Raw genomic sequence first — 66166 nt, 5'->3', positions numbered from 1 at the left:
TGACTGACCTTCATGTCTTAAAGTAACGATGGACTGTCGTTTATCTTTGCTTATTTGAGCTGTTCTTGCCATAATATGGACTTGGTCTTTTACCCAATAGGGCTATCTTCTGTATACCACCCCTACCTTGTCACAACACAACTGAATGGCTCAAACGCATTAAGAAGGAAAGAAATTCTGCAAATTAACTTTCAACAAGGCACACCTGTTAATTGAAATGCATTCCAGGTGACTATCTTTTGAAGCTGGTTGAGAGAATGCCAAGAGTTAGCAAATAGTGGCTAATTTGAAGAATTTGAATTATAAAATATATTTTGATTTGTTTAACACTTTTTTGGTTACTACATGATTCCATATGTGTTATTTTATAGTTTTGATGTCTTAACTATTATTCTACAATGCAGAAAATAGCTAAAAATAAAGAAAAACCCTTGAATGAGTAGGTGTGTCAACTTTTGACTGGTACTGTATATGTTAAATGTTGGCTTCAGAGGCATTAGATAATTAGCTATGAATGTAAGACGTTTCTGTCAATTCTTTTTTTTTTTGGCGGGGGGGGGGCACTTTAAGCACCTGCCCCTCCAAAGGTCTGTACATGTCCCTGCTCATATGGTTCCACAGTTGTATCTGAATATAAAGCTGGAATTCTGACCAACCTTGCTCTCTGTATCGCCAGTCTGGTAGACTTTGGAGAAAACGTTCCTCTCATCCAAACAGACTATCACTGTGTATCAGGGAATGTAAAAAAAAGATCAAATAGCCCTCTTTTTCTCACAAACTGCACAACAGATCTCAAAAGGAATGAAGGCCACCTTATTTACACATCCTTTATCAACTCTTTATGCAAAAAAAAAATGTAAGCAACGGTAACTAAGGATTCTGATTATAAGAAAACATAGGACAGGTCAACAGACATTTCCTCTCCGACCAATTTACAGCATGTGACATTTTAAATGGTCAAATACATCCAGCCTCGGTAAGATCAACCTTATCCAAATAGTGTGCCATAACCATATCATATACTTGCTGCAAAATTAGGCTACAGAGAGCGAGAGAGAGAGGCTATGCTCTTGCACTTTCCCACAATATCCGTCTTAAATTAGTAATCAATCATTACTTTCAGTACAATACCATGATAGATCGATTGATTATTCAAATGACATTGTAACATAATTACATATTTGTTCACCTTTGAGTGTAGCCTACGGTGTGTTTTATTTCAGTTTACTGACGGTAGAGGGCCCTAGTGTCCTCCGCTTCCATCTGCAGCAGATGCAACGGTATGCAGCACGCCAATGTGCTATCAAAAACTCAAGTTCAGCAGCGCCACTCCGTGTCTTGCAGCTGACCCTCGTTTGGAGATACCTTGACAGTGCTTGTGGTTGACCACGGTTCAGACTGCTTTGATCAGAGGACAAGTAGCGGTGTCCACCTTGCGCTCCTCTCTTCAGGAACGCTGGGTCCGAATCTGTTGGATTCGAGTCGGAACGCTGGGTCCGAATCTGTTGGATTCGAGTCAAGACATCGCCTCTCCTTGTTACAAGCTGTAGAAACATTGATTAACTTTTGTTCCTCCATCGCAGCTGCTTTCAGAACAAGGATTGTTTTACATTGACCAATCGTTTGGTGAGTCAACCTTTTATTATGAGATGAAGGTTTCTTGTTTCTTGGTGTCCAAAAGTAACCTAACTGAAGTCACCTGATTGCTCATAGGGCTACAACTGTATAAATGACTTAGTTAGTCAGCTTAGTTTATTTTACTTCATATGTATTTCTCATTTTTCTAAAGTAATTATGCAGCCTCCCTTTCTATTTCCACATACGCGTTGGTTCCACGTCAATTGCATGTTATTGTCAACTGTAGACTAATGATGTGACATCTCCTACCTACCTGTTGCCAACAACTATGATATAACTTTCTACGTTTTCATATTGAATAGGAACAAATAATTAAAGCACACTCTGTCACATGCGGCAGCCTAGTGGTTAGTATGTTGGGCTAGTAACCCACCGAAAGGTAGCTTGTTCGAATACCTGAGCCGACAAAGTGAAAATCTGTCGCTGTGCCCTTGGGCAAGGCACTTGACCCTAATTTGATCCAGGTGCGCCATACTACTATGGCTGACCCTGTAAAACACATTTCACTGCACCTATCTGGTGTATGTGACATAAAACATCTATATACTAAAGAAAGGGCCATAAACATTGGAACAAATGCATCCCATTGTATTATCACATGCAAATATAACTGTATTTCTATTATATCTGTAGGTCTATTAAAATGCTCAGGGAAAGACATTTCATGAGAGCAACATTACTTGAAGCTATACATTGTTTTTTCATACTATAAAAACATAAACAATGGAGAAAACTTTGTTTTGATAAGGCAAGACAGTTGTAGTAAGCCCAATAAGGTATTTATAGTCATATTATTCCCCAAAAAATGGGTATATCATTAATTGAAACGACTAGAAGTGTTACATACTGTGGCTTTAATGTACAAGATGGTCTAATATGTCAGTTACCCCCATCGCCTGTGCAAGCCAAGCAGTGAGAATTATCACATTGCTGCTCATTTCGCATTCATGTCATCTAAGACTTGAGCTGGCTGTGTGGAGTGTTGTGTAACAGATCTGATCTTCTCAGAGCACACACACACTCTCTCTCAGAGCAGAGTTCAACACAGGTTTGGCAGGAGGACTGCCAAGAGGCAGCTACTGCTTTAAACCATAAGCTCAATGTGACAGAATTAAATAATGGCATTTCACATTGTGAGATCTTTCAATGTGTATCCTACGATGTGTCCTTCAGCTGACCATCTGGAAAAATTGGAATTTTATTATATTATTCAGACAGGGTGCAACCTACTGAAATACACACAATTAGCGTTTAACCTTTTCAACAACTTCAACAGAAATTGAACATTGAATTACATCTTTGCTAGCGTCATTTGCCACATTGACTCGGATAAACAGTGCGTTTATGAACAGTGCACACATCAGACAGGTTTTTAGTGTCCCTTTGGAAAAGCTGTGGTTTTTAGAGGTCTTTCTTTAGCGTGTGGTCCACTATGCTCAAAGCACTGTCAGGTCTCCACCCAGGGTTTTGAAGCATGCAGCCTGTAATCTGCCTACTGAAGTAACTACGACACACACCACATTCACTGCAGACGCCACGTTAAATGACATAAATGGCATTGGGGACTGGGCATGGGCACAGAGCTCTGGCTTTGGTGTGGAAAGAAAAATAAATCTGCTTATTTTGAATGTTTAGACAAGGTCTCGAGTGTACAGCCCTCAGGTGAAATCCCAGCACGTTTAATTTCTCACCCTCGCTTTTAACAGGCTTTGATGGTATTTTCTTAAGCAATGGATCTTAAAGTAGTGTAGAACACAATTCTACAGAGAGGCAATGCACCTATCGCCCATATCTTCCCTCCACTCCCATCTCTCTTCTCCTTATTGTTCTCTCACACACACCACCATACAGTATGCTCAGATCTCACTATTGCCCAAGGCTCTTTGCGGCAGGATTCGTTATTCTTTTTAAACTCCAGATGTGTTCAATTTGTCACCAAGTCTCCCCCGGCCTCGTTTCCCCCCTGACCACTTAGCAGCCACTTAACGCAATCCATCACAGGCCTTATTGAGGCTATTCATCTGGCCTCCCCTTTAGGAGACGGCATTGGATTACAGATAGGATAGTGTGGGCCGTGGGGGAACCTGTGGTACATGAAGTTGAGCCAATAAATGGCCAAGTGTCAGGGAAATGACACTGACGTTAGCAACGCGAGGGAGTTAAGTGATGGATTCCTCCTCCCCTTCTCCTCACCTTGGGTCTATTTGACCAAGGTGGGTGGGTGCTCAGAAGATGCTAACCTCACAGATGGGGAATGTTGTTTAAATGTTGTTGTTACGTTGCAATACGTGTGTCCCCAAACCGAGACAGTCGTTGGAGCCAGACGGATAGACCGGGATGTTCCAGTCTAGAACCTTCAGCTTCCCTTGGCAGGAGAGAGAAAGTTGTGAGATAGATGATGCTCATTTCTCACACAGCTCTGGAGAGAGAGAGACAGGGCTTGGCACTGCAGCCCCTAGTGCAGCAGCATAGAGCTGTATAAACCCAGAGTGGTGGTGTGGCCACAGACAGAGGTCTCCTGGCTCTCTGTTTATTGGGTCTGGATGGGGAAATGGAGGGATAGATGATGGGAGGGGAGGGATGGAGAGGATGACCTCAGCGATGTTGACTGAGGCACTCGTTTGCCACTCGAGCACCTTCGGGAGGCTAGGACAGGGCACAGATGGTGCACAATCATACCATATAAGGGCTCAATTTGAGAGGGAAGGCTAGGAGAGTGCTGTGTGACTGTACACAACAAGTCAGTGAAGGAGTGAGTGGTATTGAGGGATGGCTGTCGATGGCACCAGTGCCAGGATCTGAGAGATTGCGATTGGCTAATGGGAGGTGATTCACCGCACTTCTTGATCTCAGCCAACCTGGTGTCAAATAAACAATGGCTGTGTCTCAAATGGCACTGCATTCCATATATAGTGTACAGGGCCCATACACTCTAGTCAAAAGTGGTTTTCTATGTATGGAATAGGGTGCCATTTGCAACGCAGACCATTTCACTCCGTATATATATGGTGTATGAGCAGCACCCGTTTTCTAAATGAGGGGGGAAAAACATAGTGCTAGAACATCATTGGGGCTGCCAGCCCAGGACTTAGACATACATTTGCACTATGTGATAATTAAACAGTGTTTATTTCTCTAGTTGAAGAGAAAATGTGCATTCATTTCCTGTCATTTCTCATAAAAAGGTGAAGCAATGCACTATGCGTGATGTTTAGAGTTTATTTCTGTCAGTTATCTTCAGCGCCAGCAGCAACACAGCTCGGCTGGTTTCTGGCTAAACAGATTAGTGCAGAATTGACTGCTCTTTAGAGCACGGAATCATTTGCTTTATTTCTGAATGAATAATTCAGAAGACTGCCCTCCCACATATGCTCCCCCTCTCTCTCCCACACCAGCTCAGATACTAATGCAGCTGCTAACAGCCTTCCACGCAACAAAAAAAACGAGTATGTGACTCATATCAGTGGTGATGCTGTTGCCCGCGGTAACGCTTCTGCAGATGGGCCTCATCCATCACTTCAGTAGGTGTGAGCATGTGTGTGTGTCTGTGTGTGTCAGGGCTAAGCCATTGATAAACAGGAGCCACAGCACCCTGACACATCCACAGCTTCTCGGAGAGATTCACTCTGCCTCACCCTCCCTAGTGATATGGAGCTCGTTCATATAATAGGAGAATATCAGAATGAGGATAACCAGAAATATCTGCAGCCACCTGTTCCCTTGAGCCAAAATGGCTTCCAGCGCATTGAGGGAATTTTAATTAGCACACCATTGACAGCCATTTGACAGCCTCAAAATAAATAACACCTGGGTTCTCAATACAAAGGAAACTATAGAGAACACAACACTTACACCTATTATATATTTCTTTAATGCATTTAGACACAACATATTTTTCTCAGATCCAGAGACCTCATCCCACATAAACCAGACGACCTCGAATCGCGTGCCTTAAAAATGTTTTTTACGACTCACTGCCTTGGAAATTGTATATCAAAGGCTTCTTGCCTGTCATTTCACATAGCTTCAGATCCCAGCAGGAAATACATCTATGTTCATTTGTGACAAGCTGTTTCATATTAAAGCCTTAGTCCCGTATTTGATGGTTTGCTTTCCCGGACATCCCAGCTCCCGTGTCTGGAACTGAGGATGGGTGGCTGATCCCAGAACCCGCTGTGTGATCTATCGGCTCTGTGATTGGTCCGTTCTGGTTCCGGTCGCTACCTGCTGCCATGGCGAAGAGTCCCGAGATGAAGCTGGCCGTTTTCGGTAGAGCAGGAGTGGGTAAATCAGGTAGGAGGACCACTATCTGTCTGTCTGCTTGCCTCCCTGCCTGTCTATCCGCTGTACAGTATGTGTATGTGCCCAATGCCTATCTGTTGGACTGTCGACATGATTTTCAGACTGTTTACTCTCGGTCTGTCTTCCGGCTGTCTGTCTTTCCATGTTTGTGTCTTTCTATTTGTTCATCTATTGGAGTGAGTCAGTGAGATATATGGCTTGTGGGCTTATTTTTGTTAGAAGAGCAGTATTTGTTTTAGTTCCCATGTTTCAGTGACGATGACACAATACACAATCTACTAAATCAACCGCTGATTGTTGTTCTGGTCTGAAGTGCCTTACTTTACCCAAGCCAATTCAACACATTCGGAATCAGTTGAACATAAACTGGCAAAACTCTCCTGTATAGCCTAATGCACATGTCAAACGGGTCACCATATTTAGTATGCTGTTTATTATGATATCTGCAGTAGCTAACAAGATAATGAAGAGCGTATGTCTCTTGCACGGCACAAATGAAGACAGATTGCTCTCGATGGTGTTGGATAACATTCAAATAAATATCTTCCATGTTTAAGAAGGCCATTATGTAACACTGATGTATGTGAAGGTCAAATAAGGGACTGTTTTGGAAACTGTGGAAAGATGCCAAATGATTCCATGAAAACCCATATAGAACTGTAAGTACTGTACACTGTACAGCAGGTTGCTTTGCAATGAACATGTATTATTAACCACTAATAGGTAATGTGGAATAAGGAATACCGCTTCTATAAAAGGGAAGTATGTTTTTACAGCCCAGCCCTGTATATTGCAAGACTTCACACACATCATCATCCTATGACAGCCAAACTCAACTTACAGACCCAGTTAAGGGTCAATACGGACCGAACAACATCTATTTTTAAACATCATTTAGTTCTATAAAAGTAAATTATTTTTAGAAAGCTTTAAAAAAACAAAAACATAATTCTTCCCACAACCAGCACAAAACCAATGTGCCTAATATGCAGTGAGTCCGTAGCCCTTGTGAAAAGTGCCAATGTTATGACACAATAGTAATATCGATCCGATGTATCTCCTAAACACGGAGGTGAGAACCAACAAGATCAACCAACTCAAATCCCAATATGAGAGGTCCACCAAAGTCCATGTCAATTCCCTGACAGCCCAACAACATGCAATGGAGTATTCACTGAGGATAACCTGGGTTTTGGGAAAACACAAAAAAAACATTTTCTGATGCTGAGATGGTAAAATAATGCATGTGTGAAGTTGCTGACACCTTGCTTGAAGGTAACAAAAAAATTAGCTTAGGGAAAAGATCAGATCCCGCTGTCAGATTCCACAGCAATGAGAACTGAAATATTAGCTGAAGATTTGACTTCACAACTTGATCAGGCCATTCAGAATGCACCATGCATTTCATTAGCTGTGGATGAATCAACAGATAACATTGATAATGCCCAGCTTCTGGTGTTTGTCAGCTTGTATACTGAAGCAAAGAAGGAATTCTGTGAGGAGCTGTTGGTCTTAACAAATCCAGAAGCACACGCGCGGGGAGAGGATACCCATGAGACCATCAGAGGGATGCCGACAAAAAGGGGGATAGATCTGAAGTCCGTGGTCTCATCACAACAGATGGAGCTCCAACCTTGATAGGAAAAGAGAGGGGGGCTGGTTGCACGTTTGAAAGAGGACCACCCTAAACCTGACATCTTACCATTGCATCACCCATCAATCTGTCCTGTGTGCCAGTCTGGGAAAAGAGTATTCTAAGGTCATGAAAACGATGATGAAACTGATCAACTTTTTGAGAGCAACATCATCCCTATAACACCGCCTGCTACGAGGATTTCTGACAGAGACCAATGCCATTTTTATTATTTACTGTTGCACAACAATATCATATTGCTCAGCAAAGGCAGGGTTTTGGAATGCTTTTGGGCCATTCGGGAGGAAATCAAAGCTTTCTTATTAGAGAAAAAGAGTGACAAGGCAACTCAGTTGTCTGAGTTTTTGGAAGATGAGAAGACGGTGACAGTGACTGCCAACCAGTTGTAATGTCTGTCAAAAATGCATCACACATTAAAAATTTTAATCTGCAGGGACGGGACAACAGTGTGTGACATGATAAAAGCTGTCCGGGCTTTCCAGAGGAAATTTGAGCTTTTCCAGAATGATCTCCAGGGAGAACTTGTCCACTTCCTCAATCTTCTGGTGCAAATGCAGGGAGACTAAGATGTTCCACAACCATGTTGATTTCATCCAGAAGCTAATGGATAACTTCAAGGCTTGCTTTGATGACTTCACTGTTGGAAGAGGGCTACTGCTGCTCATCCAGAACCCCACATGGAGTTGATTGAGCTGCAAGGAAATGTGGCTTTGAAGGAGCAGGCTTGTGATTGTGACCCTGTCACTTTCTGGGGAAAGACGGTGCCTGCGGTTGATGTCCTTGTTCTCAAAAAACGGGTACTACATATCCTGACCATGTTTGGCTCCACATACAGCTGTAAATCAGTCTTCTCCACAATGACCTTTCTTAAAAAAAAATACCACACCGGGCTCACCAGTGAACATCTGTACCAGTGTCTCAGAGTTGCTCTCACATCATTTGTGCCAAAGTGCAAAGCATTGGCAGGAGACAGACAGTGCAATTTCTCTCGTTGATACAAGGGCAAGGCCCAAATCATATCAAATTTATTTATATAGCCCTTCTTACATCAGCTGATATCTCACAGTGCTGTACAGAAACCCAGCCTAAAACCCCAAACAGCAAGCAATGCAGGTGTAGAAGCACGGTGGCTAGGAAAAACTCCCTAGAAAGGCCAGAACCTAGGAAGAAACATAGAGAGGAACCAGGCAATGAGGGGCGGCCAGTCCTCTTCTGGCTATGCCGGGTGGAGATTATAACAGAACATGGCCAAGATGTTCAAATGTTCATAAATGACCAGCATGGTCAAATAACAATAATCACAGTAGTTGTCGAGGGTGCAACAAGTCAGCACCTCAGGAGTAAATGTCAGTTGGCTTTTCATAGCCGATCATTAAGAGTATCTCTACCGCTCCTGCTGTCTCTAGTGTCGTGTCTTTGGCATCATTAAACTGAAGATTAATCTTTATCAAAGATTCTCTAATTATTATCACGCGATTAAACTGATTAAAACATGTAACTGTAATTAACTAGGAAGTCGGGGCACCAAGGAAAATATTCAGATTACAAAGTTATAATTTTCCTAATATCACTTTCAGATATTTTAAGATCTGATCACTTAGTCTTCTGATTAATAAATTATTATTTACCTCACGTTAGTCTCATTCCAAACGTCGTAAATTGTTGGTTATCTGCACGAACCCAGTCTTCACTGAGTCATCTATACATCAATTGTCTTAAAAGCATTTATTTACTAACTAAGTAATTCACAGAAATGCATGAACAAACAGTAGATAGTTACAAGGAAATGATAACGGAGTTTCCCTAGTGGGATAAACCGGTATCACGGCTTGGTGGACAAAAAGGGAAGTGGGGGTCAACTGAGCTGAGCCACTACAAAGTTGATAATGATAACAATTGAAATGCTAATCCTTTGCACATGAACGCTCACTCATTTGGGAATAATTGCAATCAACATATATTTACGCTCAGTGTGTCGTCGGGATCTCTGTTGAAAAGTTTGTTTCTCGTTGGAGAGTTTGTCCGCCCTCTCTCTGTCGTGGTTAGAATGAATAGGTCAGAGTGACATTCATCCATGTTGTTATAGAATAGATGTTTCGGCGGTTGTCGGTCTTCGCGTTCAATGATACTGAATTCTTAGCTGCAGACTAGTAATTAATATCAAAGACTTGTTCTTATTCTGTCGGTATCGATAGTCTAAGAGTTTAACCACGTGGTATGGTTAAAAGATTCAGCCATCTACTCAAACCTTAGGTTTATGGTCTCCTCTCAAACCTTGGCCCTCTCGTTATCGAGGTAAGCTGGTCTCGTCTCAACCCTTAGCCCCCTCGAAATTGAGGTAAGCTCGATCTGGTGATAGAAAACCCGGGTGGGGGTTTTATTCAGAAGAGCAGAAAAGGGCCTGTCCCAGGACGCAAGACCATAACTGTGCTCATGGGCGGTCCTCTGATTTAGTTAAACTCCAAAGGGAATTGGAGTTTCCTTCATTAAACAGTCCAAAATCACATTACACAATTTCACAAACAGTATCATCCTCACTCATTCATCTTATACAACAATTAGATGTAAGCCTCATATCTGAGGCTATTGTATAAACAGCATTATGGTAATGTGGCCGTATTGTCTCCCATGAGTTTCATAAAATTGTACCAAATGGACCAGTTCGTAGCTGGATTCTTCACCGATCTTTTATACCTTCTCCAGAACATAACTGTTCAGACCTCAAGTTCTGTGAGGTGGAAGAAATTCCTTTGTTCTCCCTATGAGAACTCACTCTCTCTCTATACTGTGGCCATGAGGAGATAATCTCCTCCAGGAATTTATGACCTCTCTGACCACAGCAGCCTGGTTGTAGGAGACAGAGAGAGGGAGATGGTGCTCGCTGTACCCAAAGAGGGCAACGTCATGACACTAGAGAGTTGAAAACAGCAAGTCTGGGACAGATAGCACGTCCGGTGAACAGGTCAGGGTTCCATAGCCGCAGGCAGAACAGTTGAAATTGGAGCAGCAGCACGGCCAGGTGGACTGGGGACAGCAAGGAGTCATCATGCCAGGTAGTCCTGAGGCATGGTCCCAGGGCTCAGGTCCTCCGAGAGAGAGAGAGAGAGAGAGAGAGAGAATTAGAGGGCATACTTAAATTCACACAGGGCACCGGATAAGACAGGAGAAGTACTCCAGATATAACAGACTGACCTTAGCCCCACGACACATAAACTACAGCAGCATAAACACTGGAGGCTGATGCAGGAGGGGTCAGGAGACACTGTTGCCCCATCCGATGATACCCCCGGACAGGGCCAAACGGGCAGGATATAACCCCACCCACTTCGCCAAAACACAGCCCCCACACCACTAGAGGGATACCTTCAACCACCAACTTACCATCCTGAGACACGGCCGAGTATAGCCCACAAAGATCTCCGCCACGGCACAACCCAAGGGGGGGTGCCAACCCAGACAGGAAGATCACGTCAGTGACTCAACCCACTCAAGTGACGCACCCCTCCTAGGGACGGCATGGAAGAGCACCAGTAAGCCAGTGACTCAGCCCCTGTAATAGGGTTTGAGGCAGAGAATCCCAGTGGAGAGAGGGGAACCGGCCAGGCAGAGACAGCAAGAGCGGTTCGGTGCTCCATTGTCTTTCCGTTCACCTTCACACTCCTGGGCCAGACTACGCTCAATCATATGACCTACTGAAGAGATGAGTCTTCAATAAAGACTTAAAGGTTGAGACAGAGTCTGCGTCTCTCACATGGGTAGGCAGACCATTCCATAAAAATGGAGCTCTATAGGAGAAAGCCCTGCCTCCAGCTGTTTGCTTAGAAATTCTAGGGACAATTAGGAGGCCTGCGTCTTGTGACCGTAGCGTACGTGTAGGTATGTACGGCAGGACCAAGTCGGAAAGATAGGTAGGAGCAAGCCCATGTAATGCTTTGTAGGTTAGCAGTAACACCTTGAAATCAGCCCTTGCCTTAACAGGAAGCCAGTGTAGGGAGGCTAGCACTGAAGTAATATGATCAAATTTTTTGGTTCTAGTCAGGATTCTAGCAGCCGTATTTAGCACTAACTGAAGTTTATTTAGTGCTTTAGCCGGAAAGTAGAGCATTGCAGTAGTCTAACCTAGAAGTAACAAAAGCATGGATACATTTTTCTGCATCATTTTTGGACAGAAAGTTTCTGATTTTTGCAATGTTACGTAGATGGAAAAAAGCTGTCTTTGAAACAGTCTTGATATGTTCGTCAAAAGAGAGATCAGGGTCCAGAGTAACGCCCGAGGTCCTTCAGTTTTATTTGAGACAACTGTACAACCATCAAGATTAATTGTCAGATTCAACAGAAGATCTCTTTGTTTCTTGGGACCTAGAACAAGCATCTCTGTTTTGTCCGAGTTTAAAAGTAGAAAGTTTGCAGCCATCCACTTCTTTATGTCTGAAACACAGGCTTCTAGCGAGGGCAATTTTGGGTCTTCACCATGTTTCATTGAAATGTACAGCTGTGTGTCATCCGCATAGCAGTGAAAGTTAACATTTATATTTTCGAATTACATCCCCAAGAGGTAAAATATATAGTGAAAACAATAGTGGTCCTAAAACGGAACCTTGAGGAACACCGAAATGTACAGTTGATTTGTCAGAGGACAAACCATTCAGAGACAAACTGATATCTTTCCGACAGGTAAGATCTAAACCAGGCCAGAACTTGTCTGTGTAGACCAATTTGGGTTTCCAATCTCTCCAAAAGAATGTGGTGATCGATGGTATCAAAAGCAGCACTAAGGTCTAGGAGCACGAGGACAGATGCAGAGCCTCGGTCTGACGCCATTAAAAGGTAATTTACCACCTTCACAAGTGCAGTCTCAGTGCTATGATGGGGTCTAAAACCAGACTGAAGCATTTGGTATACATTGGTTGTCTTCAGGAAGGCAGTGAGTTGCTGCGCAACAGCTTTTTCAATTTTTTTTGAGAGAGCCCAGAGTGGCTCATACATGAATATTGCCCACAGTGACTTTCTGAGCATTCAGATTATTTTTGTTCAACTCTCCTTTGTTCTCCAGAAAACATGCACTTTATTTAATGTAAATATTGTTCACCCCGCTACCGTCCAGAAGGCGAGGTCAGTACAGGTGCATCAAAGCTGGGACCGAGCGACAGAAGCTGTTTTTCAATCTCAAGGCCATCGGACTGTTAAACAGCCATCACTAACACAGTCTGCTGCCTACATACAGACTTGAAATCATTGGCCACTCCTAACAAATTAATCACTAGTCACTTTATTAATGCCACTTTAAAAATGATGTTTATATCTTGCATTACTCATCCCATATGTATATACTGTATTTTATACCATCTATTGCATCTTGCCTATGCCGCTCGGTCCTTGCTCATCCGTACATATTCTTCTATCCCTTTACTTAGATTTGTGTGTACATAGCCCATCTGTAATTAGCCCATCCAACTACCTTATCCCAATACTGTTATCTATTTTATTTATTTTGCTCCTTTGCACCCCAGTATCTCTACTTGTACACTCATTTTCTGCACATCTATCAATCCAGTGTTTAATTGCTATATTGTAATTATTTCGCCACTATGGCCTATTTATTGCCTTGCCTCCATTATCCTACCTCATTTGCACACACTGTATATATATACTTTTTCTATTGTATTATTGACTGTATGTTTGTTTATTCCATGTGTAACTCTGTTGTTTGTTTTGCACTGCTTTGCTTTATCTTGGCCAGATCGCAGTTGTAAATGAGAACTTGTTCTCAACTAGCCTACCTGGTTAAATAAAGGTGACATTTTTTTTCCATAAAAAATGTAGAAATACCCCGGAAGCTTATAAGAAATCCCGCTATGCCCTTCGACGAACCATCAAACAGGCAAAGCTTCAATACAGGACTAAGATCGAATCGTACTACACCGGCTCCGACACTCATCTGATGTGGTAGGGCTTGCAAACTATTACAGATTACAAAGGGAAGCACAGCCGAGAGCTGCCCAGTGACACGAGCCTACCAGACAAGCTAAATTACTTCTATGCTCGCTTCGAGGAAAGTAACACTGAAACATGCATGAGAGCATCAGCTGTTCCGGAAGACTGTGTGATCATGCAGTCATTGATGTACTGGGCGTATGGCCCAGTACATCACTGGGGCCAAGCTTCCTGCCATCCAGGACCTTTATACGAGGCGGTGTCAAAGGAAGGCCCTAAAAATTGTTAGACTCTAGCCACCCTAGTCATACACTCTTTGCTACTGCACGGCAAGCGGTACCGGAGCGCCAAGTCTAGGTCCAAGAGGCTTCTAAACAGATTCTACCCCCAAGCCATAAGACTCCTGAACATCTAATCAACTGGCTACCTAGACTATATGCATCCCCCCCCCCCCCCCCCCTCTTTTACGCTGCTGCTACTCTCTGTTATTTTCTATGCATAAGTTACTTTAATAACTCTACCCACGTATATATTACCTTGACTAACCTGTGCCCCCGCACATTGACTCTGTACCGGTACCTGTATATAGCCTCGCTATTGTTATTTTACTGCTGCTCTTTAATTATTTGTTTGTTTTATTTTCTTAAATGCATTGTTGGTTAAGGGCTTGTAAGTAAGAATTTCACTAAGGTCTACACCTGTTATATTCGGCGCATTTGATTTATTTTATAAAACAACATGTTTCCTAAGTCATAGATGACTATGTTTGTTATGACGCTGTACAACAGTGCCAATAAAGAATGATATCCATCCGGACTTTTGCCACCTAGGAAATTTGTGTCAGTGGAACTGCTCAAATAGTAGTTGAGTTGCCTTGTCCTATGACATTCTTGTTGCCATTGAATTAGACATAAGATATTTACTTCTGATCATGTTGTATGACTTTCACAGAAACAAATATTCAAAACCACATGACTTTCAACACATTACTCCTAATAAATGAGAGAGAAGTACTACTCTCCAGCACAGACTGTACTGATAAAAGTCTGAGGAAAAGGATTGCTTTGGGGTGTATCAGGCACCAGTTTGTTAAACAATTTCCCTGACTCACCTACACTTGAAAGAAAATGGAGGTACGATCAAGTGTAATGTATTACAAAAATATGGAAAATTGTGAAAAATGCACAAAATTGTTCTTGAATCTTCAACAGAAATTCTACCAAAAATAATTTACAGAGTTTACCAAATTATATTTTGAGAGGAAGCAAAACATTTAAAATTTACAAAAAGACCTGTGTGAAGGCCAATTTACAGAAGAGGAACTTTTTGAGGCAATAAAACACCAGCACTTGACGGTATACCAGTAGAGGTATATCAGACCTTTTTTTTATGTACTCAAAGATCCATTATTAGCATGTTTTACTCTTATGCAAATGGTAGACTTTCAGGTACTCAACAAGAAGTTCTGATTTTCATTACTACTAAAACAGGACCCAGGTGGTAAGTATAAAGATCCAGTCCATTTAAACAACTGGATGCCACTAACACTTCAATGTTATGATGTGAAAATCCTGGCGAAATGCATAGCACATAGAATAAAAAAGGTTTTACCAGATAATGTTCATCCTGATCAGACAGGTTTTTTACATGGACGATATATTGGAGATAATATACGACAATTACTTGAAACAATTGAACATTATGAAACATCGAAGATACCAGGCCTGGTCTTCATAGCAGATTTTGAAAAGGTGTTTGATAAAATATGACTAGAATTTCTATTTAAATGCCTGGATTACTTGAATTTTGTTGAATCTCTTATACAATGGGTTAAAGTTATGTACAGCAACCCTAGATGTAAATAATGGTTACTTCTCAAAGTATTGTGCTTTTAAGAGGTAAACAAGGCTGTCTGTTGTCTCCATCTATTTATTATGGCCATTGAAATGCTAGCTATTAAAACTATATCCTACAAGAACATCAAGGGGTTAGAAATCCTGGGGATAAAAACAAAAGTGTCAATGTATGTCGATGACTCTAGTTTTTTCTTAAGTCCACAATCTGGACCCCTGCACAGTCTCATTGAAGATCTTGATCACTTTTCTAGCCTCTCTGGATTAAAACCTAATTATGACAAGTGTACCATATTACGTATTGGATCGTTTGAAAATATTGTTTACACTACCTCGTAGTTTACCAATAAAATGGGCGAATGGTGAAGTAGACATACTTGGTATTCAGATCTCAAAAAATATAAATGAACTTACCACAATTAATTTAGAAACACAATCAATAGAAAGTTAGCAAAAATAGATAAGATTCTGCAACCATGGAGAGGTAAATACTTGTCTATTTATGGAAAAATCACATTAAGTCTTTGGTCCTATCACAGTTTGGCACTGCCTACTCCAGATGACTACATTTTTAAATCATGAGCAAAATAAAAAAAATCATTTTATTTGGAATGCTAAGCCAAAATTAAACGGGCTATTTACATAATGAATATGAGTTTGGGGGCTAAAATGATTAAATATTAAAGCTCTCACTAAAAGCTTGACTCATACATATATACTTAAACCCAAAATGGTTCTCCAGTAGATTATTAAGAAAGGCTCTTCCTTTGTTCAAAAATTGCCTTTTTGCCTTTTTATACAGGTTACAACTTCTCATTTCCGACTAATTGAAAATTAAATTTTGTTTAAAGTATCGCTCTTTTCTTAAACAAGCCATACAAAGCTGGTTACAATTTCAGTTTTATCCTCCAGAAAAGATAGAACAAAAATGTTGACAGCTGCGCCATACAGGTTGCTAAATAAATGGGAAGAGATTTTCGATGTACCAATTCCATGGCATTTGGTTTATGAACTAGTACAAAAACTACACTTGATTCAACACTTTTTAGAATTTTTCAATTGAAAGTATTATATATAATTCTTGCCACCAACAGAATGCTATATATATATATATATATATATATATATATATATATATATATATATGAGGCATACAACAATCTCAGCTCTGCAGATTTTGCTGCGAAGAGACCGAATCAATAGGTCATTTATTCTGGTATTGCCCCTACAGTATGTAGCTTGTTTCTGGTCACAGGTTCAGGAATGGTAAAAAGAATCATAGCATGCACTTGAAATTAACCTTACAAATAGCAGTGTTGGGCAATTTGGAAAGCCATAGTCAGTCAATAATTAATATAATAATACTCGTAGGAAAGGTTTTCATCTTTAGCTCACAATCTGTGGATACTATACGATTTAGAAAGGAACAAAATTATATAAAACATCATAGCACAATTGTAAAATATATGGCACATGGAGACCAAATGAGGGTGGTCTATGGTGATAGGTGGGATGGTCTGAGGGTTGGGATTAAAGAGCTTATGTTGGTAAAGTATTATTGTTATTTAAGTGACTGCTTTATATAAAAGTACCATGTATGTAAAATGTACAGTTGAAGTCGGAAGTTTACATGCACTTATGTTGGAGTCATTAAAACTCCTTTTTCAACCACTCCACAATTTTCTTGTTAACAAACTATAGTTTAGGCAAGTCGGTTAGGGCATCTACTTTGTGCATGAAACAAGTAATTTTTCAAACAATTGTTTACAGACAGATTATTTCACTTATAATTCACTGTATCACAATTCTAGTGGGTCAGAAGTTTACATACACTAAGTTGACTGTGCCTTTAAACAGCTTGGAAAATTCCAGAAAATTATGTCATGACTTTAGAAGCTTCTGAGAGGCTAATTGACATCATTTGAGTCAATTGGAGGTGTACCTGTGGATGTATTTCAAGGCCTACCTTCAAACTCAGTGCCTCTTTGCTTGGCATCATGGGAAAATGAAAATAAATCAGCCAAGACCTCAGGAAAAAAATAGTAGACATTCACAAGTCTGGTTCATCCTTGGGAGCAATTTCCAAACGCCTGAACGTACCACGTTCATCTGTACAAATGATAGTACGCAAGTATAAACACCATGGGACCACGCAGCCGTCATACTGCTCAGGAAGGTGACGCATTCTGTCTCCTAGAGATGAACGTACGTTGGTGTGAAAAGTGCAAATCAATCCCAGAACAACAGCAAAGGACCTTGTGAAGATGCTGGAGGAAACAGGTACAAAAGTATCTATATCCACAGTAAAACGAGTCCTATATCGACATAACCTGAAAGGCCGCTCAAAGGAAGAAGCCACTGCTCCAAAACTGCCATAAAAAAGCCAGACTATGATTTGCAACTGCACATGGGGACAAAGGTCGTACGTTTTGGAGAAATGTCCTCTGGTCTGATGAAACAAAAATAGAACTGTTTGGCCATAATGACCATTGTTATGTTTTGAGGAAAATGGGGGAGGCTTGCAAGCCGAAGAACACCATCCCAACCGTGAAGCACGGGGGTGGCAGCATCATGTTATTGGGTGCTTCGCTGCAGGAGGGACTGGTGCACTTCACAAAATAGATGGCATCATGAGGGAGGAAAATTATGTGGATATATTGAAGCAACATCTCAAGACATCAGTCAGGAAGTTAAAGCTTGGTTGCAAATGGGTCTTCCAAATGGACAATGACCCCAAGCATACTTCCAAAGTTATGGCTTAAGGTTAACAAAGTCAAGGTATTGGAGTGGCCATCACAAAGCTCTGTCCTCCAATACTATAGAAAATGTGTGGGCAGAACTGAAAAAGCGTGTGCGAGCGAGGAGGCCTATAAACCTGACTCAGTTACACCAGCTCTGTCATGAGGAATGGGCTAAAATTCACCCAACTTATTGTGGGAAGCTTGTGGAAGGCTACCCAAAACGTTTGACCCAAGTTAAACAATTTAAAGGCAATGCTACCAAATACTAATTGAGTGTATGTACACTTCTGACCCACTGGGAATGTGATGAAAGAAATAAAAGCTGAAATAAATAAGTCTCTCTACTATTATTCTGACATTTCACATTCTTAAAATAAAGTGGTGATCCTAACTGACCTAAGACAGGGAATGGTTACTCTGATTAAATGTCAGGAATTGTGAAAAACTGAGTTTAAATGTATTTGGCTGAGGTGTATGTAAACTTCCGACTTCAACTGTATGTATATGTAGCAATAAAACTAAAAGATATTTGTCCTCCGAAGAGGGTTAATAATAAAAAATGTAATAACTTGAAAGAGGTCCGATGTATATGGTTCTCAGAAGTTCAGCCGTTGCAATTCTGAGACTGATGTCTTTGACCAAAGAGAGAAAATGGCAGCTGAAAATTGGTGACAGCAGCCTCCAACGTCAATTACAAGAGAAAGTTACCACCGAGTGAAATGAGTATGATGAAACATTGGCACTTGGCTAAGTGCTTTTTCTAATTTTCTGAACAATTCTGCAGATTCCGATGTCAATTATACCCCGCTATGAACCCAACTCTTCAAGCGAGTAGAGGAAGATATACTGTGCGTGTTGTTTTTCAACCATGTAGGCTTACTTACATTCAGCAAGACCGGGGTTATCAGTGGATGAGGAGAGAGTTTGAGTCAGAGAGAAGGTGGGTGTGATTGCTTTCTGAGATTTTATCGGTAGGCTGGTTAACCTGACAGAACCACTGCAGTGGTTCCCGGAAGCTAAGACCCGGAGCTTATTTGCAAATTGACACTTGCATTAAGGATTTTAGGGTTTGAGTAGAAAGTGCAGTAGCCCATTACTCTTCTGACAACCTACGCTGACACATGCATGCACGGACACACTTGTAGCCTCTGCCCTAATTTATGCCCAAGGACAAGTAAGCCATTCCCCCTCTGAGGGGCCAAAATGTATCTCTCCTTTACAGTAGACAGAGGACTGACTATTGAATGTGTGATGGATACCATACATGTATTATTCTATTGGAAACTTTTCCCCTAAAGAGGACTCTGAAGCTTTCTATATATGTATGTATGATCTCTGTGGTTACTTGTATCTGTACAGGGTGAACTTTAAATGACTCTATGCAAAGGGCTTTTATTATCCTCTCAGGAATTCTGAGTTATTTACATTGGTCTTATCCCCCACACAAGCCTTTAAATGCTGTGACACCATTTGGAGATTGAGCCTGGTAGTCAGGTTACTGTAAACTTCGTATCGTTTCATTGGTTGTTTTTTTTAAAAACATATTTTATAATTGAACCTTTTATTTAACTAGGCAAGTTGGTTAGGAACAAATTCTTATTTACAATGACGGATGATGCTGGGCCAATTGTGCGCCGCCCTATGGAACTCCCAATCACGTCCGGTTGTGATACAGCCTGGATTCGAACCTGTACTGTCTAGTGACGCCTCAAGCACTGAGATGCAGTGCCTTAGACCGCCGCGCCACTCGGTTCCACCTTCAGATGTTATAAATTGAATTAAATGCCTTTTGTTCTCTCTCTCTTATCCTGTATCCATTCCATGGAGGAAGGTTGTATGATCAATTCTCATTTCCTATGCATCTCTTTGTTCATGCTTTGTCTTGTAAGTTAACCTTAGGATCTATATGCCCAGAATAATGCTTTTGTTAATGTCAGCATTGCCTTGTAACTTAAGTTTTATGCCTTGTATGTGAATCCATTCATTTTACAAAGTAATTAAGTACACTTGTATTTAGAATTCAATTTAAGTATTTCTTGATTGCCTAGTACTGTAACTTAACTATAGTCTCTTGCATATTGCTAAATAATTTTTATGAAGTCAGATAAACATTTTAATAGGTTCATTCATTGCTTAGTCTTATGAGTCACATGTGAGGTATATAATACATGTGTGTGTGTATATATGTTAAATATTACCACACTACACTCTCGCACACTTGAAAGGGGATGATTATTTTTATTGTCTCTTCAATAAGTTGTTCCTAACAGATTCTCGATGGGGTGCATAACATCAGATTACTCAGACCTCTTTCAGGGCTCACAAATATGGCTGTTTATGATGACGATAGTCAAGATAACATACACAGTTACGCACATCCCACAGACTATATGGATGCAGGACAATAGCATGTGAAGACATAGGTCTATTTTTCTTTCCTTCATATACATAAAAGGTAGTTTATTAGAGTTATTGCAGTAGGAGTTGGCACAAAAACATTCTGGCTTCAGTGCAAACCTGTCTCCCCCTTCCTAAAAACGAATCTCCTTACATTGGAGTACACCGTACATCTTCTGCCTGTGTCTCCAATAGATTTTCAGACCGTCAGCATCACCTCCCTTTCCTTCTTGGTCTCCCGGAGACAGGATGATATTAATGGGCTCTATTTCTGAAAGGGAACGGGAGTGTGACTGCATGCTAACGTTACACATGCACAATCACTGGGTTGTTGGCCAGCAGAAAACATTTACCATCATAATCAGAAGATTGGTTGGTTCAGGGAAAGGGAAGTTTCTTGGCTTGAGGAGGACAGTGTGTGTGTACATGTTTGTGAGACTTGGTTGGATTGGTTGGTTAAAAAAAATCTTACACACAGAGACCCGGGTTTAATAAAGAAGCAGAGTATTGTCTACCCCTGATTGGTTTGTTCAGGGAATGGCAAGGGACATTTCTTGGCTTGAGAACGATGTGTTTGTGAGACTTGCTTTTGATTGGTTGGAGAGATGTCTTGATCTCCTTAGACACACATAGACCCAGGTCTAATAAAGCAACAGAGTATATTGACAGACTGTGTGGATCGAGTCTGTTCCAGCACTTCTCAGGCTTTGGTTTATTGACTCACTGGAGAGATGCTGGAGATGCTATTTGTCAAACACACACACACACTGGCACGCACACAAACTAACACACACACACACACACACACACACACTCTTGTCTGATGTGAGATGTCAGCGTGGCTCCGGCAGCGTGGTGTTTTTATTTGGGAGTCCAAATAAAGTGGAAACGAGGTTTATTGAGTGCGAAATGTGGCCCCATAGAAGGGCCAGTCTGCTAGATCCCCGAACATCCTGCCTCTCTCCCTCCATCCCTGCCTGACGGAGAAGAAAAGATAACAATAATAAAGTCTCCTGCCCGCTGCTCTCCTCTTCTCCTCTCAGCCCAGAAATACTGCTGTTTATGGTTTCCAACCCAACGCCTCAAGAAGACCATGAATCAGCTTAATGCAAGTGCCTTGTTAAAGAGATATGTAAACAGTATTTCACGCCGAAAGGGCAAGGATGAGGAGTTGGGCCTTTTGGAAAACAAAGAAACTGACAGGTGTTGCTTCCCTGAAGATGAACCTCCGCTACATTTCAGGTGGTTATGTTATAGACCACACAGTCAGTTTGTTGCTGAGCACTGAGTGTGTGTTATTTTGTTGTAGTCAGTTTTCTTTTAATGACATTCTGGGAACAGGACCCCCCACAGGTCTTTATTGTGTTTATGACATGCCTTTCTAATACAAGTACATGCACACGCATTAAAACCCAAAGTTCTTTGGAGGGTATACTGGATAGAATGGCCATATGGTCTATAGCCAGCTACTCTGATAGAAGCATGCCAGCTCTGCTCAGTTGACTGAGAACTGTTGTCATCAGGGAAGGCAAAAATCACCAAACAGAAGAAGACTAACTTTTCAAAATGATTATTACACGAGTAGCTTCCCGAGACGGCTAGTCTTGAAAGTAATGGCATTTGTTTCAACTTCATTCATAATCCTCCCTGAACAACCAATGCCAATTAACAGATAGCAATCCTGATTAAAATTGAGGCAGCTAATATGTGCATGTTAGTGTTTCTCAAGGCCTGTATTTAACTATTAAAGGACACAGACATCCTCATCGATTGACAGTCATTTGAATTCAGTTAGTGAAGAATTGTTTCGGAACAGGATTAAAGGGAATGGTTATGCACTGATCTATCTCAAGTCATTTGTGATGTACTTGAAGGGTAAATCTTCTGCTTAAGTCGGATTTCTCTGTCATACATTGATGTCAAATGGGGAATCGAAGTGAAAGTTTCACTTCAGTGGAAGTTACGATTCACCCCATTGCTAGGGCTGTTACGGTGACCATCTTACCGCCACGCTGGCAGTTACGAGTCATAAACGCAGTCAAATTCCACATGACCGTTTGGTCACGGTAACTAGGCTTCTCCAAACTCTGATGCTGCTGCTTCCATGAGCTCATGTTCCACAACCTTTCTATAGGCTATGTAATTGCGTGAGAAAACAGAGTTTTGATGTGCTCTATTAAAAAGAGGAGGATCCCATCAGCTTTCTATAGGCTAATCCTGCTATATTTTATTTCTCAACTTTCCTAATATTAAGCAAATTTCATAGATGACATGTATTATTTTCTCCTGCCCCTGTTATGAAACAGGTTCATGATAATGGTCCATTCTAAATCAAAACTCATTTAACACATATTATTTAGTATATGTAAAGACAAGATTAAATTAAGAATAGTCTGATGAGTGACATCAGCCTATCACTTGTGAATGATGTATTATGCTATCACTTGTGAATGATGTATTATGCTATCACTTGTGAATGATGTATTATGCTATCACTTGTGAATTTCTTGCCAGCGTGTGCAGTAAGGCAAGAAACGGTGCATGCCTTTTTTTTTTTTTTTTTTTTGCTACTTTTTCAAATCATAGTCACACTTCATGTAGCCTAGCCCAATATGTTGATAAGCTTTGTATTGATGGGGCTTACCTTGGGGTCATGATAGGGGCTGCACAAAAATGATTGATGTATTATAATAATTTATTATGCTTATGTAGTATTAATAAAAGGGGAAGGGCTATAAGACCCTCCCCCACTACATTTATAGGGTCCTGGACCACAGATTACCAATATATGCATTATAAGGTTTAATATTGTTCCACAGTTCTTTTCTAGTCTCTGCCTCTTATAGAAACGGTCTGAGAGATGTGTCAGCCATTGCGGTCAAAACAGGGTGTCTGTGAGAAAGCTCCTCAAGGCTAAAAGAGATACATAGACACAGACCCCTGCAGGGAAGTAAATTAGATAAGAGACAAGTCAGAAATACCACTAAGCCACACGTAAATGGAAAATTACTGCTGAGCCCTTAGAAAACACTGGACTATTGTTTTCTCCTGCAAGTTTGTAGAACTATGCATGGGCTTGGTCTCATGAGTAGAAGTTGTTGACGTAGGCAGTTACATCACACTAGGGGTTGACTGCAAGTACACTGCTCAAAAAAATAAAGGGAACACTTAAACAACACAATGTAACTCCAAGTCAATCACACTTCTGTGAAATCAAACTGTCCACTTAGGAAGCAACACTGATTGACAATACATTTCACATGCTGTTGTGCAAATGGAATAGACAACAGGTGGAAATTATAGGCAATTAGCAAGACACCCCCAATAAAGGAGTGGTTCTGCAGGTGGTGACCACAGACCACTTCTCAGTTCCTATGCTTCCTGGCTGATGTTTTGGTCACTTTTGAATGCTGGCGGTGCTTTCACTCTAGTGGTAGCATGAGACGGAGTCTATAACCCACACAAGTGGCTCACGTAGTGCAGCTCATCCAGGATGGCACATAAATGCGAGCTGTGGCAAGAAGGTTTGCTGTGTCTGTCAGCGTAGTGTCCAGAGCATGGAGGCGCTACCAGGAGACAGGCCAGTACATCAGGAGACGTGGAGGAGGCCGTAGGAGGGCAACAACCCAGCAGCAGGACCGCTACCTCCGCCTTTGTGCAAGGAGGAGCACTGCCAGAGCCCTGCAAAATGACCTCCAGCAGGCCACAAATGTTTTATTTTTTATTTTTTTATTTCACCTTTATTTAACCAGGTAGGCTAGTTGAGAACAAGTTCTCATTTGCAACTGCGACCTGGCCAAGATAAAGCATTGCAGTGTGAACAGACAACAACACAGAGTTACACATGGAGTAAACAATAAACAAGTCAATAACATGGTAGAAAAAAGAGAATCTATATACAATGTGTGCAAAAGGCATGAGGAGGTAGGCAATAAATCGAATAATTACAATTTAGCAGATTAACACTGGAGTGATAAATCATCAGATGATCATGTGCAAGTAGAGATACTGGTGTGCAAAAGAGCAGAAAAGTAAATAAATAAAAGCAGTATGGGGGTGAGGTAGGTAAATTGGGTGGGCTATATACCGATGGACTATGTACAGCTGCAGCGATCGGTTAGCTGCTCGGATAGCAGATGTTTAAAGTTGTTGAGGGAGATAAAAGTCTCCAACTTCAGAGATTTTTGCAATTCGTTCCAGTCGCAGGCAGCAGAGAACTGGAAGGAAAGGCGGCCAAATGAGGTTTTGGCTTTAGGGATGATCAGTGAGATACACCTGCTGGAGCGCGTGCTACGGGTGGGTGTAGCCATCGTGACCAGTGAACTGTTTCTAAAAATGTTAACATCTAGCCCAACGTTTGTATAACAACTAAAGTTGGATAAATAACTCTAAATTAAGCATATAGGAGGACCTGTTTCTTTGTTAAACCTCTTAAGGATCTGCCCCTTTTTTCAATTTTTGCCTAAAATGACATATCCAAATCTAACTGCCTGTAGCTCAGGCTCTGAAGCAAGGATATGCATATTCTTGGTTCTATTTGAAAGGAAACACTTTGAAGTTTGTGGAAATTTGAAAGGAATGTAGGAGAATATTACACAATAGATCTGGTGAAAGATAATACAAAAGGGGAAAGATAATACAAAAGGGGAAAAAAACTGTTCTTTTGTATTTTTTTGTACCATCATCTTTGAAATGCAAGAGAAAGGCCATAATGTATTATTCCAGCCCAGGCGCAATTTAGATTTTGGCCACTAGGCAGCAGTGTATGTGCAAAGTTTTAGACTGATCCAATGAACCATTGTATTTCTGTTCCAAATTTTGTGTCAAGACTGCCCAAATGTGCCTAATTTGTTGATTAATAACTTTTCATGTTCAAAATTGTGCACTCTTCAAATAATAGCATGATATTCTTTCACTGTAATAACTACTGTAAATTGGACAGTGTAGTCAGATTAACAAGAATTTAAGCTTTCTGTCAAAATCAGATATGTCTATGTCCTGGGAAATGTTCTTGTTACTTACAACCTCATGCGAATCGCATTAGCCTACGTTAGCTCAACCGTCCAGTGGAAGGGACACCGATCCCAAATAAGTTTATAACCGCTCAACACAGAATAGCTGTATGTGTGCACTCCCTCGGAAACCAATTGGAGAAAATATCCTTTCTATTTTATTCAGATTAGTTCAATTGTATTCTTCATACTATAAAATAATGCCTCTGAATTCTAAGCAAATCTTGTCTGCTAAATGAACTAGTGCATCCCACATCCATATGGCATAGCCAGATCAGGGACAACTCAGAGTATGCTATTTTGTTCTTCTAAAATAGACTACATTTTCTTTATCATGTTTCTTTAAACCTGTCTAAACTAAACAATGGATTTGTGATGGTGTAGGCTATATTAAATGGATTTATTAAAATGTCGATGTTCCTATGGTCTGCATCAGTGGCTTGTAGGCTATGTGTGGAAGCCAGGAGATGCTAAATGTGTTTATATTAATTAACGGTCAATTACCATTAGACCGGCAGTTATTTGCTTGACAATCACCGGCTGACAAAATGTAATGATCGCCACAGCACTACCCATAGCTCTTTGGTATGCACTGAACAGCCCTGTGCAAGAACCTACAAGAAAGTGTAGACCGGTTGGCATGCTGTTGGCATACCCTCATTATATTGAGGATGGCACAGTGGTCCTGTGGGCATAAGCTGTGATTCATCATGGCCATTATTCCACTGCACAAGTGCACTAATTAACAATCGTTGCTGGCATTTTCATTCCTGAGATAAGATCCTTGGAGAGGCATACAAGTGTCTCTCAAAAAGACAGGCGTGGTTAGAATGTTTTGGGCAAACTTCTAAAACCGAAAGGCGAGCCAAGTTCATGCAAGGTTTTCAGTGATATGTACCCCATACGTGTTGGCACGGCTACAGAATACAGTTTAATTCTGATCCATGTAATGTGTTTATGCGACTTATGCGTACAGCATGTTATCTAGGCATTTAGATTTAGAGGCTAAAAGAGATCAGAGGGTGGTTATGGGAAATGTGTGAAATTACCCATGGAACGCACTGGGAATTGGCACGCTGGTCTGTTTTATTAAATTGCGTGTTTTCCAGAACCCTGCCAAATCAAGCAAATTAGTGCATTATTTATGTCTTTGTCTGACTATCGCTTCATCATTTGATCATGTTGTCTTTATCTCACTTGGAAAACCCCTAAACCCTACACAGATCATACACTGAGTGTACTAAATAATGTATCTCAATGAGTGTTGTTGCTAAAGGACTGAGATTTACAGTAGTCCTACAAATGTGACACATTGATTGACTATACCGGTAACTTGAGTTCAGACAGACATGCTGCATAAGCTTTTAGAATGTGAAAAACATTTCATAGAAGGTGCTGGTATTCTGACCCACTCACACCACTTCTGTTCTGTTGATCTACAACCAGAGTGATTTGTAGCATAGACACAACAGGGAGTAAATATTCTACAGTAGTCTATTTTCCAGACAAGGGCTTAATATTCAGGTTATATGCTGTAAGGCTAGACATACAGTGCATTCTGAAAGTATTCAGTCAGACCCCTTGACTTTTTCCACATTTTGTTACATTACAGCCTTATTCTAAAATTGCTTACATTTTTTTCCCTCATCAATCTACACACAAAACCCATAATGACAAAGCAAAAACAGGTTAACTTCTTATGGCTGAAGGAGCAGTATTGAGTAGCTTGGATGAAAGGTGCCCATATCAAACGGCCTGCTCCTCAGTCATAGTTCCTAATATTTGCATATTATTATTAGTATTGGATAGAAAACACTCTAAAGTTTCTAAAACTGTTTGAATTATGTCTGTGAGATTAACAGAACTCATATTGGCAGGCAAAATCCTGAGTTGAAATCAAAACAGGAAGTCAGAAATCTGAGCCTGTATGTATTCACCAGAGTCCCTTAAGAAATCCACTTGTTATGAATGATGTTGCACTGCCTAGGGGTTCCACTAGATGTCACCCATCAATAGAAATTACAATGAGACTTCTATGATGTTGTGGGAGAGAATGATAGCAGAATCAGTCAGGTGTCCATCAAGCAGCCATTTTCTGATCATGCTTTTTTTTCATGGAAGTCACCTACGTTCCATTGCTCACGCAGACAAGAACGAATACTCCGGTTGGAACTTTATTGAATCTATATGTTAAAAACATCCTAATGATTGATTCAGTACTTAGTTTGAAATGTTTCTTCGACCGGTAATATCACATTTTGAAGTTTTTGTCCGATATAAAGCTGACCAGAATTAGCATTTGGACATGTTTACCAAGCGCGCTAACAATTGGACATAAATAACGGATTTTTTCGAACAAAACAAACATTTATTGTGGACCTGGGATTCCTGGTGTGCTTTCTGATGTAGATCATCAAAGGTAAGGGAATATTTATCATGTATTTTCTTGTTTATGGTAACGCCATCTTTGCAGCTGTGGTATGTTACTTTTGAGCGCCGTCTCAGATTATAGCGTGCATTTCTTTTTCCGTAAAGTTTTTTTGAAATCTGACACAGCGGTTGCATTAAGGAGAGGTATATCTATAATTCAATGTGTATAACTTGTATTATCATCTATATTTATGATGAGTATTTCTGTTGAAACGATGGGCTATGCAAAGTCACTTGATGTTTTTGCAACTAGTGAATCTAGTCGCCTCAATGTAAACTCAGATTTTTTGATATAAATATGAATTTAATCAAACAAAACATGCATGTATTGTGTAACATGAAGTCCTATGAGTGTCATCTGATGAAAATAATCTAAGGTTAGTGATTAATTTTATCTCTATTCTGGTTTTTGTGAAGCTATCTTTAGCTGGAAAAAATGGCTATGCTTATTGTGGTTTTGTGGTGACCTAACATAATTGTTTGTAGTGCTTTCGCTGAAAAGCCTATTTGAAATCGGACACTTTGGTGGGATTAACAACAAGATTACCTTTAAAATGATATAAAACACATGAATGTCTGAGGAAATTTAATTATGAGATTTCTGTTTTTTGAATTTGGCGCCCTGCACTTCGACTGGCTGTTGTCATATCGGTCCCGTTACCGGGACTTCAGCCATAAGACGTTTTAAGACATTTGTGCAAATAAAAAATATTTAATTATGACATTTACATAAGTATTCAGACTCAGTACTTTGTTGAAGCACCTTTGTCAGCGATTACAGCCTCGAGTCTTCTTGGGTATGATGCTACAAGCTTGTCACACTTGTATTTAGGGAGTTTCTCCCATTCTTCTCTGCAGATCCTCTCAAGCTCTGTCAGGTTGGATGGGGAGCGATGCTGCTATTTTCAGGTCTCTCCAGAGATGTTCGATCGGTTCAAGTCCGGGCTCTGGCTGGGCCACTTAAGGACATTCAGAGACTAGTCCCAAAGCCACTCCTGCATTGTCTTGGCTGTGTGCTTAGGGTCGTTGTCCTGTTGGAAGGTGAACTTTCGCCCCAGTCTAAGGTCCCGACTGCTCTGGAGCAGGTTTTCATCAAGGATCTCTTTGTAGTTTGCTCCGTTCATTGTTCCCTCGATCCTGACTAGTCTACCAGTCCCTGCCGCTGAGTTCAATCTTGGTTTCATCAGACCAGAGAATCTTGTTTCTCATGGTCTGAGAGTCTGTAGGTGCCCAAGCGGGCTGTCATGTGCCTTTTACTGAGGAGTGGCTTCCGTCTGGCCACTACCAGAGATGGTTGTCCTTCTGGAAGGTTCTCCCATCTCCACAAAGGAACTCTGGAGCTCTGTCAGAGTGACCATCGGGTTCTTGGTCACCTCCCTGACCAAGGCCCTTCACACCCGATTGCTCAGTTTGGCCAAGCAGCCAGCTCTAGGAAGAGTCTTGGTGGTTCCAAACAACTTCCATTTAAGAATTATGGAGGCCACTGTGTTCTTGAGGACCTTCAATGCTGCAGAAATGTTTTGGTACCTTTTCCCAGATCTGTGCCTTGACACAATCCTGTCATGAGGCCTGATGGAAACAGCAAATTTGTCTGTAAACTTTCGAAATGTTGACAAAACAAAATACACTTGACAAGGTGGGATCTTTTTGTGTCTGTAAAATTAATTCTGGGACCTTTTATATAGACAGGTGTGTGCCTTTTCAAATCATGTTCAATCAAATTAATTTACCTCAGGTGGACTCCAAGTTGTAGAAACATTTCAAGGATGATCAATGGAAACAGGATGCAGCTGAGCTGAATTTCGAGTCTTATAGCAAAAGGTCTGAATACTTATGTAAATATAGTATTTCTGTTTTACATTTTTTTTAATAAATTTGCAAACATTTCAGAAAACCTGTTTTCACTTTGTCATTATGGGGTATTGTGTGTAGATTGATAAGGGGGAAAATAATTGAATTTTTAGAATAAGGCTGTAACGTAAATGTTGAAAAAGTCATGGTCTGAATACTTTCCGAATACACTACTTTGTAGGCTAGGGCAAGATATAATTTGCAGGCTCTTGGTTTTTATGGCCATCCATTAATAACGTGAGACCTTGCATTGTAATATATAAATTATATAGCTACTTGTTTAGCTTCATAGGTTCCTCAAGGGCTTGCGAATTGCCTGTCTGCTGGCGCAAACTCAAACAAAATGTATGACTAAATCTTAGGGAACAGGATCCTGCTATTCCTTTGGTAAGCAAGTAAAACCAATAGACTCTACTGTATGAATCGACACACTGTCAGTGTTTCTTCTGTCACCTTTTTTCCTCAGTAAGTAAAGGGACTGAGCCTGCCAGCTAACATTACCATCCAGTCATTTGTCCTGATAAGAGATTGATTTGTCGACAGCAAATGGGCCAAAGAAAAGGAGAAGTGAAGAAGAGGAGGGATGGGAAATTATTTAGGGTTAGACAGGCGAAATGAGGGTAGGTGGGTGTAGTCAGCCTGTTGGGTGTCATTTGTTTACAATGCTGGAGTGTTAATAAACTGAGAAGGGAAAGCTACTGCAAGTGTGGCCAGGTGATACTGGTCTGGCACTGTGTGTGTGTGTGGTTAGGAAGATCTGATCACAATCGGATCACAATGTGTCTTTAATTGTCTACACCTGTCCATGTAAGCACAATCAGAATGTGGACAAGATCAGGACAAAGGGTTAGTACCAGGTATAAACAAGGCTTACAGTATATGTATGCTTGCCACATATTGGCACACAATTCCAACAGCATCTCCTCCCCTCTTTCCTTCCCCCCTTCTTGCTCTCTCTCTCTCTGAACGTATTAAATACACCCCAGAGCATCTTTTTGTCCTCACAGCGCTTACCTCTATTTGAATTGTCAAAAGACCTTGCTTTTCTTCCGTCTAACTCAGCGTTCACACACACTTCCACTGAACCCACTCATCTAGCTCCTATTTGCCTTTCTCTCTCTCTCTGGAGCAATTGCGTCACAGAGCCGATCTCAAGAGATAGGCTCTTTGTCCATGATTTATTTATTTCTCAACCTATTTATTTTTAGGCCATGCACTCTAAAATGCTCTCCCAGAATATTTGTCCATACGTACACTACCGTTGAAAAGTTTGGGGTCACTTTTTGAAATGTATTTGATTCTGGACATTTTGAGCCTGTAATCAAACCCAAAACTGCTGATGCTCCAGATACTCAACTAGTCTAAAGAAGGCCAGTTTTATTGCTTCTTTAATCAGGACAACAGTTTTCAGCTGTGCTAACATAATTGCAAAAGGGGTTTCTAATGGTCAATTAACCTTTTTAAAATGATAAACTTGGATTAGCTAACACAACGTGCCATTGGAACACAGGAGTGATGGTTGCTGATAATGGGCCTCTGTACGCCTATGTAGATATTCCATAAAAAATCATCTGTTTCCAGCTACAATAGTCATTTACAACATTAACAATGTCCATACTGTATTTCTGATCAATTTGATATTCTTTTAATGGATAAAAAAATTAGCCTATCTTTCAAAAACAAGGACATTTCTAAGTGACCCCAAACTTTTGAATGGTAGTGTACGTAGGTCTTCCTACTCCTCGCCCTTGCCATGCTCGCCCCCAGTTCGTCACGAGTTCTGGTCTCCTTAGTGGTGAGTGAGTCATCGTTAGCAATTCTTTCCCTTTTAACAGCCTTCCCTGCTGTGTCTCGGGAGATTAGGACGGCTTTTAAAATTTAATGGTGGATCTATTAAGCATTTTCTTGTTGCTTTCTTTTGCTTGTGAGGAAACGGGGCTTGTGAGGAAACGCTCCGGTTAATGTATTTTGTTTTCCTGTGGCACCCTTTTGACAAATTGAGTGTGTTTGAATGGCTGAGTTCCTATGTGGATCTGTCCACTCTCTCAATAACACACTACACACACTAATGCTTGTCTTCAGGTGGACACTACACACTCGAATGCTACACTCTTAAAAAAAGAAAAGGGTTCCAAAAGGTTTCTTCAGCTGTCCCCATAGGAGAACCCTTTTTGGTTCCAGGTAGAACCCTTTTTGATTCCAGGTAGAACTCTTTTGTGTTCCAGTTAGAACCCTCTGGGGAAAATGGTTCTACATGGAACTTGGAACCAAAAGGATTCTACCTGAAACCAAAAAGGGTTCTCCTATGGGGATAGCCAAAGAACCATTTTAGGTTTTAGATTACACTTTTAGAAAAAAAGGTGCTGTCATTAGGTAGACACACAGATCTGTTCAGGTCTATCGTCTGGATGTAAGTTTTTAGCTGATTTAATATAATACTATATGTTGCCAGGTGTTGTCCATAGCACAATGCAGAACATAAATATTTTAAGTCCTGTGTAACACAAGACAAAAATGACATGTTTATGCAATTATGTATCAACTGTAGTAGGGTTATTTTGGGCTAAACGTCTGGTTACATGTAGGAATAGTTGAGCAATAGAACACATACATTTATGAACACTTAAAAACAAAGTAGATCTGAACAAGTATTTAAAAAATATATATATAAACAATTCCATTCCTAGTTATCCATTCCCTGCGAAGTCATCTATTTAGTAACCTCCATGTCACAGGTAATACTCAAACTCAGATTAACTCATGAGTCTCAAATATGACACAATGTCAAATCATGTGTACTTAATCACCTGGGAGAGACGTGAGCCAGGGTGAATACGAGTAGATCCCCATTGTTCATTGGCCAGATTAGAGATCCAATGGAGTATCAGAAACCTTAAGCCCTTCCCAGAGTCCCAACCGACAATATCCCGGGTTTTGGTCCTTTGCACCCTTAGGAGAATACGATTTCTCCCTTTTCTAAGTGTCCTACATTACGCTGCCTTAGGGGCCAGGAGTGAAAGGCTCTCTTTCTCATCCCCCCCCCCCATTGTTTGTGTGCTTATAAAGAGCTGGAACACGTACCAAGTTGAGCGACACTGGTCAGACCCTCCTTCGGGGGATCTCCCAGTCATTCAAAGTAAACGTGAGAGGCTTTCCTATACAGCGACCTGTTTAATACAATCAAAAGCAATCTATCTCCATTGACCTCCATAGTCCTTTAGGCCCATAAAGGTGTATCGAAAGGATCTGAGTTCTATTTGACTGAACAAGTGAGTAATTACACACCCATTTAAGTATATACTACAATTAGGGATGAGGTGTATCAGGTCGAATAGAGTGCATGGTTATTTTTCATGTCCCGTGGCTACATTAACATCATTCTGTGCATTTAGAGCTTCTCTAATTGGTCTACATGCTGTGATCAAACAGGAATGATATATCCTGTGAGGTTGTGGCTTAACTCGAGATGGTTCGCTTCGAGGTAAACCCATAATCACCAGCTAATGCAGAGATAGCATGGTTTACCTTTGCCTCTTCTGTGACCTCATACTGTATATGGAAAAGTACAGAGGTAGTGTGTATCTATCTATAGTGTTGTCGTCACTCGTACAGTACATATAAGCCATATTTTCTAGACTGGCCAGGTTCTGATTGCAGCTGATAGAGCCAAACGTTCGTCATTGACTATCCTCCCATTTGAAGAACATGCCCCAAAAAATGTCTTTGATTTGACCACTGATATTGTCCAACATGTTGTAAAACATTCCTCTCCTCTCATCTGTGATCGACTATCAGCTCTGGGTTGCTGTGTCTGTCAGGTCGAGTGTGGCGCATTCGATTGGATGATTTTCTGTCCATTCCTCTGATGAAGGTCAGGAAGCATAGGTGTTGGTCTCCCTCTCTGAATTATACCAAGCTTTTCTTGGAAATCCAATTTGTAAAATAGTTTGAGGTGCAGTATAGTGTCCATTTGTCAGGTTGTTTTTGCTAGCTATCTAGCTTTGTTCAGTTCAAGGGATGCGAGCGGCAAATTATGTAAGCACGGCCAAAGCTTACCCACACACCATGTTTAGGCAATACGCATGCGCAAAATACGTCAGGAACGGCCGCATGCGTCAACGATTTGAATGGATGGGAAGGAAGGCATGAATACCCTGGCGACTTTGAGGTTTTGATGCAGTTTTAGCAAATTTGGGGATTTGAAGCATACTAAACATTAGATAACAAAAAAGTGTACTTAAAAAAAAAATATATATATATATTTTTTTTTTTGGGCTTTTCAAAACAGCTTTTTTTTGTTAGATTATATACACACCCTGACTGCACACACCCTGACTGCACACCACTGGTGTGTGTAAACAAACACAGCATTTACATGATGTGCCAGTTTTGGAGGCAAGCTGCTCACACTGGTATTTAAAGGGAGGTATTCATTTTCCCCCAGCTGCAGCTTTCAGGGGGAACATTCTGTGATTTAATGATGGTTTTAAATGAAAGGAATGATTTGCTATTCTTAGTGTTGTGATATTGCGCAGAGCTTTGGAGTAACAGAGGTCATTTATTTGTTCTGTTTTTGGAAGATGATTGGGATCAGAGTCCGGGGAAATGGCAGAGAAGGCCGTGCTTGACACAGTCAGACATACTGTAGCTCAAATTAGTAATGAACAAATTTGTGTTGTGTTTGCACTTCATAGGATTGGCACTTCTTCTGTAAATGTTAGGCCTACTAATTAAGCATTGTATGACATGAGAGATTAATATAATCTCTTTGGAGTTTGGATAACTGTTTGGGGCATAGCACATTGTCATTATATTTTTGGACCCATATTAGTTATAGTGTACACGTTTTTGTCACGAAACCAGGGACATGATACCCACCTAATGAGCAAATACAACTCTTGCTAGGGCCACCACAGTTAATTGGCAATAATGATTTGCAAAATAATCTAAACAAGGATCTTCTTACTAGGCCTACAGACTGTCATATTTGGCAAAGATGTAGCCTGTCATGGAAGTCAGCCATGTCTCCACCCGATGAGCCTCTTGACTTAACAAGTTCCTTTGGCGTATCAATTTTCGTTTATCTAGCAACGTTGTAGTTGATGTCCCTACAAATCTTGCTTATCGATGGATCTGGAGCGCCTTGTATCCCAGGGAACATAAACATGCCCAAGAGAGCGTCTGGCGGTGAAAGAGGCTTTTGGGAAAGCTCCCGCTGGACGCTGAGACTTGACACAGAGCCGTGACCGTGTTCACAGGAAGTGACCAGAATATATATATATTTTTTGCAGCGTGGGTCGAGTCGGTCCTAACTACTGCAGTCTATGATGTTGGAAAGGCTTGCGAACTGAGCTGTCACTTTATCGCTATGTGCATCTCTGTGTGTTGCCCTTATACCCACAATTACAGTATAATTTGTCTAGCTCTATTGAATAAAGAAAAAAAGCCTTGAGTGGCACTAATGGATCTCCAACTGCTCTTTACAATATGAAGCTCAATCCAGTTCACTACATTCACCTTGTTAAAAAGCCTGCTACATATAACTCAAGCTGCATATAAAAGAGGCAGACAGAACAGTGTTAGAAATGGAAGCATAAACATGCAGTGTTGAATGGTAGTGTACAGGTTTGTTATTCAAAGGATAAATTAACTTGAGACCTATTAAGAGGCTGCGTATTCTGTACAGTTGAATTCTACATTGCATACCGTTTATTTTCCGTTAACCCGGTGACATGCTAGCTTGCATACTGTAGTTGTAATCATCCTCACAGTGGGCATTAAGTTTAAGGTTTTCGAGGATCAAATTGAATGAGCCCAGTCTATTTTTGCTAGAACACACTTAGACAGATCTTAAATACATCTCAGTTTTTGCTATTTTTCTCTGAAATAAGTAGTTGTAGATACAGGCAGTTTCTCAAAAAATGAGAGAGTACTTTCTTCAGATCAGATCAATGGGATATTCCAACTCTACACCTACTGTCAAAGACAAATGACTGGTGAGATGGGATTGGGCGATGGGAAAACAAGTATGTATAAAAACACACACCTCCTACTCTGTTACTCCTCCTACTAAATAGACAGTTATTTGATTTCCACCAGCCCTGGTTCCTGTGTAGGGGAGATCTGTTGGACAACAGCAATCAATCGCCATGGTGATCGCTGTAAGATCTATGGGGCCCGGCCTACATGCAACCCTAGCCATAATTGATCTAGAAATCCGTTTGTCACATGAGGGGGAATGTCACGAGGCGGCCACATGAAGTGCATGACGCATTGGACCTGTGTTGTAGCCAATAAGCTTTCTTTTTCACATTACACACAGTCATGTCCTCAGCTGTGCTAAATAATATTTTTTTTCCCATGGTTGTGACCTCACATTTAAAATCAAATCAAATTGTATTAGTTACATGCGCCGAATACAACAGGTGTAGACCTTAGTGAAATGCTTACTTACGAGCCCCTAACCAACAATGCAGTTTAAAAAAATATGGATAAGAATTAAAAGTAACAAGTAATTAAAGAGCAGCAGTAAAATAACAAGAGCGAGACTATATACAGGGGGGTACCGGTACAGAGTCAATGTGCGAGGGCACCGGTTAGTTGAGGTAATATGTACATCTAGGTAGAGTTACAGTGACTATGCATAAATGATAACAGAGTAGCAGCAGTGTAAAAGAGGGGAGGGGGGGGGGTCAATGCAAATAGTCTGGGTAGCCATTTGATTAAGTGTTCAGGAGTCTTATGGCTTGGGGCTAGAAGCTATTTAGAAGCCCCTAGGACCTAGACTTGGCGCTCCGGTAGCGCTTGCTGTGCGGTAGCAGAGAGATCAGTCTATGACTAGGGTGGCTGGAGTCTTTGACAATTTTTAGGGTCTTCCTCTGACACCGCCTGGTATAGAGGTCCTGGATGGCAGGAAGCTTGGCCCCAGTGATGTACTAGGCCGTTCACACTACCCTCTGTAGTGTCTTGCGGTCAGAGGCCAAGCAGTTGCCATACCAGGCAGTGATGCAACCAGTCAGGATGCTCTCGATGGTGCAGCTGTAGAACTTTTTGAAGATCTGAGGACCCATGCCAAATCTTTTCAGTCTCCTGAGGGGGAATATGGGGGTGTGCTCGGTCCTCTTTTTCCTGTAGTCCACAATCATCTCTTTTTCCTGTGGTCCACAATCATCTCCTTTCTCTTTGTCACGTTGAGGGAGAGGTTGTTGTCCTGGCACCACACGGCCAGGTCTCTGACCTCCTCCCTATAGGCTGTTGTCTGTGATAAGGTCTACTACTGTTGTGTCATTGGCAAACTTTATGATGGTGTTGGAGTGCCTGGCCGTGCAGTCATGAGTGAACAGGGAGTACAGGAGGGGACTGAGCATGCACCCCTGAGGGGCCCCAGTGTTGAGGGTCAGCGTGGAGGATGTGTTGTTACCTACCCTTACCACCTGGGGACGGCCCACAGGAAGTCCAGGATCCAGTTGCAGAGGGAGGTGTTTAGTCCCAGGGTCCTTAGCTTAGTGATGAGCTTTGAGGGCACTATGGTGTTGAACGCTGAGCTGTAGTCAATGAATAGCATTTTCACATAGGTGTTCCTTTTGTCCAGGTGGGAAATGTCAGTGTGGAGTGCAATAGAGATTACAGCATCTGGATCTTTTGGGGCGGTATGCAAATTGGAGTGGGTCTATTGTTTCTGGGTTAATGGTGTTGATGTGAGCCATGACCAGCCTTTCAAAGCACTTCATGGCTACAGACGTGAGTGCTACAGGTCGGTAGTCATTTAGGCAGGTTACCTTAGTGTTCTTGGGCACAGGCACAATGGTGGTCTGCTTAAAACATGTTGGTATAAGAGACTCGGACAGGGAGAGGTTGAAAATGTCAGTGAAGACACTTGCCAGTTGGTCAGCAAATGCTCGCAGTACACGTCCTGGTAATCTGTCTGGCCTTGTGAAAACTGACATGTTTAAAGGTCTTGCTCACATCAGCTGCGGAGCGCGTGATCACACAGTTGTCCGGAACAGCTGATGCTCTCATGCATGTTTCAGTGTTATTTGCCTCGAAGCGAACATAGACGTAGTTTAGCTTGTATGGTAGGCTCGTGTCACTGGGCAGCTCTCGGCTGTGCTTCCCTTTGTAGTCTAATGGTTTGCAAGCCCTGCCACATCCGACGAGTGTCAGTCGGTGTAGTACGATTCGATCTTAGTCCTGTGTTGACGCTTTGCTTGTCTGATGGTTCGTCGGAGGGCATAGTGGGATTTCTTATAAGCTTCCAAGGTAGAGTCCCGCTCCTTGAAAGCGGCAGCTCTACCCTTTAGCTCAGTGCGGATTTTGCCTGTAATCCAGGGCTTCTGGTTGGGGTATGTACGTACATTCCCTGTGGGGACGACGTCATTGATGCACTTATTGATGAAACCAATGACTGATGTGGTGTACTCTTCAATGCCATCGGAGTAATCCCGGAACATATTCCAGTCTGTGCTAGCAAAACAGTCCTGTAGCTTCGCATCTGCTTCATCTGAACACTTTTTTATTGATCTAGTCACTGGTGCTTCCTGCTTTAATTTAGCCTGTAAACAGGAATCAGGAGGATAGAATTATGGTCAGATTTGCTAAATGGAGGGTGAGGGAAATCTTTGTATACGTCTCTGTGTGTGGAGTAAAGGTGGTCCAGAGTTTTTTTTTTCTCCTTTGGTTGCACATTTAACATGTTGATAGAAATGTGGTAAAACAGATTTAGGTTTCCCTGCATTAAAGTCCCCGGCTACTAGGTGTGCCGCCTCTGGGTGAGCGTTTTCTTGTTTGCTTATGATGGAATACAGCTCATTCAATGCTGTCTTAGTCCCAGCCTCTGACTGTGGTGGTATGTAAACAGCTACATTCAGAAAATACAAAAAATACAATTGAAAACTCTCTAGGTAGATAGTGTGGTCTACAGCTTATCATGAGATACTCTACCTCGGGCGAGCAATATCTCGAGACTTCCTTAGATATCGTGCACCAGCTGTTATTTATAAAAATACATAGTCCGCCGCTGTTCTATCCTGCCGGTACAGCGTATAACCAGCCAGCTGTATGTTGATAGTGTCGTCGTTCAGCCACGACTCCGTGAAGCATAGGATATTACCGTTTTGAATATCCCGTTGGTAGTTTAATCTTCCATGTAGGTCATCAATTTTATTCTCCAAAGATTGCACGTTTGCTAGCAGAATGGAAGGAAGTGGGGGTTTATTCGATCGCCTACGAATTCTCAGAAGGCAGCCCGCTCTCTGGCCCCTTTTTCTCTGCTTCCTCTAAACGCAAATCATGGGGATCTGGACCTGTTCCCGAGAAAGCAGTATATCGTTCGTGTCTGGCTGGTCAGACTTGTTAAAGGAAAAAAAGGATTCTGCCAGTCCGTGGTGAGTAATCGCAGTCCCGATGTCCAGAAGTTATCTTCGTCATAAGAGACGGTAGCAGAAACATTATGTTCAAAATAAGTAACAAAATAAGTTAGAAACAACGCAAATAAACAAACAAAAAACACAATCTGTTGGAGCCTTCTTCTCCAGCGCCATTTTAGTTGAATTGCTTCAAGAACACATTTTATGTGGGTTTTATATAGTTGAGTTGAGGAACACGGTTTCTTTTGTGGAGGAGTTCATTATAAGATATTGGTGACCGGCTTACAAGTTACATATATACAAGTTACATGTTTTCAGTCAGTCAATATTTCAATGGAGCAGCAGTGAAATGACAGGATACTGTGTAGAGAGGAATGCTATTAAAACTACCAAACAGTCACTCCAGTTAATGATTTACTTCAGCTTTGATTGGATCTCAGCGCCAGGCCAGTTAATGTAAACCATGAGAAAGCAATGTCCCAAATGGACCTGCAACAAGCATGATGGCTCTGTAGTCAAAAAACATTAATAACTGAATGAAAGATTCATATCAAACAGAGGGGGGGAAATTATTTGTAAATACACTGTGGAGGCTTAGCCTGGTAAAACCAGACTGAACACTACACTCAAGTTCACTCAGGTTTAACCAGGCTAGTGTAGACTACCCACCAGACAGAGATTAATTTCTTCCTGGGAGAGAGGAACCTCACAGCATTTTTTGTGACCCTGAAAGGCAAGCTGGAATCCTGGGGCCGTGTGGTGTCTGTCTGGTGGCTCTGGCGGAATCAATAGGGGCCTGTTCAATGAATAACACTGCCACTGATCTAGAACAAGGTCTTGGGAGTTGCTAATTGCTTCTGCTTTGTTTATCAGACGGACATTCTCCCTCTGACATTATAAAGGTAATTAGTTCACCCCGAGACAAAAGGAACCTGTTGCTAATCACCTCCCATGGTTGCAATGTTGACACCGGACAGCAAATTTAAAGGTCCTCCTCTCTCTGTCTTGTGCCCGTAGAGTAGGAGTGCTGATCTAGGATCAGTTTTGCCTTTTAGATCATAATGAATAAGATTACATGGACAGAGGGGACCTTATCCTAGTACTCCTGCTCTGACGCTTTGGCCCAGGTTATAAAAACTGGTAGGTAGTTTCTTTTTGATCCCTCCCTAGGTTACATGTTGAGTCAATTCTCAAACAAGTCTGGGCTTGTTTTATTGTGAAATCTGCTTTGGTCTTCTTCTTTCCCAAGGCTCAGCTATTGATCTTAACGGCAGCCCAGTTATAAACAGGCCACAGTCCTCACTCCTCAGAGGCTATTGATCTAGGAGTCAGTGTGTCAGACAGATAGTCACTAGATATTGTGTAGCAGCCGCGGAACCATTCAGACGGAGAGGATTTAAGCTCTTTTCCCTTGGCCTGTTCTAATAAAATTCAGGTTTATAAGAACTTTAAAACACTGCCTGGCCTACTGAAACGCAGCCTGGCAGGAAAAGAGTGGAGTAGCTATTGTGTTTTTGAGCCCTGCACCATATTTTTCAGTAAGCTTGTGGCTTTAGACTAGGACTGATAAGAGACATTTACAATAACACACTCTTGCTTTTAAAGGAGCTCTAATGGAAGGAAGCACATTATCTGTAAAAGCTCTACTTTTCTAGGAATTCATCCGACGCCTTTTTGAGCATTTTGAGTGGTTCAATTTGAACAGCACAGACATCAGATATTGTATGTTACCTCGAACGAGGCTTCACACTCCATTGCTTGTTCTTTCCACCTGAAAAAGGCACAACTCTTTTGACCTAGACGGTCACCGGGTAATTTCAGGCGAACAAGAGAAGAAGAAAAATGGGCCGGTAGCCTAGTTGAACAGCTCTGGCTACCTGCTCTCCAAAACAACAAATGATCTTGTGCTCTGCATTGACTTTGGTCTGGGACTAATTGCTAGTTGCATGACTCTAGCTGCTGTTTGAGTTTACTTTAACCACATTAGTGGCAAAATGTGTTGCTTCCAAGCAGAACCGAAGTCAAACAAGGTATTGAAAAGCACAATTTAGTGAAGAACTACTCAATTGCGTGACCGTTGAGAGTTTTTGTGGAACATACTGTAAAAGCATTACATTGTGGCTTCACTTTTACTAATGAAGGCTTTGTAAGAAGCTTCAATATTGCTTTGTGTAACACATTGCCCCAACTGATGATGCGCTGATTGTTTATTCTCTTCAATGTGATGAAACTAATAAGAGGCCAATTTAGATTGGAATGGAGAGAAAATATGTTCATAAAAATCAGGGGCGCAACTTTGATTTTAGAAGTGGGGGGGACATCATTCGTATTTATTTTATTTTTAGGGGGTAGATCAGCTTTAATATTGCAGATAGATTGTGGCTTCCATCAATGTAATTGTCTGCATAATTTCCAACCACCCATATATATATATATACAGTATATCACAAAAGTGAGTACACCCCTCACATTTTTGTAAATATTTGAGTATCTTTTCATGTGACAACACTGAAGAAATGACACTTTGCTACAATGTAAAGTAGTGAGTGTACAGCTTGTATAACAGTGTAAATTTGCTGTCCCCTCAAAATAACTCAACACACAGCCATTAATGTCTAAACAGCTGGCAACAAAAGTGAGTACACCCCTAAGTGAAAATGTCCAAATTGGGCCCAATTAGCCATTTTCCCTCCCCGGTGTCATGTGACTCGTTAGTGTTACAAGGTCTCAGGTGTGAATGGGGAGCAGGTGTGTTAAATTTGGTGTCATCGCTCTCACACTCCCTCATACTGACTGGTCACTGGAAGTTCAACATGGCACCTCATGGCAAAGAACTCTCTGAGGATCTGAAAAAAATAATTGTTGCTCTACATAAAGATGGCCTGGGCTATAAGAAGATTGCCAAGACCCTGAAACTGAGCTGCAGCACGGTGGCCAAGACCATACAGCGGTTTAACTGGACAGGTTCCACTCAGAACAGGCCTCGCCATGGTCGACCAAAGAAGTTGAGTGCACGTGCTCCGCGTCATATCCAGAGGTTGTCTTTGGGAAATAGACGTATGAGTGCTGCCAGCATTGCTGCAGAGGTTGAAGGGGTGGGGGGTCAGCCTGTCAGTGCTCAGACCATGCGCCGTACACTGCATCAAATTGGTCTGCATGGCTGTCGTCCCAGAAGGAAGCCTCTTCTAAAGATGATGCACCAGAAAGCCCGCAAACAGTTTGCTGAAGACAAGCAGACTAAGGACATGGATTACTGGAACCATGTCCTGTGGTCTGATGAGACCAAGATAAACTTATTTGGTTCAGATGGTGTCAAGTGTGTGTGGCGGCAACCAGGTGAGGAGTACAAAGACAAGTGTGTCTTGCCTACAGTCAAGCATGGTGGTGGGAGTGTCATGGTCTGGGGCTGCATGAGTGCTGCCGGCACTGGGGAGCTACAGTTCATTGAGGGAACCATGAATGCCAACATGTACTGTGACATACTGAAGCAGAGCATGATCCCCTCCCTTCGGAGACTGGGCCACAGGGCAGTATTCCAACATGATAACGACCCCAAACACACCTCCAAGACGACTACTGCCTTGCTAAAGAAGCTGAGGGTAAAGGTGATGGACTGGCCAAGCATGTCTCCAGACCTAAACCCTATTGAGCATCTGTGGGGCATCCTCAAACGGAAGGTGGAGGAGTGCAAGGTCTCTAACATCCACCAGCTCTGTGATGTCGTCATGGAGGAGTGGAAGAGGACTCAGTGGCAACCTGTGAAGCTCTGGTGAACTCCATGCCCAAGAGGGTTAAGGCAGTGCTGGAAAATGATGGTGTCCACACAAAATATTGACACTTTGGGCCCAATTTGGACATTTTCACTTAGGGGTGTACTCACTTTTGTTGCCAGCTGTTTAGACATTAATGGCTGTGTGTTGAGTTATTTTGAGGGGACAGCAAATCTACACTGTTATACAAGCTGTACACTCACTACTTTACATTGTAGCAAAGTGTCATTTCTTCAGTGTTGTCACATGAAAAGATATACTCAAATATTTACAAAAATGTGAGGGGTGTACTCACTTTTGTGATATACTGTATATATATATATTTTTTTTTAATTTTATCCCATTTTCTCCCCAATTTTTGTGGTATCCAATCGCTAGTAATTACTATCTTGTCTCATCGCTACAACTCCCGTACGGGCTCGGGAGAGACGAAGGTCAAAAGCCATGCGTCCTCCGAAGCACAACCCAACCAAGCCGCACTGCTTCTTAACACAGCGCGCCTCCAACCCGGAAGCCAGCCGCACCAATGTGTCGGAGGAAACACCGTGTACCTGGCCCCCTTGGTTAGCGCGCACTGCGCCCGGCCCGCCACAGGAGTCGCTGGAGCGCGATGAGACAAGGATATCCCTACCGGCCAAACCCTCCCTAACCCGGACGACGCTATGCCAATTGTGCGTCGCCCCACGGACCTCCCGGTCGCGGCCGGCTGCGACAGAGCCTGGGCGCGAACCCAGAGACTCTGGTGGCGCAGTTAGCACTGCGATGCAGTGCCCTAGACCACTGCGCCACCCGGGAGGCCCCACCCATATATTTTTTGATAAATATATATTTAAAAAATATATATTTTCCTTTATTATCCACTAATGATCCCTCCCGTAATTGGAGTAAACTAATGGACAACAACACTTAGGCTTTTACTTCCAGCTTATACACACTGTATACATTTTCCGGACACAGTATATTTTACAATTAGTTATCTTTTGTTTGTTTTCAGTCCCATCTTTCACCTCCACTCAACCCCTCACATCCATCTCTGAACACCATCCAGTTTTGATTTCTATTTGCAATATATTTGAACTGTGCTGTGATGTTTCACAAAAGTTCCGAATTTTTCTATCCTCATAGATTCTATATTTTTGCTAAGAGTATTATTATATTATTGATCGATTGACTATGACTTTTAACTCACCCAGCAGTGCTATTTGCAGAGGGGGCCAAACTTGAAAGGGGGTCTGGGGGTCCTCCCATTTTTGGGGGCATCTAAATCACATTTCCTGCATTTCTACACAATCTACTATGACCCTTGACCCTTCTAGCCATCTATTTAGAACAACAAAAAGTAAGCAAAAATGCCCACAGTCATCAAGCTAGGTAAGAGATTAAGTGATTGATAAGACTGAACTTATCATGATAATTCAATAATCAATATTGTGTTGCACCTTTAACCAATAGCCTAACAAATGAACAACTCTTACAAATAAAGTACAGACTTAACTTTTAATTGTCTTTGAAATATCAAATTTCAGCCAGACCGCTCAGCCAACCCGAGCCGCCTACACGTCCGACCCCCACCAGTCTAGTCAATAACTGATCTCTCCCCATCCTTTTTTTCAAGGGAAATGTTTGGAAAACAAAAGTTGAATGAAAGCACACATTAACACACAGAAACAGTACACCCTCCATATAATTCATATCATAGGCCTAATAGTACTGTATAGCTCTTTTCCTTTCACGGAATATAGCTGGGTCACCCCGACCTGCCCCTAGGGGTCCATGGCCCTGTAGCGCCCCAACCCAACACAACCCACTCAGCTTTAGGATCTTAGTGAAACATTCATTATTGTTTTCAGGTGTGTTACGCCACAGCCAGAGTGACATCAGTACAGCGGACCCCCAGGGCCAGGACTGTGCAGCTCAGCAGCTAGGGATTGCCTAAATAGGTATCTCCGTTGACGTGGGCATGTTTTTACTCCTTTTGTCGTACAGTATTCCATATAAGGCATCCAGACCTTATGAAAGTTGCAGAGTATACACTTAATCTTAAAACAAATCTAGTGATACTGTGCATAACTTGACATTTCTTTCATACATTGTGGGAGGATAACTATCCTTCCAATTAATGGCAATGCATTTATTAGCCACTATAAATGCTAGGTTACAGTTTCTTAGTTTTAATTTTTTAAATGGAACCTTTATTTAACTAGGCAAGTCAGTTAAGAACAAATTCTTATTTACAATGACGGCCTACCCCGGCCAAACCCGGACGACACTGGGCCAATTGTGCGCCGCCCTATGGGACTCCCAATCACGGCCGGATGTCATACAGTCTGGAATCAAACCAGGGACTGTAGTGACACCTCTTGCACTAAGATGCAGTGCCTTAGACCACTGCAACACTCGGCACTGATAAGTCTCCAGTATCAACATTTCCAAGCAAACAAAAACAGGGAGTAGGGGGAATCTGTAAACATGCTGAGATAAAAGAACATACTCTTTGCCAGAATTCAGCCATTCTTCACCACAACATATGCAAATATGTCCCCTTTTGTGCTTTACACCTCCGGCAGAATAATACAATTTCTGAGTGCATGATATTCAGTTTCATTGGCATATAGTACGTTCTATGGATGGTCTTAAACTGCAGTAATTTATGTCTGAGATTATATGAACATGACTGGGTTTTCTAACATATCTGTATCCATTCATCATCATCAATAGCATCTCCCAGGTCTTCCTCACATTTTTTTGTTTTGTGTCATCAGGAAAAGTCTACCCTTGATACAGTTTGGAAATCAACTTGAGGTTTGTCAGACTGCCTTAAAATATAATCTGGCTTGTCCAGTGTTTGATGCACAGAGAGAATAAAGTGTTTAATCCTCAAATTCACATCACATCTGTCACAGACTGGTCTTCCCTGGCTGCCTGATCCTGCTGAGACCCTTGTCACCATCTGATCCTCCTAAAATGAGGCATGACAAATAATTACTTTGGTGTACATTTATACATATTATCCAAGAATATAATAAATGGTTCAATAATTGAAAGGACCATTATTCCCAGACTGTATCTTTAAGCTTAAGCTGCTGTCATGAAGCTACTGTAGGTCTACCCATCAATTCAAGATGGAACTTTATCATTCACTGAATATACTGCAAAATTCACCTGTGCTCCGTAGAGACTGGTCTTCCTTGGCTGTCTGACCCTGCTGGGAATCTTCCCACTCATAAAAGGTAGGCTATAAAAAAAGCTCAAGAGAAAGTGCAAGTCTCTCCAACTCTGCTCCCTTCAAACTACATCTACTATATTAATCTCTGGTAATTTAACCTATTTTTGCACATTTGATATTGCCTACAGAGTGCAAGTGAATTTCCCACGCAGACCTCTACTGTGCACCATGACAGTGAAGCCTGCAAGGTTAGAGCTGTTTATTACCGACTGATTGTGTGAAAAGTAGGGAATTATCTAGGGAAAATTAAAGATAAATAAAGTTACATTGCCATACTGACTAATACAACTCACATTACACTGAAAAAACGTCAGAATATAAATTTTCAATCATTTGGCCGATTTGTTTCATTGTTTATTTCAGGTCTAGTTTGATTGAGGCAAAAATAATAGCTAATGTAAGCAAACTTTTGGCCAGCTCTTTCTAACGGTACATCAACCGGCGAAAGTTCATTTACTTCTGAAACAGGACAAAACAAAGGCTACAAAACATTTCCATACAAACAACTGCTGTCGGATAGTCATAATAGCTACCTCATATTGCTATCTTACAGATAACTAGAGGATAGAGCTGACCTGGCTGTGGTAGCTACTCACTTGCGTCGCTTATTCATTCACCTCAATCGGATGGGTGATGAAACATTAGCTAACTTTACATATCAGTTAGAATACTAGCTCAGAACTGCGAATAAACACTAGTTTTGTTTTTTTCTGTTAAGTTAAACAGCAGTTACCTTGCAAGCTACATCAGTCAACTAAAGAGTAGCCAGTTTCTGTTCTGCTACCTTTTTGTAACTCAGTGAAAGAGAGCAACACATAGGGGAGGATTGTCAAACTTTTCTTTTTTCTTTTGGGAGGGTTGTGTGTTTTTTTTGGGGGGGGGGGGGGGGGGGGGTGTACTGGGTTTTTCTCATAAACAATGGCTTGACTTACCCTGGCGCTCCAACTGACTCTGACAGTTGAACTTGAAGTGAGGAAGACTGTTTCAGGCTTACCAGAGTTACTATCATAATCAACAATATAAGGCTTATGTTTATACAAGACAATTGGATCGAAAATGTACAAATGATCCTCCTTCTGTACGTGTACAGTGCATTCAGAAAGTATTCAGACCGCTTCACTTTCCACATTTTGTTACATTACAGCCTAATTCTAAAATTGATTAAAGATTTTTTCCCCTCAATCTACACACAATACCCCATAATGACAAAGCAAAGAAAGATTTTTACAAATTCTTACAAATGCATTAAAACATTTAAAACATAAATACCTTATTTAGGTAAGTATTCAGACCCTTTGCTATGAGACTCGAAATTGAGCTCAGGTGCATCCTGTTTCCATTGGTAATCCTTGAGAAGTTTCTACAACTTAAATTCAATTGATTGGACATGATTTGGAAAGGCACATACCTTCCAGAAGGACACCCATCTCTGCAGCACTCCGTTATGATAGAATGGCCAGATGGAAACCACTCCTCAGTGAAAGGCACATGACAACCCGCTTGGAGTTTGCCAAAAGGCACCTAAAGGACTTTCAGACCATGAGAAACAACATTCTCTGGTCTGATGAAACCAAGATTGAACTCTGGCCTGAAAGCCGAGCGTCATGTCTGGAGGAAACCAGGCACCACTCATCACCCGGCCAATACCATTCCTGCGGTGAAGTATGGGGGTGGTAGCATCATGCTGTGGGGGATGCTTTTAAGCGTCAGGAACTGGGAGACTAGTCAGGATCGAGGGAAAGATGAATGGGGAAAAGTACAGAGATCCTTAATGAAAACCTGCTCCAGAGTGCTCAGGAACTCAGACCAGGGTGAAGGTTCACCTTCCAACAGGACAACAGCCCTAAGCACACAGCCAAGACAATGCAGGAGTGGCTTCGGGACAAGTCTCAATGTCCTTGAGTGGCCCAGCCAGAGCCCGGACTTGAACCCGATCAAACATCTTTGGAGAGACCTGAAAATAGCTGTGCAGCGACCCTCCCCGTCCAACCTGACAGAGCTTGTGATGATCTGCAGAGAAGAATGGGAGAAACTCCCCAAATACAGGTGTGCCAAGCTTGTAGTGCCATACCCAAGAAGACTCGAGGCTGTAATACTTAGGTAAATGCACTATTTCATTTTTTTCTAATACCCCATCTTTGTCATTATGGAGTATTGTTCGTAGATGGTTGAGGGGGAAAAAATGATTTAATACATTTTAGAACAAAGCTGTAAGGTAACAAAATGTGTAAAAGTGAAGGGGTCTGAATACTTTCTGAATGCACTGTATATCTGTATAGCAGGCGCAGTAGCCATCTGACATAAAGAAATGCATGTCGGTGTCGTAGCATGCCACCGGCATATCTCTATCTCTCTGGGGTTAGGCCTAAGCTTCTCTTCCTTTATATATATCAAATTAAAATTGTATTTGTCACATGTGCCGAATGAAGGAAAAAGGAAACCGCACAATGCTCTTGATAGTATCACCGATATTTAATAAGCTTACGTATCGGGCTCACGGCCTTCGTCAGAGCTTTTCGCATGTGCCGAATAAAACAGGTGTAGACCTTACTGTGAAATGCTTACTTACAAGCCCTTAACCAACAATGCAGTTAAGAAAATATTTACAAAATAAACACAAGTAAAACATTAAAAAATAAAAAATAATTTAAAAAAAAGTAACACAATAATGAGGCTATATACAGGGGATACCGGTACACCGAGTCAATGTGCGGGGGTACATTTTAGTCGAGGTAATTTATACATGTAGGTAGGGGTAAAGTGACTATGCATAGATAATAAACAGCGAGTTGCAGCCATGTATGTATGTATGTATGTATGTATGTATGTATGTATGTATGTATGTATGTATGTATATACTTGTCTGAGCACGCCCAGCACCGCCTGGATGCGCGTCAGGTCCTCTTCCCAACCTTGGCTGTGGATGATGATATCATCCAGATATTCCGCTGCGTACTGCTGGTGGGGTCGAAGCACTCTGTTCATCAGCCATTGGAATGTGGGCGGGGCTCCGTGGAGACCGAACGGGAGCACCCGGTACTGATACAACCCGTCTGGTGTCTCAAACGGCGTCTTCTCCCGGGAGGAGGCTGCCAACGGTACCTGCCAATAACCGTTGGTCATGTCAAGGGTGCTGACGTACTGGGCCTTTCCCAATCGGTTGATGAGCTTGTCCACCCTCGGCATGGGATATGCGTCGAACAAGCTGATGTCCTTCACCCCCTGGAAATCGTTAGAGAAGCGGAGGCTACCGTCCGGTTTGGGCACCAACACGATGGGGCTGCACCATGCACTGTGGGACTCTTCCACGACCCCCATCCTCAGCATAGCCTCCACTTCCTGTTTCACAGCCTCCCTTCGGGCCTCCGAAATCCGATACGGCCTCTTTCGTACCATTTTTCCCCTGTGGTGTTCAATGAGGGTCGTGCGGCCCAGCATCTCAGAGAAGCCTGCCGTGTTCTGACCGACGAGCTCCCTGAGCTCTTGCTTCTGGGCCGGGTCGAGGTCCTCATTGCTCGGGACCTCCACTGGTACTGTTGGCGTCCTAGGTCCCGACCATAACACGGCCAAGGCTGTCCTCTCGCGCCACTTCTTCAACAGGTTCATGTGTTAAATCTGTTGGTTTCCATCTCCCCGGTTGCCATACGCGGTAATTGACAGGTCCCAGCTTCTCGATCACCTCGTATGGTCCGTGCCATGTTGCCAGGAACTTACTTTCGGCCGTGGGGATCAAGACCAACATCCTGTCTCCCACCTGGAATTCTCGGGGCTGGGTTCCCCGATTGTAGACCTGGGCTTGGGCTCGTTGGGCCTTCTCCATATGTTCCCTCACGACTGGCCATATGGCTGTCATCCGCTCCCGCATCGTCTCCACGTGCTCTACCACACTGCGTAAGGGGGTCGGTTGGGCTTCCCACTCCTCCTTCGCAAGGTCCCGTAGGCCGCGTGGCCTCCTCCCATAGAGGAGTTCAAACAAGGAAAACCCAGTGGAGGATTGGGGTACTTCTCAGATTGAGAACATTAGGTGGGATAGTAGCTGGTCCCAGTTCTTCCAGTCCTGCTCGATGACCTTCCGCAGCATCTGTTTGAGCGTTTTATTAAAGCACTCGACGAGCCCATCCGTCTGCGGGTGAAAAACGGAGGTCCGGATCTGCTTGATCTGCAGGAGGGCACACGACTCTTTCATGAGGCGGGACATAAACTCCGTACCTTGGTCTGTTAGGATCTCATTTGGGATTACCACCCGGCTAAAGAGGTGGAACAGCTCCCAGGCGATTCCCTTGGACACCGACACCCGTAGGGGAATGGCCTCGGGATACCGGGTGGCATAGTCCACTATTACCAAGATGTACCTGTATCCTCGTGCAGTCTTTACCAGGGGTCCCACTATGTCCATGGTGATGCATTCAAAGGGCACACCGATTATTGGCAGGGGGACCAGAGGGTATCGGAAGTGTGCTTTTGGGGCAGTGGATCCCGTGCCAGTGGAACCGGGCGGCGATCCGTTCACGGGTCCTCTCCATTCCCAGGTGCGCCCCCAACAGGTGGGTGTGGGCCAGCTGAAGAACGGTTCCTACGTACCGTCGGGGCAGCAACAATACCTCTCGAAGTTCCCCCTGTTGGCGCAACACCTGATACAAAAGGTTATTCTTCATTTGGAAATGGGGATATCGCCAGTCACTCACCCCCAGAAGTAGCTGTCCATCCACCGCTATGAGGTGGCCGTATCAGCTTTCAAATTCGGATCCTCCCACTGGGCCGTCCGAATTGTCCCCTCAGTTGGCCCAGTTGGTCTCGACTGGCCCCTCAAAATTGAGGAGGGGGAGGCTGGGCTCCTCTTCCAGTGGTTCCCCAGGGGGTTCGGGTTCCGGCTCCCCCTCCGACTCCGGACCCGTAGAGTCAGGTTGGTTAACCGGTGGCTTCCGGGCCGCACAGGCGAGGGGTCGTCCCCGGCTCTCTTTTTTGGCCGGCTCGTATCTTTTTCTTCAACTCGTGCCCCCATAGGGCAGCAAACAGCGGACAATCCCGTCCCACTAGGAGAGGTCCCTACCCCGTTCCGTCTCCTGGTTCAGCAGGCTCGTGGTTACGAGCGTAACCATGCTTCCGGAGTCTAATAGCGCTTCCGTGTCGTGTCCGTTCACCTTCATCGGGACCATGGGTGCAGTTGATTCGTGGTGCGCCCAACAGGAAGTGACAGTTCACGGCATGACCCACCTCGCCTCCGGGGCTAGCTGATGGCATCGACTCCTCTCGAGCCGTGCAATTCCAGGCAATGTGCCCCCGGGCGCCACACTCAAAACACCTCCTTTGGTCTCCATCTACCTGGGGTCATCGGTGGCGGGTCGGCCCTACCCCCGCGTCTCTCCACGGGTTTGCGGTCCATTGGCCCTGCAACCGACACCGCGGTGGGGCTTTCCTTCCGTCCCCTTGGACGGTCGCCGACTCATCCTGGCTCCCACTCAGCAGTGCCTAAGTGTTCTTATGCATCTCCACTGCTTCCAGGAGGCCCTCCAAGGTCTAGGGTGCGCATAGACTCGTGGCCCTCTTCATGTCATGGGGTAGCGCCCGAAAGAAGCGATCCAGGACCACTTTGTCGATGCCCTGGTGACGCGCAGTAGGTTGCTAATCTGGGCTCGGGGGGGGGATGTGTCGGGTGATGTCAATTAGACATAAATACCTACATATACATATATATATATATATGTATACACACTTGGTACCATCAAGCATTTGGAAATTGCCCCCAAGGATGAACCAGACTTGTGGAGGTCTACAATTTATTTTCTAAGGTCTTGGCTGATTTCTTTTGATTTTCCCATGATGTAAAGCAAAGTGGCACTGAGTTTGAAGGTAGTCCTTGAAATACATCCACAGGTTACAGCTCCAATTGACTCAAATAGCCTGTCAGAAGCTTCGAAAGCCATGACATTTTCTGGAATTTAAGCCGTTCAAAGTTAGTCAACTTAGTGTATGTAAACTTCTGACCCATTGTGATACAGTGAATAAGTGAAAAATCTGTCTGTAAACAATTGCTGGAAAAATTACTTGTGTCATGCACGAAGTAGATGTTCTAACCAACTTGCCAAAACTATAGTTTGTTAACAAGAAATTTGTGGAGTGGTTGAAAAATGACTCCAACCTAAGTGTATGTAAACTTCTGACTTCAACTGTATACAGTGGGGCAAAAAAGTATTTAGTCAGCCACCAATTGTGCAAGTTCTCCCACTTAAAAATATGAGAGAGGCCTGTAATTTTCATCATAGGTACACTTCAACTATGACAGACAAAATGAGAAAAAAAAATCCAGAAAATCACATTGTAGGATTTTTAATGATGTTATTTGCAAATTATGGTGGAAAATAAGTATTTGGTCAATAACAAAAGTTTATCTCAATACTTTGTTATATACCCTTTGTTGGCAATGACAGAGGTCAAACGTTTTCTGTAAGTCTTCACAAGGTTTTCACACACTGTTGCTGGTATTTTGGCCCATTCCTCCATGCAGATCTCCTCTAGAGCAGTGATGTTTTGGGGCTGTTGCTGGGCAACACAGACTTTCAACTCCCTCCAAAGATTTTCTATGGGGTTGAGATCTGGAGACTGGCTAGGCCACTTCAGGACCTTGAAATGCTTCACAGATCTTCCAAAGGTGGTGGAGTGGCAATCTTTACCAAGGAACACCTTCAGTGCTCAATTTTCTCCACCAAGTCTGTCCCCAAACAATTGTATTTGCTGGTTTTACGCATTAAACTTTCAGATAACTCTTTGTTGACTGTTGCTTGGTGTTTTTGGCCACCATCAGCACCGACTTGTACCCTAAATGCCCTAAGCTCTCTCCTGGCCCTTAAAATAAGTCTGAATTTGTACTGCTAGGTGACCTAAATTGGGACATGCTTAAACCATCTCACCAAGTCCTAAAGCAATGGGACTCCCTAAATATTTCTCAGATTATTAACAATCCCACATAAAGGCTACTCTCCTTTATGTTATCCTTACAAATAATCCTGATAGGTATCAGGCTGGGGTTTTCTGTAATGACCTTAGTGATCACTGTTTTACAGCCTGTGTTCGTAATGGCTGCTCAGTGAAACTACCTGTCCTGATTTGTCATAGACGCTTGCTAAAACTATTTAATGAGCAAGCCTTCCTTCATGACCTGGCCTCTGTAAATTGGTGTTGAATCAGTTTGATCCCCTCTGACGAAGACACTTGGACCTTTACATTTTTTTTTCTCAGTGTTATCGTTAACAAATATGCACCCAACTCTGGCCTTCTAGGCAGAGTTTCAAAGAAAAAGACATATCTGACTGGCCAATAAAAATAAAAGATTAAGATGGGTAAAAGAACAGACACTGGACAGAGGAACTCTGCCTAGAAGGCCAGCATCCCGGAGTCACCTCTTCACTGTTGAGACTGGTGTTTTGCGGGTGCCATTTAATGAAGCTGCCAGTTGAGGACTTGCGAGGTGTCTGTTTCTCAAACTAGACACTCTAATGTACTTGTCCTCTTGCTCAGTTGTGCACCAGGGCCTCTCACTCCTCTTTCTATTCTGGTTAGAGCCAGTTTGCGCTGTTCTGTGAAGAGAGTACTACACAGCGTTGTACGAGATCTTCAGTTTCTTACATGGAATAGCCCTCATTTCTCAGAACAAGAATAGACTGACAAGTTTCAGGTCATTGTGAGCCTGTAAACGAACCCGCTGATGCTCCAGATACTCAACTTGTCTAAAGAAGGCCAGTTTTATTGCTTCTTTAATCAGGACAACAGTTTCAGCTTCGCTAACATAATTCCAAAAGGGTTTTCTAATGATCAAAAAGCCTTTTAAAATGATAAACTTGGATTAGCTAACACAATGTGCCATTGGAACACAGGAGTGATGGTTGCTGATAATGGGCCTTTGTAGATATTCCATAAAAAATCTGCCGTTTCTAGCATTAAATGTCTACACCGTATTTCTAATCAATTTGATGCTATTTTAATGGTCAAAAATGTGCTTTTCTTTCAAAAAACAAGGACATTTCTAAGTGACCAAACTTTTGAATGGTAGTTTATGTATTTTTTTTACTGACAAATCAATCAAACTGTTAGTGGCCAATTGATGAATGGAAAGAGACATCTGTTACAAAACACCAAAAAGTTTGACATTTAAAGATTGTCAAGCCAAGATTTCAATACTGGGTAAGCCTACAAGGTAGGGAGGGATGCATTCTCTGTCGAGATTGACAGTATATTTATTGTGGTTTTGAAAATGATAATGAAGTGCCGAAGTCGGTATGCTTTGTTTATTGGTTGTGTGGTGCACTGGCACTGAAACCTGTTGGTGGAAAATGTGTTGTTTATATAATTATAAATATGGCATCAAAATGTAGAAAATCAGTTTTACCCCATCATTGTCTGCAGCCGGTTCTGATCGTAGTGTAATGAAACAGGCAGGGAGAGTGAGCTCATCTGGCCCGTAGCCCTGCGTGGCATCGAATATGCCACAAAAGCTAGCTGAAGTGGCAAAGTTGATATCCACATTTATAACAATAGTTATTGTTATTTGTGGTCGTTAAAATTATTATTAGTTAATTTTATGAGGGGGAAGGGTGTTCAATTTATTTTACACTACAAGGGGAGAGTCATGTGAAAATAGTATGTTTTATGTTGGGGAGGGGTGTGCATTCTTTTTTTATGACACCTTGAGTTGGACCAGCCCCTCCCCCCAGTACATTTCGAGCTGTCCCTAACTAACCATCCATAAACATCGAAATAATATAATTTTTAGGTCAAAAGAACTGACTCCTAGTTTGTTTATAAGGGCTAAATGAAACGTGTTGGCGACACTCAGCCTCAACAAAATAGCCTTCTTGTAATGACTAATTATGAGGAGAAAACAGGCCAGCTCAAGATTGATGTTTTTTCATTTTCTAAGGAAAAGGCAATTTTCCCTATTATCCCCCTTTCAAAAGCAGGGGCTCTGTCGCTTGACACGAGGAAACCATTACCTTCTGAGACTCAATTGGGCCATTTAGGCCCATTTGAAGTCACTCAGGCACAAGACGGCCACAGAGAGAAGAGCATATATATCACAACCTGGGAGGGAGGCAAGTGATGCAAGGCAAGTAGATACATACAGAACAACGACCCTGTAATGCAACCTGTTGGCTATGGATGGAGTGCCTGAGTAGTTCTACATTTCCATGCAAAATTTCAAGAGACTTTGCAACTTTGGGCATTGGGTAGTGATTGAATGCCTGTTAGCGGTGAGATCGGATCTTGAATAATGTGGGCCTTTGAAACCTTTCTTCATGTACAGTACATTATGAGATCTTGTGGCTCTGTGCTGGCAGGACCACGGGTGGGTGCCCTGGCCTACAAGTTAGGCTTTTTGGGGGGCTAATGGAAAAGTTAGTGAGGCCCAGGCAGGGGAAAGGAAAGGAAAGGAGAAAGGAAACCATGGGACCACTGCAGAGTTCCAGGTGGAAGCGCTACCGGCAGATAGACCACACAGAGCGAGCCCCGGTTTCTCCTATTCTTAATTGGATTACACGGTGATGCGCAACACTAATTTACCGGGGGTAGATAACGGTATAATTAGCCACCGAGGAAGTGCAGCTGGAGCGTGTGGCCTGTAAGGCAAATCGGACTGCAGCCAGCCAGGTTTGGGGTTCTGCGCAGCGCGGCACTCGGTCATGAGTCTAAAAGGCACTTACAGATGGGCCTCGGTAAATGGCAATTGAACCGCGAGAAAATCCACTTGCCATGTGTAGAGACCAGTAATCCCGGTTATTGTCAGCTCGAATGTTGTCATTAAAACATTGTTTAAACAAGATGAACTCTGCACATTGGTCAACCATGCGCGACTCAGCTGATTTCATATTTTGGCGCCTAGACCACCGAGCCGGCGGCGCTGCTCACTGGAGCGAGCACCACGAATCGTGGCGCTTGCAAAACAGCTTGCGTTAAAGAGCTTGCATTTTACCGCCTGCCGCAATACTCCCATTGAAGTCTGACTTAGTGGGTTTTCACCAACAACCAATTTGGCAAGAGAAGGTCTGCCCCCATTTATTTGCAATGAGGACACAGAGGAATGTCCAGGGGATTGTGGGAAGGTGAGCGGCGAGAACCCTGCTAGTGGAGCGGAACTCTGCCATACTATGTAAATTTCAAGCAAAGTGTTGGAGCAGTTCCAAGCTTTTTAAGTGACCAGGATTCCGCAATAAAGTAGGGGACTTATTTCCATTATGGTCCCTATTTTTTTTACGTAAATACATTTTACAATTACATAGATACAGACACATTGCAGAGATAGAGACAAAAAAGGTTTAAACACAGTAGCCAGCTTTTGACATGCTTTTTAAAAGTGGTTATGGTTGGTATGGCTTTGAGTTGCTGTGGTAGTTTGTTCCACACAACAGCCCCAGTGTATAAAAATGTGTTCTTACCAGATAGCGTATTCTTTAGATGTTTGGGGCTGCTGGTGAATCATGATGTGCAGGCACAATCAAAGGGACACTGGACTAGAGCACTTGCGATTGTCTTTAGGGTGTCTATAGCTAGGTTTCCATCCAATTGGCGACAGATTTTCATGTGAATATTCTAAAATATACATAAAAACAATATGCACATTTCCCCATCAGAGTTGTGTTTCCATCAAATTGACTTGTTGCGGATAAATATCTGTGCGTGTATACATAAAAATGACATGTATGCAATAAAAAGTTCCATGGGTTTCCATCGCATTTTGAACTTTTGGGGGTCAAACGGCTACCAAGCATCAATCATCATGTCACCAGAATAAGACCCTCGATATTTATTGAAAGGAGCATCCATCAACCTCGTCACCTGCACTTTCCCCACCATGTGAAATTCATCATAATGTATTTAATCTAGCTGAATAAAATGCATTCTTTCCCATGTTATGAAAAAAACATTTGCGACGTACTTTACTCCCATAACAAGGCTGGATGGAAACCTTAATGTCCAGCCATTTTGAGGATGCGGAATTATACTTTGGACGAACATGCGCATGCCTGGCCTAAAGGAGACCTCTGGACTAGCCGAATTACATTAAAACGTTGTGTTTATGCCACAAAAAAAGCTAATACATAAAAATGTTCAGGGTATATTGAAGTGTTAGGTTCTAGGTGCGCTAGGAATAGCCTGTCTGATTGGAGAGGAGGCTAAATGCATGTTAAGCTTTCCTGAATAACTGGGCCTGCCAGGAGCATATGTGGCCACATTATTATAGGTCTACTTGGGAGAATGATGATCTGCAACAGACAGCGCATCTCAGTATCAGAAGTAAAAAGGGCGTTGGGCCAGCACCGTTATTCAAATTACATTTTCACCGCAGCCTAGAGTAGAATTTTGTACTCACTTGAAAACAATAATGCAATTATTCATTGTATTGTAGGTTAGTCTAGGTAGGATAATTGTATATTGTCCCAAAACATAATCAATAGGGGAGCTATCTGAGCTGCGTGTCATGTCCTCACTGTTCTTTCATGCTCCATGATGCACCAGGCCTCTCCGCTGCCTATCAGCTATTCCTATTTGTTGTTGTGGATTCAATGCTTTTATGTGGGGTTTGATTGGTAGTTAGCCTATTGCAGATCTGTACAAATGACCCACTTACCAATATCACTATGAATGGTGGATAGAAGGCAGGATAGACAGACTGGTAGGCTATATTGATCTGTGGTATAGTAAAAGTTAGTGTGCGGAAAAGCATAGTGCATAAGGGAAATACCAAAACGCCTTGATAAAGGGGAGGCGCATGCAAGCAGATGAGAAAATTTGTCTAGGATGGAAGAAATGGTATAGTAAAACCTGCAAAAGAGTGAATGTAAACCAGGGGAAAAATACACTAGCCTCCCCTGTGCACAATAAAAAAACAGCACAACCCAAAGCAAAAAGTTTGACAATTTAAGATGTTTTCTTGTCACATACACCAGATACCTGCATGAAATGTGTTGTTTTACAGGGTCAGCCATAGTAGTACAGCGCCACTAGAGCAAATAAGGGTTAAGTTTTGTGCTCAAAGATACATTCACAGATTTTTCACTTTGACGGGTCAGCTTTCGCTTCAACGCTCTAACCGCTTGGCTACCTGCCACCCTCCCCTATTTTAGACCACCCCCGTAAATGTAGAACTGTTCCTAACTTTTGACTGAGTGGACATCAACTTCGGCCATCGGCTAATCAGCTGGGTATACAGACTCAAGGAATTAGAATGTACCAGAGGCCACCAAAATAGAGCTCCTTCGGAAGTATATACTGTACTCTATACAATCTACTTCCTCTTGCCTATGCAGTTCGGCCATCGCTCATCCAAATATTTATATGTACATATTCTTATTCATTCCTTTACACTTGTGTGTATAAGGTAGTTGTGAAATTGTTAGATTACTTGTTAGATATTACTGCATGGTCAGAACTAGAAGCACAAGCATTTTGCTACACTCGCATTAACATCTGCTAACCATGTGTATATGACCAATAAAATTTGATTTTAAAAACTTTTAGAACCCTGGCTACTATTTCTATTTGGCTGGCTACTCTATGTACTTGTGGAAAACACTTTTCTTAAATGTCTCGAATACCTATTGAATGGAAGTACCAAGCTGTTATTATCTTCAAATATCAACCTAATTGAATGGCAATTAGGTCTGCAGTGTCCAAAGTTATTGTATTTACTTGGAGTTAGACTATCAACTGAAATGTCAACTCTATAAATAACACACTCTACAACACTTATTTTATCTCTCTTAATGTCAAATAAAGGCACTACATGCACTTAAAGTATCAGATCACAATCAGCCTTTCAGTAGCCTAATAAAGAGAAATTCAATTGCTTAACATTTTTTGATAATAATTTATGGCACAGCTGAAGTGAGGAGTGGGATTAATCATAGGTAGAAGCCTAGTCGTCCTCCGAAGCTATTTTTACCTTTTGTAAAACAACACTCTTCTAAACCACAGGGAAGTGGCTACAGTGACTACATCCAATGGGTTTATAATTCTACAATAAGGACAGGAGGTCAAAGTTCCAATCCTGTGGCACATAAGGATATTTCATCATTTGAACTGAGACTCTACCTTTGGAATGACGATAGCGCTACACTTTTAAAAACGCTGGGTTAAAAACAACCCAATTTTGGTTATTTGGTAACCCAGCGCTGGGTAAATATTGGACAGAACACACACTGGGTTATTTTGACCCAGCAGCTAGGTATTTTATGTAATCCATAGGTTATTTTCATGAGGCTTGGCTTCCAGATAGTTATTTTTGTACACCCGTGAGAGCAAATGTAATTCCTGTTCATCGTGATAAATATCAACCCTGAAAATGTAAAATGTTCTTGAATATATTTTGCACATTACAAACTCAAATATACATATCACAACATTGAGATGCAATATTAGGAGATGTATTATTTATCCCAACATTGGGATATGCATAGGCTCTTTAGAAACTCAAACACTTGTAACCCTCATTTAAGCCACAAAAGTGTCAGTGTTCAACCTTAACATGTGATAACAATACAACAGAACATATTAACATTTACTCTCACTGGTGGCCAAAAGTAACTACCTGAAACACACACCCCTACTAAGCCACCCCTCCAGTCTTCTGATCTGAACTGCTGGGTCATATCTCAATAAACTGCTGGGTCATATCTCAATAACCCAGCATCAGTAACCCATCAGTTATTAAAGAAAACAACCCACTAAATGTCCTAATGCCTGCAACCCAGCAGTCGGGTCATCCAAACAACCCAGCATTTTTTTAGAGTGTAGTGTTCTTTTCTATTTCTATGGGAATGACTATCATTGGATAGAATGGTCTTATGCTTTTCACGTTTATGACAACAAAGACACAAAGTGAAAGAAAAGATAGGGGTAAATGGTAATTAGATATTTGGGGAACAGATGTCTGGTCTAGCAGGCTGTCTCTGAACACACACTGTATTTGAAGATGTCAAAAAATTCAGACCGCTAATACATATTTGTATTCAGATGACATGCTGCTGTATCTGTATGCACAACGTTCCTTTAAGGCTTACACGCATCTGTCTCTAATACATTCCTGCTTGTAAGTGGCTCTGATTAGATGTGCATATCAAAGCGAGGCTGTTGTCCCTTTGAACTGAATAAATTGTTGCGTAATCAGATGAGCACTCTGTGCATCTGATACTGAGTGGGGAGCGTTTTCCATCCCACCCAAACTGATTATCCCTGTCTGTCAAGACATAATCCTATCTTCATGTTTTTACTTGCTCCATATTTAAGTTGATTGATTGAATTCAATTACAGCACAGTATGTTAATACCCCTCTCTCTCCCTCTCCATCTCTACAGCTCTAGTGGTGAGGTTTCTGACCAGACGTTTCATCTGGGAGTATGACCCAACGCTTGGTAAGACACCCTATCTACTCCTGCTGTCCTAGGCAACATTGAAAACAACCTGCACAACACTAGTCTTAGTGTGTTTTGTGCAGCCAGTAAATCACTCTCCCTATGATTTTGGGTATCAAAGGCTTTATCTGACCTCAAAGGCTGTTTTGATCCAGAGATGACTGTGCTGCGTCGGTCAAAGCCTTCTATCGCTGCGAGTTATCATATCAAGGTAGCAACCGAAGTAATAATAATCACTCCCATGTGTTAGTATATTTCCCCCATATCTCCTCAACACATCATACAGATTCATTTCCTGACAATAGGCCTTTTTAGGTTAGGCCTGACCTCAGTTTCTTTTTTTTTAAGCAAAACTACATCACAAGCCTAGCCTGGTCGGTGATTTAACATGCTATGTGATTATCAGACAGGGATAGAGGCGATGCCTTAAGTTTAGGGCAAGGCGAAGCGTCATTCATTCACTCCAATTGTCGGTTAATCAGGTTCATATATAGGCTAAGTGACCACAGTGACCGTGCAAGGGTAAGGTTCATATAGTAGGCCTACATCCTGTCATTGGCAGGAATATCCTATTGTGGCATGTTTTGCTGTAAGCTAGAAAAATATTGGGGTTGTTCGATGGCATGCTATGTACAGAGTCAGCCTCATTAGAAGTTGAATAACACACAGATATAACGCACAGACCCAACTGTTGGCATGGTGGGAGCAGTAACATGATATAGACATTAAGCCTCATTGCATGCAGACATTTCAATGTGATGGATGCTATATATACATATACTCCTACAAATACCAATGGTCTAAAATATGCTTATAGCATGCTGTCAAACAATTAGCTGGAAAGGGAATTGGATCCGGCAGATATATATATATATATATATATATTTTCTCACTGCAAGCCAAGTCTCTGATTCCCATTGACAGTTTCCCCATTTTCCCCCTGAATGTGATGTACTTTTTGGTGCAGGCTCAAGTGCTTGTTATTCGAACAGCATTCAAGAGTATAACCTAGTACCCACCACAGCTTATTTCCTGACATCACACAAGGGTTGAATGAAAGATGAAGGCTTTGGGCTGCGAGAGAGAGCGAGACAGCGCTCACAGCTCTGTAAGAAACATGGACGTTGAGAATATTGAATTACAACAGACAGATTAATTTCATGGGGTTTCAGAACAGGGTCTGGAAGCAATTTAATCATGTTTTTGCAAACAGTACCCAGTGTGTGTGTACTGTAGGTTACACATATCCTTCGGTGGTTTATGTGAGTCCAGAGAAGTAATATGATGTTAATAACGCGCCTTGTAGTCTACTAAAATTGGTCATTTCGTCATATGATGATATAACCCCTAAAATGGAGCTCTCTGATTTAAATCAACCCCATGCTGTCAATCTCAAAACGCCTGTAATGAAATGAACAGCAATCTGTTTCGATTGACATTCAGGAAGCACTTAGTTTGCGTAGGTGTACAGTCTGCACATACAAATGGATTTGATGAAGCCATGATAGTAAGAGGAAATCTCTTCCACATCTTTCTCTTTACTTTGAAGAGATGCCATCTGCTAATTTGTTTTATCAGATTCTTGGGGGGGGGGGGGGGGGGGGGGGGGAATTAGAGAGCCGTGCAAAATGAAGCTGTTTTACAACAGAGTGCTTTCCATTTCATTATCATCTTGTTACATAACTCAACTGTAGGAATATGATATGTTGAAACCTTGTGTTCTTTTTTGATGTTCCCTCAATTCTGATCTGTATTATCAGAGTTTAGGAGTTAGGATTTAACCTGGGCAAGGGGGATCAAGTAAATATGATTACAAAAGACTGCTACAGTGACTAACATCAGGAAAAGCATTTTTTGGATGGAGATACACAATTCAATATATAAATACATAGTCATATAATCTATGGGAAAAGGGTATGCTTATGTGGGTGAATGCCACAGGAGGTTGGTGCCACTTTAATTGGGAGGACGGTCTCATGGTAATGGCTGGCGCGGATTCAGTGGAATGGCATCATACATCAAACACATGGTTTCCATGTGGCTCAGTTCCAGCCATTATTATGAGTCGTCCTCCCTTCAGCAGCCTCCACTGGGGAATGCATTTTCCCGCCTCTGGACCGGAGCATTGTCGTGCTTGTTGCCATGACACCAATAATTTGACAATGGCGGCAAACCCTGTTCATTGCGGCAGTCTTGTCAGGACTTTTCCCCCCACAATTAAAAAACAGTTCTACATTTCTATGCTTTTTCATATTTGGTGGTTCTCTGTTTATTGTTCAATTGTAAGCTATTTATTTATCCGACTCCACCCTGCCCAGCTAACACACGCAACTGCTAATATTATCTCTACCTTAGAATAGGAATACGAGAATTCCATTAATTGTCACTCAATGGGAAGCATGTGAGCAGTGTAATTATGTAAGTTGGCTTGTCATTAATACAAAAGGTTACCTTTATGTTCATGCAGATGCCGAAAGTAGCTGTGAACAACAATTTATACCCCCCTCTGATCTAATCTTATTTACCTCATGGAATGAACTCTTAAAGTCACTCCTCAATAAGAGGGGCAGAGGAATCTACTACAATAACTACTACCTACTAGAAATCTACTATTAATCTAATTTATTGAGGTCATATGACATTGCACAGATAGAAACAAATAGGAAAGCAGATGCTTGGCAATCCAGTGAGTGAGCAGAACAAGAATTTTTTTTCTAAGTGGCGTAGTAGTTAAAAGTACAAACAGCTTGAGATGGGGGCTGATCTGTTGACGTTTCCAGTTAATATTCTGGTATGAGACTTTCTCTTTCAGCATTCTAAAATAACACCAACAGCAGCTAGAGGCTCCAGGTTGTTGCTGGGAAATGAGTTATTTGCTGCCAGGAAAATGACTGGGGTGTTGGCCCTCCTTAAGATCTTCAGATATGTAGGTTGGACCATTAAATCATCCCCAAGCCCCCCTGTTCATGCTGTCAATACCCAAACACACATAGTAGGTGTATGTACTTGCGTGTATGTGTGTGTTCAGGTCTGCGCCTGCACGTGTGTGGATGTGGCAGCTGAAATGGGACGTCCCGTGAGACCCAGGCTACCCTCTAGCTGTAGAAGGCAGCAAATCAACACCCTAGTGGTCGCGCTCGGTGACACTTCATACGCAGACAGTGTTTTGCGTCCCAGAGGGCACCTGGGTAGAGGCAGGGATGATGACACGCACAGCTAACACACACCCAACCAGAGCGTTCTAGTGTTACTGGCGGTTAAACTCCAGACCCCCGCCATCTCCAATAGTAGCCACCCACCATGCTTGAAAAAGCATGTTTTGAACAGGGCGATCTGAAGTGCCTTTTTAGGGTTTGAGAGTTTACACAGATTTTTTTTAACAAGAGGCAATTCAGGTAAATTACTCCTCATCGAGGTATAACGAAGAGGGTCATAGCCAGCATTCACATCTGTATCCACCTCTCATCCTATTGGTAAAGCTGCCCTGAGGCAATTCAACTTGATGGGGTTCATTGACCACCTAAACAACCAGGTGGGCTCAACGGTTGAGGCGACATAGACATGTCACCATCTTCTAAATGGGGTTTCCCTTTTGTCTTTTTGTTCTTTCCAGAATCAACATATCGCCATCAAGCAACCATAGACGATGAGGTTGTGACCATGGAGATCCTTGACACAGCCGGACAGGTTGGAGCTTCAGCAACTTTGCACAGAAAACATAGACGTTTGTGTAGAGAAATGTTTCTACTGTGACTGGCAATAGAATAAGAATAATTCATAGTCAATTGAATATCCCAGTTCAACCGTACTGCATAATGATGACTTAGAGTTTATTCACAGTAGCAGTCCTAGCTAGCGTTGCTCTATGCTGTTCTAATCAGCCATTGGGTAAACACATTATACGATAAATGTGCTGCTGCTAATCTGAGTACGTAGGTGTTCTGCCTGCTACTAATTTCCCCTGTGAAACATCGAGCCAAGTCATCCTTCTCTCATTACATTCTATTTTGAGAGTGCAGGGAGTGAGAGTTTAGGTGAGGGCCTAACCAAGCGTTGCTAGACCTGTCTTTTTCTGTCAGAGAGCCAGTGTAGAGCTGAGGTTTCTTCGTTCTCTTCAAAGCTGTTAAAAGTGGTGAGTACATATCAAGCCTTTGATTCTTGGACCCCGAAGGCATCCTTTTACCTCATAAATCAGATAAGTTCAAAAGTCGGTCAGTTATATAGATGTCAAGTATCACTATGTTCAATGTGAGTTATGCAACAGTTATTGTAACAAATTAAGTTATTATTGCCAATAACATCTCTGGCTCATGCAAGTTTAAGACTTAATTTTTTTCATCACACGACTAGAAAGTTTTGTTACGACAGGACTGGCTGTACCGACTTGATGAAATCAGGAGCAGCTGCAGTTCAGAAGGGTAGCCGACTGTTCAAATCTGGGGGATTTAAAAAGTGTTATGTTGAGAAAGGAGAAATAAAGCATTTGAACCCATTACAAACATGTGCAGTCAATCATGTGCAGCTGAAAACATATTTTTTTAAAAGCTCTTCAGTTCAGATGCCTCAATTCTCCATCACTTGTTCAATGAAGACTTGCATAGAGTTATTGTTTCTTTGCCTTGTGGATATACCAGACAACAAGTGGGCCTATTGGTCAACATCAAATGTCAACAGTATTCTAATTGGCTAGCTAGTTGCCGAAAGATTGTTGCTAAAAAGATCCTCCCCTCCTGTATCTTTACCTCCAGGAGGACACGCAGCAGAAGGAGAGCCACATGCGCTGGGGCGATGGCTTCGTCATTGTCTATGACATCACTGACCGGGGCAGCTTTGACGAAGTGGCTCCTTTGCGAGGCCTCCTAGAGGAAGTCAAGAAACCCAAGAATGTCCCTTTGGTTCTGGTGGGCAACAAAGCCGACCTAGACCATGCCCGACAGGTGGGCACAGAGGAGGGCGAGCGGCTGGCTGCCGAGATGGCGTGTGCCTTCTACGAGTGCTCGGCGTGCGCCGACGAGGGTGGCATGGTGGCGGAAGCATTCCATGAGCTGTGTCGCGAGTTGAGGCGCCGCAAGGTGGTCCAGGGCAAGGCCAGGCGCCGTAGCTCCACCACCCACGTCAAGCAGGCCATCAACAAGATGCTGACCAAGATCAGCAGCTAGGGGTAGCTGCTGAGCACACTCCACAAAGAGGATAAACTCAAGATGAACTAAAGAACAAAGTGACTGATTTCAAGGGTTTAGATGTGTAGAAATATCATACAGCCATCCAAGCTCCTAAAGAGCACAAATATAAAATGATGAATGAACAGCGAACCTCTTCGTACTTAGTATCAATGAAGATTTGCATTGATACGAAGTGTGCCAAAAATCGCTCTCCATTCAACACTGATTCTAAAGGGGAAGGCTGTTGGCCATTATAACTCTCTCTTTGACCATGCTCCACAACTAAGGTCAGAAGCACAAAGGGGAACATAATAATCACCTGATGGGAACTACTTTGTCCGTGAGGGAGGTGAAGATGCTTTTGTTTCATAGCCAACTGGGACATTTCTGTATACTGCCAAGGAAGGGGGGAGAGAGTCCGTTATTCAG

The 66166-nt window shown here is 42.2% G+C and overlaps 1 protein-coding gene across 1 annotated transcript; it reads left to right on the top strand.

Moving 5' to 3' along the window:
• The first annotated feature begins 5870 nt into the window (after positions 1-5870).
• On the top strand, positions 5871-65734 carry LOC120049328 (ras-related and estrogen-regulated growth inhibitor-like). Its single transcript, XM_038995579.1, has 4 exons — positions 5871-5931; positions 60519-60575; positions 64189-64262; positions 65324-65734. The coding sequence occupies exons 1-4, from the start codon at positions 5871-5873 to the stop codon at positions 65732-65734; spliced, it is 603 nt and encodes a 200-aa protein (XP_038851507.1).
• The last annotated feature ends 432 nt before the right edge of the window (positions 65735-66166 follow it).

The sequence above is a fragment of the Salvelinus namaycush genome, chromosome 6 (genome assembly GCF_016432855.1).
Source record: "Salvelinus namaycush isolate Seneca chromosome 6, SaNama_1.0, whole genome shotgun sequence".
NCBI lineage: Eukaryota > Metazoa > Chordata > Actinopteri > Salmoniformes > Salmonidae > Salvelinus > Salvelinus namaycush.
Note: the sequence above shows the minus strand (reverse complement) of the source record. Positions and strands in the feature narration are given on the sequence as shown.

What these genes read in the sequence shown, in the direction of transcription:
- LOC120049328 (XM_038995579.1), top strand. Translation starts at nt 5,871, where the DNA reads ATGGCGAAGAGTCCCGAGATGAAGCTGGCCGTTTTCGGTAGAGCAGGA. An exon ending in AGCAGGAGTGGGTAAATCAG is followed by an intron (nt 5,932 to 60,518) that starts GTAGGAGGACCA and finishes CCATCTCTACAG; the next exon opens with CTCTAGTGGTGAGGTTTCTG. An exon ending in GGAGTATGACCCAACGCTTG is followed by an intron (nt 60,576 to 64,188) that starts GTAAGACACCCT and finishes TGTTCTTTCCAG; the next exon opens with AATCAACATATCGCCATCAA.